The sequence below is a fragment of the Protopterus annectens genome, chromosome 14.part0 (genome assembly GCF_019279795.1).
Source record: "Protopterus annectens isolate FY-2018-M chromosome 14.part0, PAN1.0, whole genome shotgun sequence".
NCBI lineage: Eukaryota > Metazoa > Chordata > Ceratodontiformes > Protopteridae > Protopterus > Protopterus annectens.
The window spans coordinates 591,736,864-591,808,952 of NC_056748.1; positions in this window are offsets into that span (position 1 = coordinate 591,736,864).

The window sequence follows — 72,089 nt, forward strand, 5'->3', positions numbered from 1 at the left end:
TAATTATATAATGAAAAAGGTTATCTGCCTGTTCTGATCATAGTTAATTGGAACAAAATTAGACTTGATCTCTAAAAAAAAATTAGAAAACTGTACAGTTCAGAATAATTTCAGAAAAAGCCCTCATAAAACTAAAATTAAACAAAATGTTACTTAAACAACACTCAAGAACACCATGTCCAGTTTATCGTTCAACAATACCTTCTTACTGCATTCAGTGACCACTCATCAGGGTGCTAAGAAATCTGTTAGCTTTCCTGAACATCTCTGTGCAAATGTTAAATGATTTCCATAATGCTATTACTGTACTTTAAAGTGCTGACCCACTGTCAAATTTTAGTACAGAGAATAAATACAGCTTGCTTGGCTATCTATTTTTAATCCATAACTTAGAAAAATCACATCATATATTGTGGCATTTACCTCATAATGCATATTCTCCAAGCAGTGATACTATTGCTAGAATCCTAAATCCTCTGGAAGGGGCTAGTTTTACTCTTGAAAAATCATGTTTCCTGCAGAAAATTATCAAAAAAGAACAGAAAAAGCTGTGGTCATTTCTTAATTCATAATTATCACCTACTAGCCAACTCAGTGTCAGTAACAGATGGATTTGCTCATCTCTCCAGTGAGCATTTATGAATATTGTCAAACTGGAATAACCCACATTAGAAGGTCAAATTGGAAATTATTTTCACAAGGCTCTTTGCTTAGCATCCACCTTGCAGCCTGATTTGAATCAGTGGTCTAAGACATTGCATAGCTATAATAATAATAGTGCAGGTAGGTTTTATCAAAAATTCATCAAAGCCTGGGATACCATTACCATATTTTCTCTAAAGCTTCTACTTAAACACAACTTTTCTTTTCAAAATATACCCTTAAAAATCCTTTACATAAATGAGGACCACAGAGCAAAGCTGACCCATTCTAACACACGTTCCTTATTAATATCATTTGCAAGATTCTCTAGAAAGCAGGCTCTAGTCAGCTGAAACTACCCTTTAAAAGCTATGAACAGTTTCAAGTAAATCAGGATTGTTTTCAGAGGAGCATATCATGACAGCTGTTCTATTCAATTTTACACATGCTCTATAGAAGAAAATGGAATGATAGCAAACTCACAAATGTACTGTTTGCTTGGCTGAGCATTCAGAGTTCAAGTTGACTAGCCTTTGCCCTTTTAGTAAAGTAAAGGATGGTGTCCTATGGAGAGATGTTCTATGTTTACTGTCTGTCACCCAGTTCAAAAATTTCATTTCTTATTGCCTTCCCAGATAGCATTTAATTTATTCCAAGACTGCTTTGCTGTCTGATATTCCACCCACTCAGAGAGCAACATTTCTCTCAATCTAGCCTTGAATCTAGTAACATTCACAGCTTATTTTTAAGTGGTGCTGAGCATCAGCTAATGGCATGGTTTTTAATAATAACAAAAGACTTAGTACAGTTCCAGGTTCCTGAGATACATGCTTTGCATATGAAGAAATTATTACATTTGTAGAAGAGTTAAAGTTGTAAAGCACATGGATAGATCCAAATCTGATATTTTATTGAGCTATATAAAATGTATATTACAAAGTATCTACACTTTTGTAAATCGGTTACAAAACAAGCAATACCCAAAGTTTAAATGACCGAAGACAATGGAATGCTTGCATCTTCCTTACAATCGGCCTTCCCAGTCATTAATTGTGCTCTTCATCTTCTCCTTAGGTGACTACAAACTCCACTTAATAAAATTTGTATGTAATGGTACATTGACCTATGTGACTCTAGGGAAGGCAAACTCCTCTATCAGTGTAACAGCTATCCAATATATTTCTACCCTAGTCTACAATGCCATGAGTCAATTACTTGTACATGATTTATAGTTACACAAATCAAGAAAGCTGAAGTCTGAAACTAGGTTGTTGCATGCCTGCTCTTTATTTAACTATATTCATATTCCTCACCTATATTTCCTAACCAAGTCAGCCTGAGTATTTTCCATATGTGGCAGAAAACATGAAATTCCTTGATTCCATTCTCTAACAATTTCCATGGTATTTTAAGAAATGTGAGGAATGCCTTCTCAATATATCAAAATGCAACTGTTTTACTGAGATTCCATACACTGACATATCAGAATACTGTTTTAATCCACAAATTAAGGTCATTCCTTGCAATCCTGTTGTTGTACCTGTTGAAAGTTGTTTTGCAGCCACTGTGTTAAATATATTTGCAGGTAATTTATATTGCATTGATACTGCACAACAGTATGTTTACTATTCTCTATTTTTTATTAATGGATTCCAATGCCCATGGTCATACTCCCTGTTCTTTATTCAGGACAGTCAATATGAGCAGTTGTGGCCATGGGGGAAAACATAGTACACATAGCAAATATAAGATTTTAGGACAAACAAATTTCTTATGTATTCTCTAATAGTTATATAAAACGATTGTTTTGTTTTGAAAATACATTAATATTGAAACAACAGAAAATAACTCAAAATCTATTAATGTGAGCTTTTATTTTGGAAATGAATTGAAGTCAAAACTGTTTCATTTTTTGTGGGTGTGTTTTGTCCTGCAAAACATTTCCACAAAAATCGACACTTTGGAAATCTGGAAAAGTGACAGCCTTATTTGAACTCTATATAATTTTTGCATATTCTAATTTCCCTACACTGGCCAGCAGTAAATCATATTCATGCTGTTGTTCAGCAGTCCATTATTCCAAGTGCTAGAATGTGTTCAACATTGATATGCACCTAAACTAGAATTGTGCTGATGCTGTGAAGAGTAGTTTTAAGGTGTGTCTGCTTTTTCTCATATATGAAAGTACAAACTGCACTGAGTTGTGTTACATCAATGTTTCTCTTGTGTTAACTTCTATTTCTCGAGTCTATTTTAAAAATTGGTATTATTAGGATTGTGACTGAAGAAGGGCTTGTGATGCAGTTTACCTATGTACTTAAATAAAACAAAAATATTGGAGTCCACTTCATCTGCAAACATCAATATATTTTTTCAAGAGATAGTCAAAAACCTTAAAGGCAATCAGCAGATTAATGCAATCCTTATTACCTATGGTACCAATATAAAGTCTAAGTACTGTCTGTATTAATCTGAAGTCGTTGCACTCCAGTCGTCCAAGGGCAATGAGGTGGTCTCAATTTCAGGCTGAATGTACTAATCTTACAATTTGCTACACATTTGTCACTTGCTCTTTTCTTATTTGTTGCAATTTTTTATTTTTTAACTGTGTTCTCACAAGGTATCCCAGCAGAAACTATGACAGCATTTTAAAACCAACAAAAACATAAAACTGACAGACTCAATCACTGCCATCTTACCTCAGTTTAGCTACTTTGTAATCTATCAAGCAGAATTTAAAATAATTCCATCGTTCACCTATAGCACAAACTGAGTGAAAATCATTGTGGTTATCAGCCTGGCAGTTCATTCTGTGGACTGCATGCAGACTACTGACAAATCTGTTAACAGTCAAGATTATCCTTTTGCAGTACTCCTGCAATGTCTTACTTCATCCAATATGTCATGTATTTCAAGAGTTCTTCATTCTTTTAATAATTGCACTCAAATACATCAACATATCATTTGCCATTGTTAAAAATACTACACAAACAATTACAGGAAAAAAAAGTTTTTGTTACCACTTTCAGGCTCATAATAGTGCTTACCTCACAAATTGAGCATAGCTGTACATGATAGCCCTGGTGTAAATCTATGTCCATCCATCAAAACTAGCCTTAAAGGTAGACAAAATAGTAGACTTAGTTGGTAGGAACCAATCTCTCCAGCAGGTCTTATTTGCTGGTGTAGATTTAGGACCCTAGTATGTTTTTTGTACAGCCATTAGTTCTGCAAAGGCATAGGGGATCAAATAGAACAAAGTCTTTCACAGCTCAAAAGGCAACACACAGATCACCTCTGACCAGCCAATAGACTACTCAGCATAAAGAGAGTTATGTAAATCTATTGAGATAGCTGAAGGATTTAAGGCTTTTAATGTTCTTGAATAAATTAATTGGGGACTTTTCAGTTGAGCTATATGCTTAGATTTGTACATGTCTAAAGGGATCACTGTATTCAATCATTGGTCTGATAAGGGTAAACCATATTGGTAAGATAACTTCTTTGGATCTTGAGTATATTCTCTTGCAAAAGAACTTGATCTGATGGAAGGATTTCCTGATGGTAGTGGAAACATGATGAATGAGACAAAGCTGTCCACATAAGCAGTCAGTTTTTCGATAAGTACATCTGTCTGAAGGGAAAAGCTTACAAAATATAAAGCGCAAGCAAATTTTTTTGATGAATGATGCTGTGCTGCACTTTTTTGAATTTTGTTCGAGATTATTGTCATTATACAAAGTATGTATATATAGCAGCCTTTCCTGGACCACATTGGGATCAGTGGAAAGGTTGGTAATAATGTGTAGTTTACCATCATCAGCCAACATGGCCAACCACAACCCTCAACTACTGGCTTGAATATCTGAAAAATAAATGCCAGACAGGAGATGGCTAAGCGTAGATCTATGTGGTATTCAGTAATTAGAATTTTACATACAGTGCGAATACCTTCAACTTTCACAACTTGAGGTCTTCTGGACTGCCAGGTACCAATCCATCTGACAATGTAGGAGTTTTCATTAAGATCGTCTATTTTTAAAATAGCACCAGCAAGGATGACAGCATCAAAAACATTGGCTAAGTCAAAATAAACAGTGTGCATGGAGCAACTACTATCCATATCCTCTATAACCTTTTTAAAGAAGTTTAAAAGATTCAGAAAAAAGTACCTGACCCTCACAAAATCAAACTGAAAGGGGGCTATATCAGTTTGAAAAGCCTATGCCTACATAAACGAGTTCTGTTATGATATAGTCCATGGCTTTGCATTTAAGGCTTGTGAGACTGACTGGTCTCTAATTACCTGGGCCTGTCACCCTTGTGTAGGGGGAGTCACAGTGGCTATTCTTCAGGTATCAAGCACAATGGCAGGTTAAGGTTACCTTGAGCCTTGGGCCCCATGTACACATTTGTAGGAGCATGCATGTATGCATGCTTTCTTCTGGATTCACCTCCCTGATTATTTCAAATAATATTTACTGTTAATACAGCAACATGTGCTAGTGGTTCATAGGTACGTACTAGGCTATTGGCCCTGGGGCCTATACAAGCCCAGCCAAAAAGGTACCCTGGCTTTTGCCACCCAAGAAAATTATTTTCCTGTGCCACTGTCGAGCAGAGCCACAGAGTTGATCCCCTGGGTGAATTTCTTATTTCCCGTCCAATCATCAAGATTTTTTTTGAAGAGTGCTAATGAGGAGCTTTGTTTGATATAGATAGGTAGTTTATTCCAGAGTATGGGAAGTCTCTGGGACAGGAATCTATCCCTCTGGCATGTTCTGTTTATTGTGGTGACAAGGTTTAGGTCCCTAGAGTATGTAGCTTGGAGGGATTGGGATTTCTTTAAGTGGAGCATGTCCAACAGGTCTGGGTTTGACATAGCTTTGTATGTTAGGCAGAGATCACCTCCGAGTAGGCGATATGCGACGGAGTAAAGCTGGAGTTTTTTGAGACGGTCTGCGTAGGGCATCTGTTTGAGGCTGGTAATCCTCTTTGTGAGGCATTTCTGTGGCCTTTCCAGTTGTTATAGATGTCTTGTAAGGTACATACCAAAAGGAGCGTTGTACTCTATAATGGGTCTAATGAGTGATGAGTAGTGGGGACCAATGACCTCTTTTTTCTGGATGAGAAAACTTTTGTGATGACGTGTGCCATGTAGAAGGATTTCCTGACTACTGTGGTGATGTGATTATCAAAGGAGAGACTACTGTCCACCTGTGTCCCAAGGTCTCTTATAACACTTTCAGTGTTAAGTATGCTATCGCCTATGTTGTAGCTCATGGGTACAGAGTTTTTACCAAAGGGGATGACAATGCACTATTTGGCACTGAGCTTGAGGCCAAAGATTTGACACCAGGCATCTGTCTCAGTGAGGCCCTTTTGTAGGATGCCCATATCGTTAGGAGTTTTGATTATGGCTCCTAGTTTGCCGTCATCTGTGAACTTCATTAGCCAAAAACCTTCTGTGTTAGCCTGTACTTCAGAGAAGTAGATACCAAACAGGACAGGACCCAGGACTGAATCCTGTGGTACTCCACTTGTCATTGGTCTGAAGTCAGATTTGGAGTCTGCTACTTTCACAGTGTGGGTTTTATCAGTGAGCCAGTTGGCAACCCATCTTGTGACATAGAGATTTATACCTAGTTTAGTGAGCTTATCTATAATTTCAGAGTGGGGGATGGTGTCAAAAGCCTTGGCAAGATCTAGATAGGCTGTGTGAACCACCATACCCTTGTCTACAGCTTTGGTGACTGCTTCAAAGAAGTCTATCAGGTTTAGGAGACATGATCTACCTTTTACATACCCAACCTGGGTGTGGTCCAGATTACCAATGTCTTTGTTTATAAGTTCGATTACCAATGTCTTTGTTTATAAGTTCCATGATGATATGTTCCATGGCCTTGCAGACCAGGCTCATCAGGCTAATGGGGCAGTAGTTCCTGGGGTCTGTGGTGGCTCCCCCCTTGTGGAGTGGGATAACAATTGCTGTGTGCCATTCAGCAGGCACAAAGCCTGAGGTGAGGCTATGATTGAACATGGCACTTAGGTGGGTGCCAGTTCGTTTTGTAGTTCATGTAGAACACAGCCTGGGATGTTGTCTGGTCCCATGGATGCTGTGTTCTTGGCTTTGGAGAGTATGGTTTTTACCTGTGCAGCCAGAGCTTTAAATTTGAAGTATCGAACATTTTTCCAGTAAGCAGTGAAACAAGAAGTATTAACCAATAATGAAAAAGTACCTATTTCAGAGTATTTCAACCATAAAAGGCCACTCATACTGCTGTCATTGTAATCTACCAATATCTGTAATTTTCAAATACAAATATGTTATTGACTATGTACACATTACATGTCTAAGTGTGATAAAATGGACACAGGGAATTATTCCAGTTTGCCCTACACAAATACACGCTAATCATGCAAAGACAGACTAATGACTTTTTAACTTTATCAGCTCAGCAGGTTCAGTCGTCTTTATCTACAGGCATCCCCAAAATCCAGCATGTATAGCTATGTTGTTGACTACATCCTTTTCAGATGTTCATGTCAAAAAGTGACAACAACAACGAGCAAAATACATTTCAAATTTGTTTCACACAAATACACAGGAGCCATAGTAAAGTATTCCAATGTAATTCATATATATTCACACACTAGACCTGCAAAGGCAAATTAAAGACTGTTTACAAATAATGATAAGAGAATAGGGTACTTTCATGTATGGATAGCTCATCATACCCACTACCAGTTATAACCACTTTGTTGGCTCTATACACCCCTTAGTGTTATAAAGAAATAAATTACTTGTACTTTACTGGTAGCTTTGGATAAACTACATGAAACTATATAAAGGTCACTAGCATCGCATCTTAAGATCCAGCCATGTGTAGTTAATTTTAAACAGAAAATTATTTAATATGAGATCATTTTCTATGGTCTCTAACAGCATCTTCCAATTCATTACAAGCTCACCTCTCTGTGATCATCACTGCATCACCATAGAAAAAAGCCAAATGGATTTCGATAAAACAAGGATCTAATCTACTTTTATGATCCCAACTGTACAAACTGCTCCAGCTCCACACATTTGCTCCCAGTGCAGCTAGACTTCATAAAAAATCTCTTCATACAACCTGAGACACTACTCACAAGCCACAGCAACTCTTATTACCCCCTACAACCAAACTGCACAGGACTGCACATGCTTTCTCCTACCAGGCACCTTCTTTTTGGCAAGCTCTCCCTATTGACATTAAGGAAATCAACACTTATTCCAGATTCAGAATGCAACTCAAAGTAATTCTTTGTCCAAGAGAAATGCTTCTCCTTCAACACAGGACATATCTCCTAACCTATCTTTGTTTGTGTCTTTCGGCTTTTCCCGGTTAGGGATCGCCACAGCGGAAATCCGGTCCGCTAATGATTGGCAGTTGATTTTTCCATACTGGCTTGCCAGGCCTGATGCACAACCTTCAATGAAGGTACGCCCATTCACGCATATCTCCACGCAGAAGATGCTCTAGCTGAGAATCGAACCGGACAGCATCTTACTGTGAGGCGACAACGCTACCGTAGCACCACCACCACGGGTATCTCCTAACCTATCTCCTGTCAAAAAAATCTTTCCTCTCTCAAGATTCACTAATTGATCCAATTTAGAAGCTAAAGTATGTATTATACTTTATACTCTGCTTGATTGCACATCGCACTGTGCTTGTTCATTGGTATGTATATATTCAATTATTCCTATGAAATTAGTCAGAACTATTCCATTATTGCTTGCATTTCTATATTTTTGATTTGTATAGGGTTTTGTATTTTACCTGGCTGACCCTGAAATTGGTCTATATTGATGAGTACCCTAACTGGTAAAGAAACAAAAAAAAATAAAGAAGAAATATTAACCACCTGATAGCATATGTAAAACCAATATGCACAATTTCTGCAAAAGTAAAAGAAAACTATTACTAATCCAGGTGTTACTGTGGGTAAACAACTTTGTATTTCAGTGTTTCATCTATAAATGCAGCACCTGCTGCTCCTGAGGAAGATGTTATCTATTCTGCATTAAAAAATATTGTGACAATGATATACTGCCATAAAATGTCCTGAGCTAGATCAGCTATGTAATAAGGAATGGCTGAGAGAAAAAAAAAACAGGGTCATAGTTAGTAAATAGGCATGCAGTCCAGGAAGCCATTAAGGAGCCAAGTCCAAATTCTCAATTGCCCCAAGTACTGCCTGGTTATGTGACCTGCTCAAGGTCACATGGTATGTAAATGAGGTAGTCACACGGTATGTAAATGACAGTAGAAAGATTGAAACTTGATAAATGAAGCAGCTCATTAATAGGTCAGAGCTTTGTCTTCTGCACTAACTTGGAGACAGATTAACAGTTTTCAGATAAATATCTTATTGTCCAAACTTGTACTGAAGACTATACCACAGTAATATACGGAAAAGACTGTGAAATTGATGCTGAGAATCATACAGTTATGATTATCAAACCAAATAATGCAGACAATATGACCTGACAAATATCAAGCACTACTTAGCTGCTGTGTGCTGTAAAGAAGGTACTGCAAGAATGTATTACTAAAGTGTAACATGTTTACACTATATAACACAATCTGGGCCCATTAATTAATTAATTCATTCATTCATTCTTTAGTGCAATGGATGAAACAAAACAATTAAAGACAATACAGACACTATAGAAGCTTTTGTTTAACAACTCACAAGTTTTACTAAATTAAAATCAGAAGTATTATGGTATGCAGCATATTCCCTGGGATTCAATAAAGCTTTCACTAAGTGCATACCATTCTGAGTGAACAGACAACACAGGCGTATCTGACACCTTCTTCCTCCTAATTTTAGTTTTTCTACTAATATTCTTGCAGCTTTAAATAATGACAAAGATTCATAAAGGTTACCACAAAGTGCAGACTTCATGTACACTTAGTGTAATCTTTGTGAATGACTAGAAAGCCCAAAAATGTGGTAGGAATGTTCTTAAATACATATCATGTACACTTAGTGTAGGGGTTATTGAATCTGGTCAATTATTTTTTTTTTCTGTTGTTGTTGGGGGGTACATGCCTGCCAGACATCCACAACTCATTTTTGACCTCCCTATATCTTCTCTGTCACCAAGAACATCTATCCTCTCTGGCATCACAAAGTGCAGGTCTACTCTACCAGAGCAGCTCATAATGCCATATTATTGCACCATATGGCTCTGGAGTCAGAGCTGGATGCTGGTCATCTGGAGCCCTATATGCTGTCAGTGTGTATACTATCGTCTCTTTTACTTTTACAGTAATCACAGTAATTTGGAGTTACTCTCACACTTATGTTTTAGGATTTTACAGCAAAAGTACTGATAGCAATTTTGTAAACAAACAAAACACTGATATTGACTTAGCTTGAAAAACAGTAAACTTCACTTTCCTTGAAACACACATTTAGTGAAAATAAATCTAGAAACCCATTCAACTACAGGAAACATGCTGGTGTTCATAATCAAATAGCATATCATGAAGCACTAATTAGCTGCCATATGAAGTGTGGAGGAATTTAAAAGACAAATATATAACACATTTGCTAACAGCCTGAGACAGCCTAATGGAAAAAAGTGTACATTTTCAGGAAAACCCCAAAAATACTGTCTGGTGAAGTAACCTGGTCAGACACACACACACACGCAAGTCAAACAAAGACTGAGGAAATCAAATCTTGTACTACAGGAAGTAGCTCTTTAACAGCTGATAGTCTTACTTACCTGCACTAAGTGCTAGACAAAATGTTGTAGCCCAAACCCAGTGCATTGCACACGTTACTCCAACAAACAATTTAAATTAAAATGTATTCATAGTTTATTAACTTAAAACTGATAGATTTTATGCTATCAGATTTATTCATAGCATGTTGAATGTATACACACTGTCAGCATTCAACAAAAAAAAAAAACAAACAAAAAAACAAGGATCACACCCAATGAATATGGCTTATATAATAATGCTCCTGATAACTGCAATTAATTTACTTCCTTTACACCATAACAACTCTGATTCATAAGTAGTTTTCAATTCAGTTTCCAGTTTCCCCAAATCACTGTCTGGTTAAATGACTTCCTCAAGGTCACACATCTATCTATCTATCACCCTGTCCAAGGCTGACGGGTAACTGGTTCCACTTTGGGTGAATGTTTCCATGGATTTTTAGTATGTAATATCACCATTTTTGTACATTTTTATACTCTTGAGAAAATCTATATGTGAAAAAGATTGTGGTTCTTTTACTTTCTTATTAAATTATGTAGATTCAATAAAGCAGGTGTCACTTTCCTTTTGTTTGGTTAGGACATATCTCTGAACACAAGGCTTTAGATTTCCGCGTTGTTAAATTTCTTTTTATTTCCCAAAATGATACCAGCAACTTAAGCAATGTTTAAAGCCAATTATCTTCTCTTGGTATGTAGGCATCATTTTTAGTAAAGGCATGAAACTACTCAAGACCAGTTTCTCTTTCCTGCCTCTTAACACATTCATGGCAAATAGTATCATGTCTCTCTGCATATTCCTCCAGTTGGAACACCTGAAGTCATTCACTACCATTTAGCTTAATACAACTGAAAATGGTATTCACTGATGTTAAGCATTGCATAGTCCATGTTTATATCTTCTGCCATATAATCATCCAGCATTTTTGAAGATTGCTATTGAACAAGAATTTCTGACATAAACAAGCAAGCCATTCCACAACTTAGGAGTCCTTCGAGTTATAAACCTGCCTCTTGCCTTTGCTCAATTTCTGTTCATTGTATGTTTAGGATCATGGTTCCATATAGTTGTATACTCTACAGCCTTTAATAAGCCAGTTGCTTCCCTAAGATCAGAATTGTTCCATGTAATACAAGTTAAACACAAGTTTCCCCTGTTTACTCTGTATAACATATTGAAAAGATTCCAATACTTCAATCTTTCAAAATAAGTCCACTTATGTATTTTATTCTTTTTTAAACCTTCTTTGAACCCTGGACAAGCCCCGAGTTTACAACGGAGGTGGCTTACTGGAAAATTCCTTTGACTATGGTGTGCAGGGTCCTGGGTTCAAGACCTGCAACAGCTGTTTATTTGAGCTGCTCTTTGGTACAGTGGTTTCTATTACAAACTATTTCAACATTTCCTTTGCTAGTAATACTCAAATTACAAAGCAAGTTATATTTTGACATGGGTCTGATCATAGTTATAAATACATTGTTTAATATCCCATGAGTTCTCATTTCTGATTTACCCAGGCCAGGTAGGCCAGACTGTCTTAAAGTCTTAGGCTTTATTACTTATATGTGATTCTTGAAATTCATGTTCTTATCAATAAATGCACCAAGATACTTAACTCGACCAGTCATTTCCAAAATCATATCTCCCCATCCTTATATTTCCTCCTAAATTATTATCAAAGGTTAAGACCTTACCTTTTTTATGATTAAACTATAGTCCAGCTTTCTTTGTCCAAGTTTCAGTTTCTACTAAATAATTGTGTAAAAATTTCACATTCTACTGAGCATATATTTCAGCACTTACCAGACCTCTCAACCAAACAGGGACAAATTTTAACAGAATCAGGGAAAGTCAAGAAAAAATCAGGGACAATCAGGGATACTTTTAAAATATTAGTGCTATTAAGTTGAAACATTGAGAGAATCAGAGCATATGAATTGATACACCTTTTCTGAAGTAAAAGAAGTGTATAACTCTTAAGTATTATCATTATTCATTAAGTGTAATTCACCACCTTTCTGCCCAAAGTCAGTAGTTTTAGGAGTGATCCAGAGGGACAGAGCAAAAATTTTAGTCAAAATCAGGGACGTCCCTGAAAAGTAGGGGCAGTTGAGAGGTATGGCACTTACCTTATAGTCATTTGCAAATTTAGCAAGCCAAGACTTAGATGAAATAGTCATGGTTGCAAAAAAAAAAATACTGAATAAGAGAGGTCCCAACACAGAGTCCTGTGCGACTTCCTTACTTAACTTTTTTCCAAATCAAATGATGGTCTAGCAATGCCATTCATTGTCCCTATTAAACAAGCAATAAGTGGGCTACCAGTAAGTCACAGTCATACTTTTCTGATTTACAAGACCTTAGGGCATTTGTGACATTACATATCACAGCACCAGATGTTTTATTCTGGTGAGTGTAGAGTCTCTTTGCCTAACTATGGGGTCATCCATGATGAAAATTATTCCCTGTATGGAATCAATCTTAGAGAATCTTAGGAGCTTAGGTCTGCCTTCCTGGTGGCTCTTAGATGACGTGTGCGGATATGTATTATATGGGAATTGAGGAAGAGCAGGTCTTTCCTTGTGCATAGAAAGCTGGGATTTTTTATAGTGTGTGTACTCTAAACCTTTGGCAACATCTTATTTATAGCCCCAGCATACATTATGGCATTTGTGGTGTTTTGTGACGGGTGGTGGTGTGGATGTATGGTGGTTACTGACAGTAACATGCTGGAAGAGGTTTACCTATATTTTCTTAAATAATTATATTTCTCACATATTATATAACCAACTGATAGAAACAATAAAGAACTGATGAACATAAGGCTGTTTATACACTGTCACTGAGTATCTAATGCAATTACTTTGATCCTAGATGGGGAGACTGCCGGTTAAGCCATGTTGCCTTAAACTGGAGGACTAGAGCTGGTTGTAGTGTTTAGAGATGGAGGGAAACTATTACAGATGACATTGAAGATTTATTGATGTAGTATTAAGAGTGATACTCCTTATGTTAGCTGATGTCTAATGAAGCATTTTTTAATGAAAAGGCAGAATTAGATCTGACAAGAATGATGAACAGTGGTGAGTCAGATATGGGTTACTGCCTGGTTACTACTAGTGTTGGTGTCACTGCAGCTATGATTAGCTAGTAGTTAACATACTTTCACACATTTTTTCATCAGACCATACTAGCAGACAGTTGCCCTTCTGTGGTCATGTTAGCATTAGTGATTGCAAAATGTTGTACGTCACATCAGCCTATGTGCCTTTATGTCAAGATGTTGATTAACACCACAGCATTGCAATAGATGAGATTGGGCATACCTTCATCATTACAGAAGGAATCTGGTGTTATAGTACTTGTCTGAGTTGTGTGTATTGTTGCCATACATTTACACTGCTACCCAATAAAGCTTTAGAATTCATTAAGCATTAGTATTGTCTAGTGTCCAGGGCAAATTTAAATGCAAAATAATTAAATACTAGCATAAAGTGAATAACAGACTGCAGTGATGCAAATGCCTGCACTGCAAGCATGCAAAAACACCCAGGTCCTTCTTAACTGCAATTAAAAGTTTAAGACTTTTCTTCAAAGAAAATCATGATGTTCTTTTCATTTTTTGATTCTTTCCTTTAGCCATAGATTGGTGAAAAACAGAAAAATAAATATATTTCCACACAGAGAGAAATTTAAAATTGAAAAAAAAAAAACAAGGCTAACAGTAATACAAAATATAAGGATAGTGTTCAAGCCTGCCACAAAGCCTTGATCCATCTCTATACACAGCAAAAGATTAAGCCATCACTGCAAATTCCTCTTCTATTAAAATGATTAGATAGTGCATTGACTTTAAGGGTTTTTATACCAATTTATTTTGCAAATGTTGACTTTGTCTGTCTTCTCATGCTATATTTAAACTGTCATAAATTAGCATGGCATGAGTTGAAAGATGCTGTTACTCAAAACCATTTGTTTCTGAAGAACAGACTAAGCTAGGTGGTGTGCCGATATTTTTTTATTTATAGATTTTAATGTTAGCACTGTCATAGTTTTTCATTAAGCTCTATATGACTCTGAGTTAGTTCCATTTTTTCATGAAAACCATTTGCTAATTTGACTTGTACTTTCATTAATATGGCTTTATAGCACTCTGTAAGTTGTGAGCAGCACAAAATAAATTCAGCCTTTATTATAACTTCAACCTTTAGTAAACATCACACTTAAGTAAAAAGAGTAAACATCATTTATTATGGACACTAGAAGCAACCTTCTCAGCATTAGCTTAATGACTAAATGGACTAATTATCTAAAAATGAAAGTCAGTTGTAGTTAGTAATTTGTTTCATTCATGTAGACGATTAATGTAAACAGCAATTAAAAGCAACCACTGATTATAACTGAGCACATATTTGGTCTAAGTATTAATGAACTTCAGTGTAGGAAACAGTATGTCAGCTACTACAGGAATAATAACAAATCATTTACTAGAAAGTAACATGTTTGTTGAAACAGTGCTGACTTACACATTGTCGCGTCTAAAGTATTGCCTCTTGCTAGGACTCTATTCCTTTTTGCTCAGCTTTTTCAAGGAAAAGTCTTCTTCTCTGTTCTTTTTATTCTGCTTCAACTCTTCAAAAGGCCAGGATGTTAACAGGTCAAAGGAGTCTATTTTACCCAGCTGCACTATGTGTTGCCAATAATTTTAGCACCCTCAAAGGAAAAAAACAAAAAACAAAAAATACTTCTCAGTCCCCCATAACCACTACCAGCTACAACTGCTGATTTTTCATACTGACCCCATGCAAACAGAACTGAATCATGCTTCTCAAAAAAGGTAAGTAGATACCAGTCTAATATTACAAGACTCTGCTGCTGGGTTCACTCATGTCCAAGTCAGTCAGTTCAAACATATATATATTTAGGCTAGCAACCAACAGAACAGAAGGACGCGAACTGTAAAACCAATTCCAAGGAATCCACAACAATGAACCAGTACTCCAAAATAGCAATTTATATAGTGCTTTTGTTGGTTATAAACTGACAAAAACACTAAATAAATTGCTATTTTGGAGTACTGGTTCATTGTTATATACTTAACCTAGCCAGCTGGCTCAATAAATGCACCTCTGACTATAATCCAACACAATGCAACATCACTTAACCAACATTTTGTATGGTACACACCCCAAAACTAAACTATACTGTAATAATGACCTCTTCTTAATCACTCTCCAAATATACCAGTCAATGTCCACAGCAATAAAAGAAGCCAAACAACTCAGAAATTTCAGAGCCCAGCTTAAAAAAATGTTCAGAGAGACCTCCTGCACATTTTTGAACTGAGCAGAATATGTAAGTCCCTTAAGACTGGAACCCCACCCTAAGTCAGCCTTCTGTTCTTAGTATAAAAACACCGCTGATAAAAATAAATACATAAATAAATCCATGAATGTTCACAACACCCATGTCCTAGATCTCTCATTTAACGTCTTTTCCGTACCTCCTTTATCTCTCTCTTCCCCTCAGTCTCTCCAGACTCCATTCCCCACCTTTACTATTCTCTTCTTGCTGTTTCTATATTTTTATCCTATTCTTTCCTCCTCCCTACCCTACATGGTAATCTAAAAACATAACGTATTTCTTTAATAGCCAGTTTTAGACATTTTCTTAGAACTTGCATAGAATGTCTGTAACTTCAAGTTACTTCATTATAAAGCTCTTTATCGTCATTGTTCCTCAAGTATCTTTATAAGTTGTTAATATTACATTGTGGTTCTCATTGATATATTTATGGTTCCTAAAATGTAGTGTTACTTTTTTTTTTGCATCTTTACATTTTTTCTTTTTCCTTCAGTGATTCTGAAAATAGTTACTGCAGATCAATGCTCTGCTTCAGTACTTAAAAATAAGGTACACAAATAACTAAAATAAATAAGTGAATACATTTGTAAATAATGAGTACATATATAAATGAATTTTGGGAAAAAGATAAATGATTAATAGTGAAGGCAATGATGCCACACATTTGAAAATAAAATAATGAAAAAACAGCAACGGTGAAAAAGCATCACCAAAACCCCACCATATGTTCAGACATAATTTGTCTGAAAAGTGTCAGTGTTTCTGAAAAGCTTTTTCAAAGGTAACATGGAGGGTTAGGTTTAGGGGCAGGGTTAGGTTTAAGGTTAGTAGACATTAATAAGGCATAACTGAGGGGGTCCCTCTGTACCACCTTATTAATGTTTGCTAACCCTATTCCTGCACCTTAACTCTGAAAACCATTTTTGTAATAATACCACTACACATGACAGCTTGGACACAGATACATACATACATATAGACACACACACACACACACACACACACACACACACACACACACACACACACACACACACACACACACACACACACACAAACCCATAATTAGGAACTCAAAACAATTCAATTTCAATAACAGGTACATCCATAAAACAGCATAGAGTCTTCACATGACAAAACCTCAGCACCATTTTGTCTTCATTAATGACTCTTCATATATTACACACCTTACTCTAATAATGCCAGCCATATAGAAAAGCAAATGATTCATTAAGCTGTAACAGTGTGAACAGGAATATTGCCTTACAGAACACTTATTAAATAACAGATATAAAAGTACTCCCAAAAGTCAGGGATTCATGATCGTATTAGAATACTAAACCATAACATCTAATATATATAATAATATCCCTCACATACATGCTGACACACAAACACCATATAAAACCTATTAGATTTATGGGGATCCCTGTTTTTTTAAACCTAATTATGATTTTCAAACATATGAATTCAATCTAGAAATATGACCGACAAGAGAGCACACCTTCCAATGCAGCACTAATTAAGCACCATTTTGTCCCATCCAAGCACTTTTCACACAAACTTAACCATATCAATAACTACTCTCCCTGTTGTAGATATATATCTTGTTTAGCTAACAGGTGCATAGGACTATAACATTTTAAGACATTTTATAGATTTCACAGACTGTTACTAGGCTAATGACCCCGGGGCCTTTCTAAGCCCAGCTAAGAAAGAATAATGATGTCCTGCAACCAATAGGACACCGAGGGCCAGGCATTTATAAGCTACCTCTGTCCATAAGGGACCTGGGTGCCAGGACTCGTGTAAATTTCCTGTTCCTCATCCACTTGTCTAGGTTGTGTTTAAAATGGGTAATAAACAAACTCAGCATTACATGGATGGGAAGCCTGTTCTATAGGAGGGGGTAGCCCTGTAAACCAGGCATAGATCACCCCCCTGCAATCTATAGGATACTGAGTAAAGGGAAAGGGCTTTAAGGCTCTCTGCATAAGGAAGGTTTGTTAAACTTTGTATTATTTTTGTAAGGAATCTTTGAGGTCACTGTAGTGCTGAATATGCCTGGTCAGGTACATACCAAAAGGAGCATTTTACTTTATGACTGGTCTGATAAGAGCAAAGTACAGTGGGATAATGACCTCTTTGGATCTAGATTCCATGCCCTTATTTATAAGTTGCCCAACATAAAAGGATTTCCTCACCACATGGTGGTCAAAGGTAAGGCTATTGTCTACATCCATACCCAGATCGCTGACAACTGGGTCAACTCTTTGGGGTATATTATCAACATGGTGATTAGTTGGGATGGTTGATTTCCCAAAAGGTACAATTATGTAATTCTTTGCATTGAGTTTAAGAACATGGCTTTGGCACTATTTGTTAGTCAGAAATAGAACTGGAAGAATGCTAGTATGTGCAGAGGAGTTGATGATAACCCCCAGCTTGCAATCATCTGCAAATTTAGTCAGCCATAAACCTTCAGCATCTGCTTCCATTTCAAAGAAATAAATTTCAAAAAGAAGGGGGCCCAGTACTGAGCCCTGGGGACTCCACTAGTGAGTGGCCTCTTAGTGGAGGTGGCCTAACTAATCTTGACCTCCTGGGCCCTATCAGTGAGCCATTTGGCTATCTAGTGGGTGATAAAAGGGTTTATACCTAAATTATTGAGCTTGTCTATAATGCCTGACTGGGGTATTGTATTAAAAGCCTAGGTCAGGTCAAGGTTAGCTGTGTGCACAGTCTTACTTTCATCCAATGTTTTGGTGACCTTACAAAAATGTCCATGTGATTTAATAGGTATGACCATCCTTTAACAAAGCCAAACTGTGATAGGTCCAGTGTTTGCAGGTTACCTATGTCTTCATTTATCATGTCCATGATAAGTATTTTCATGGCCTTACATATGAGGCTGGCAAGACTTATGGGCCTGTAGTTACCCAATTCAGTGTTGGAACTCCTTTAAGCAGGGAAATGACTATAGCCATCTTCCATTTCTTGGGCACAAAACCTGACTGAAGGTGGGTCATGCAGGAACAGCATTAAAAGAACTTGCTGAAAAGCAACAATTCAGGATTATTTCAGCATGGAATCCTAATCATGTCCACTGTGAATAATTGGCTTTTACTGAGTTTTTAAGACAATTATAGGGCATAGCTGCAACTCAGCATTTTACCAATAACTACCCTGCAAGAGGTGCATATAAGCTGTTAAACTTTAACACTTGAATCTGAATGTAATATTTTAAAGTACTTCATGCAAGAACAATTTCAATAAAACTTCAAGAGACTCATTGATTCGGTATCATTATAAGATTGTCATGAAATGATAAATCCTCAATAATTCTGATACCATGCCTATTTTAAATAAAAACCCTATATGGACTCTTTTAACTCACTGTTGTTTAGAGAGCGCCTTCTTTGTTAAGAGTATAGTTATAACTCTGCATACATTTCTGAAGTCTCAGTTTCTAAAGCAAAGCAAAACAAAGTCTAAAATTACATTAGTTACACTCTTCACAAGAAAAGCCAAGACTTGAATTCCTATGAAGCTGTGCTCTGGATAGCAAAGGTGAGCTCCATTAGGAACTCATTCAATAACAATTTGAAAAACTGAGACTTAGACTGGCAAGTCCCGTAATATAGATAATGAAGTGCTGAAAATCCAGACTTATATATATTGAGTCTGAGACTGATGTTTTCATTAGCTTTCTCCATGGAATATCAATCTCAGGGTTGGTATATTTAAATCTGGGAGATGGAAGGAAGCCCTAACATCTGGGGGGCAGTGGGGCTTGCTAAAATGAAGCTTAAAGGAAAGGGGTAATACTCAATATTCACTCTTCTTCGTTATTCAGTCTTTTTTTTTCAGCAAATCGAGACCTGACATTTCAAATCCCAACATTTTAATAGGGAGCCACATAGCTTCCATCATGCAGGTTTCCTTTTACAGCAGTGCAGCTGGCATCACTGCAGCTAGTATTTGCTTGCAAGGCCAAGTGACACCAGAATGTATACTTCAACACTATGCATGCAATGAGGGCTTTGCTGCCTTTCTTAGACTCCTTGTCCCATTCTTCGTCAGGTTCATTAGTGTCTAAACTTTCATTTCCTTTATACCGTTCCCAGAATCGAAAAATAGTGATAGTGCTTTCCTCATACCGTAACACTAAATACTACCTTTCTCAAATTATTATTACACTATTCAGAAAATCTTGCTTTGGTTGTATACATTTGTGCCTGCTATATGCTGAAGGAATTGATTTTCATTTATTGCATTTTAAAATATTAAGATTCTTGTTGTATTTGGATCCCAGTTGTGTTTCCTTCAGTTTTCAATGATAAGTATATCACTTCTATTTATTATTTTTCGCACTGTGTATATCATTTGTGCTATTGTGTATCTGTCTTTAGTATTTTATTTAGATATGCTCGTTTATGTTTAGCTATTTCTATAATATGATTTACTTGCGTGCGACACAGACCTATTCTCACTTGCCTCCCTTTTAAACAGACATCAACTATGTGAATGTCCCAGTTAACAAATAAAAAATGAGAGAGAGAGAGAGAGAGAGAGAGACAAACAATTCGTCACAATTGTGATATATTTGCAATTTATATACCTATAAACTGTAATACAAGGTTTCCAGCCTGGGGTCTTAATCTATTAAGTATTTGTTGGTTTAATGCTATGAAAATGAAAGCTTAATATATTCTGAATTTCTTGTGTGCCTTAAAATAAGCAGTATTTTGACATTTAAGAGAGGTGCAGGATCCTAACTCATATGTTTGTTTGACTTGGATTATAGGTATGTGATTTAAGTGGAAATGAAACTGATGGTACTATCAAAACTTTTGTAAATGTAATCAACAAGTAACATTCGATTTTAAATGAGATTATAGTACAAATAATATAATGAAATGAGATTGTATTACAGATAATATAATGAAACAGGCTTTATAGAATATTGTAACTTGACATTTTTGCCTCGTGCAAATAGAAAAGCATTAAAAATATAATGCAGTTCAGTGTATTATGTAATTTGTTTGAAAAATAATCCAGAGTTACTGTGCCCTTGTTAAAACTACACACCAAAAGAAACTTACTGAATGTCTTATGTGTTTGCTCTGCATCTCCAGAAATAATTTCTTTATAACTGATAAGATTATAGAAATGACTTGCAAACAAAATAAAGTGGAATAAAATATTTAAGATTTGCTTTATGAAAACATTGTAGGTACTTTAAATATCGCTGCATTGGAGATAAATAAATGACAGAGATTTAAAACTGACATACTTGATATTTAATGATAAACACAGACATTCCAAAAGACAGTTAAGTAAAACCCAAGGTCAGATATGCCTAAGAAAACAGAAAAAGCATGCATTACATCGAAACCCTTGTGAGACTACATGCAGTATAAAAAGGAATTCTGTTACAATAACTGTGTACGGTATTGAACACCAGGTTATAATAAAAGGAGTATGGGTATTTTTAGAACTTCAACCTTGAACTGAACTGTCTTATATTTTGTTAGTAAACTGAATGTGTATGCTGGCATGCTTTAGGACCCTAAGCTCTTTCGACAAATAATATTCCCTTGACTCTTATGAATATGCACATATTAAAAAGCATATCCCTGCCCAGCATCTCTGCAGTGCAATATTCCCAAACGTGGCACACTAACTCACTTTACCACTTGTTCCTGCATGGTAGGATGCCCCATTGTCATCTTGTTGGTAAGTGAAAAGTTTTTTTTAAATATATAGTTATTAATGCTAAAGGTAATTGCTGTATATTAATTTGTATTTTCTTATTTTGTCTTCAATCCCCTTTCTCTTGCTCACTCTTTTTTTTTTTTTTTTTTTTTGTAAGCAAATGCCGGATATCCACAAGAACCATGGGTCATGACTCTGGTGGGAAATCCTTCTGAAGCTGCAGAGGAGAAATGTAATGGCGTCACTATGTAATTTTGAAATACTGAAATCCTGAATTTCAGTATTTGGAAATTACATAGCCGAACACATAAAACACCGAAAACCTAAAACCGCGAAATTCAAAATCCCAAGGGTACACTACAGATACAGCACACACAAACACATACACACAACTCCCCCCCCCCCTACTTATATATACTAACTCCGAGATCGCACAATCAGACACACACAGGTAACTCACTCCCACACATTGTACACACCCTTGCACACCCACATTACAGTCAAAACACACACTAACATACACTAAAGCCCCTAACAAACACACATTCACATCCATATACACCCAAACTCACATCTTACCATTCACACACCATAACACCAGAAGTGCTAATTCAAAATCTCCATACTTCGGGATTTTGAATTTCACGCTTCTGGTGTTCCAGGATTTCAAGACTTCGCTATTATAATTTCGAAATACTGAAATTCGTGATTTCAGTATTTTGAAATTAAATAGGGAACCCAAATATAATACATCCTTGTCCCAAACCTGTATTGTGATTGATGGGATGTTTAACCTCCTGCAGAGTTGTTTCAGGTGCTTGTAAGAACCTGAGGGTTGCCCTTCCGTATAACCCAGATACTGTGTAGAGGATATTCACTGCCTGTTGCATTCTACATAATATGGTTATGCGCTGGTCTGGTGGTGAAGTGAACCATGTTATCACTACAGCTCCCAGTTGTTGTCCCACTATAACTGATGACCAGCTGGCAGCCATAGGGAGGGAACCCATGTGGCAGGCTCGTGCATGTCAGGTGGCTGCACAGATTAAGATGCAGTGTGTAGTCCAGAACTATGGACCAGAACCATTCAAGGTTATTGTTTCTTTTTTTTTTTTTCAAATTAACAAATAGAATAATTGATGCATGTAGTGGTACCTGTGGGCTATTCTTTGTGGTGTGTGGTCTACTTCCACTGTTCATCTGATATTCTCTCTCATCTAAAAAAATATTTTTTTTTTGTACTAGCCATTTGCCTGTATGCTCACGGATTCCTGTGAAGTGATACTGAAAGGCAGCAAGGCAATAGATAAGTAAGCAGTTGTACGTGCTGTATTTAATAACTGTTTTTTAAATATTTATTCATTATTCGATAGAAACAGATACTGTCAGCAGTGAAAAAATGTAATTTTTATTTTCAATTTATCTGTAAAGAATTATGTTACACTACACTTCACGTCTTTCTTACTGTCATGTAAAATATTAATGAGTTCAGAATCTATCTTCATTTGTGCAGTGATGAGGTATGTTATGTACTTAACATATATATATAGACTTCCCTCTTCCCCAAAACACAATTGGATTTAAACACAAATGTACACGATTTAAATTTTACAATATGGTGAAAGTAATAGCTGGAAAGGAATTAACTTCATATACATGTCCACCCCAAATCACCCACCATCTAATCATTTGTTTCATAACACAAGCATAGTTATAAACAAATGTTAAGTCACAGTAGTTCCATATCAAATAAGTCATAGAAATCTTCTACTGATAGGCCTGATGATGTTGCAACAGATCTGGAAGTTAGGCTACCCTAAAGACTTTAAGGTGAGTTAGTCCAATGGTGTGATATAGAGGAGGAAGATGATTGTCCTATCAGTGACCTGGCAGTGCTTCATGATGGTGACCTTGACCTGGAATGTGATGTAATTCTGATTGTGGATTGCAGTTGGCAGGGCTGTAAGAAAAGTTTTGTGATTGATTACTGTAAGTGTTGACATTACTGTCTTGAGAGCCAATGTTACCGTAAGAGATCTTCCCCCATGTGTCCAGACTTGACCTGCTCCCTTTCCCTGGTTAAACTGACTTTGGCTTTACTCTGCTATGTCTGAACCAGTATTGGAAAGGAGGCTTAAACTGATGTCTGGTGTGCCATCATGATACACATTGGCAAAACCATGACATTATCCCTTCTCTTTGCCAATTCAAAGTACTGTCTAAAATCTTCATGCATATCTTGTATGACTGTAACACTTTCTAGCTGACTCTCTGTTGCACAGTTCGAACCCTACCTATGTCATGAGTTACCTAGAGAAACTAGGCAGAGGGCTGGTGCCATGTATGCTTTGGGATATGATAGGTTGGGATAGGGGAGATTAAGTTGTGCTGAATCTGACAGCTAGCAGGTTTGTGATATCTTCTGGTGTACTTTGAGTGATCCCATCTACAACCATTTCAGCACATAGTTGGGCATTCCTTTTTAGACTTTGGATGTAGTTAAAGAATGCATTATGATTATCCTTGGTTAAGGGTGCAATTTTAGTTTCATAATTTGCTTTAGAAGACTTTACAAGATTTCTGATTTTCCTGTTTAGGCTTAGGAGGGAACTCTTCCTCTGAAGAGTGATATCCCTCTTGCTTTTGGATAACAGTTTCTTCCTCTTGCTAAATAATCTATTTATACTCAAAGTCCACCATGGTGGCTTGTTTTTATAGGAAGACCTGCTTTTGATCTGGTTACATACAGCAGAGTATATGCAGTCACTTAAGTGTTTGTACAGTGCATTTGTGTGCACTTTTGTATCTGTTTCATTGGTGTCTGCAACTGTGGGTTGTATGAACATTTTTATACCGTCATTTAGTACACTGTAGATAGCTTTGTTGAAGTGTTCTAAAATTTTTGCTTCTGTGAGGGTATCAGTTCCAATAGTTACTTCAGACTGGACTGATTTGTGGTCTGACCTAACCAGGGTGAGCATCATGCATGGAGAAGTATGAAGTACAGTGATCCACCATGTTGGTGAGTACTATGTCTAGAATATTAGAGTCCCTAGTGGGGATGCAGACCATATATTCTAGAACATGTGTGTTAAAGTCCAGGAACCTTTGGGTGAGTTTGTTTTTGTTCATGTATGTCCCCCGATCTATGAAAATATAGTTAAAATCTGCCATGACTAACATGTTGGGCTGTATGGCAAAGGATTCCAGCAAATTGAGGTAGGCACTATGCTTATCCTGGTAAATGGTGGTGATCCATATCAAGCAATAATGTGGTATGGCACTTTCCCAATAGTTAATTGGAGATGGAATTGTTTGAGAGAGTCATGTTGTTTGACCAGCCTCAAAGTATATTTGGTTTTAAAGGAGACAGCTGCACCTCCACTTTTGGTTCTTTCCTGCTCATTTTGAGGTCTGAATGTGTGGAAGGCATTATTGCCTTGCATGGTCGGGGTGCTCTCAGTGGCCTTGAACCACGTCTCAATAACTACACAGATGGCATCCTCCAAGGTGATGAGTGTTTCCATGGAGTGCAGGTTCGTGTTTAAACTCCCAGCATTAAGCAGCATGACCATGAGTTTGTCTTGATTAAATTTTGTTACACTGGAAAATGTGTTGTTTCTACGCTGCCTAAAAAAGGCACTATGGGGGAGGCAAGGGCCTTTCTAGTATCTGAAAACCTAGAGGTGACAGGTGCATACCATCTCTAGCAAAATAGCAAGCTCTATCTAGCATATCCTCTTAGGCTAACAAATACTGGATCCTGTTAGACTGACACCAGAAGTTGAGGCAATTGCTAAAGTCAATCAAGTTTTGTTTATATTGTGGCATCATTCTGAGTGAGGGAGGATACTGCTTAGGGCTGGGGACATACCTGTCTGGGACACACAATCAGAGTTCCATCATCTTTCTCTTCATATAGTCCAGAGAGATACATCTGTTAATAGCCATTACTTATTTTAGAAACATTTCTTTACTTTCACATGTTTGAGGTCGCCTTAGTAATTTGCAACCTATCCCAGTTACTAATGAATCAATAAGGAGCAGCTCAGCCTTGTGGTGTTAATTCAGGCTACATGCAAATTAGGCTAATGTATATGCATGTCTGTGAATTGTAGTATAATGCAAATGTGTTATGAAGTACATGGGCATATTCTGGAATTTTGCCAATTGTGAATGCACATGCCAGACTATATGAATGAGTCTGAGAAGGCGTGGACATGCTGCTGACATTTATAAATTCGACAGCACTCTGCAGCAATGCCAAGCTATTTGCAGGCATACACCGGAGTGTTGTCTAATTAATTAGCTAATTAATTAGAAAATGTGGTGATTCTAATTCTAATTAATTAGAATAAATAACCATCTAATTCTGATTAATTAGGTGTTTTGAACTAATTCTAATTAAAATGTCTTAGTTAGAAGCTTAATTAGATAATTTTACAATCGAAATAAAATTGCATAACAAGTTTCTTTTATGTATTTATCACTGATTGAAATGCAGTAATCTAACAGTGTATTAACTTACCATCTTAGCATACACTTTACCTAGTTACCTCCAATGCATGTAACTTCTGTCTTCTTGTTCCTGTTTACTGTTTAGTTTGATTGTAAACATGGCATACTTTGTTCAAGAAATACCGGATAATGTTGCAACTATTTTTCACTGATTTTAAACTAAATGTTATAAACAATAATAAAATACACATTTTTGGATCGTGTAAGGCCTGCAAGAAAAGAATTACTGGCAACTGGAAGCCAGCAAGGGTGACATCTAACTTTGTATGTCACTCAAAGCTGTGTTGTTGTTGTGTCTTTCAGCTTATCCCCGTTAGGGGTCGCCACAGCGGAACTCCGGTCCGCTAATGTTTGGTAGTGGATTTTTACATGCCGAGTTACCAGCCCTGACGCACAACCTTCAATGAAGGCACGTCCATTCACACATGCCTCCACACAGAAGACACTCTAGCTGAGAATTCAATGGGACGTCTTGCTGTGAGATGACAATGCTACTGCAGCACCACTACCGTGGGTTCACTCAAAATCCTGGCAAATACAGCACTTATGAGGCAGAAAGATACATGAAAAGGAAGAACCACAACAGGATCTGGATGGCATTCGATCTCTGATTAAATATTTCCGTCATTCGTCACAAAGCATTTTGAGTGGCAGTCAATGATGCTGTGATCAAATTTGTCATGCTAGATATGCTTCCTTTGAGTCCGGTTGAAAAAGAAGGATTTTGTTTTCTAATGAGTATTGCACAACTGTCATATTATATTCCAACCAGAGCAAAGCTTGTCATGCAAGTTCATGATCAGTGCAGACAGGTGATAAAAACTAGTGAAAAGACGAATGATTCTCAGTATTGCTGTGCCCAAGGTGATACATGGTCCAATCAGTGTATGCATGGCTACTTCAGAGTAAGCCTGTCATTCATACACAACCAGAAGATGGAAATGAGACTGGTGAGCATGAAGAGGTTTATGGGCTCACATATGTCAGAAAACGTTTCCGTAATGTATCAATCTGTTATGAAACAATTCATAAGTTGGACGACAGTTGTTAGAATAGTCAGAGATAATGCCATCAACATGGTGAAGGCATTCCTGAAGCCTGTTGATGTGATAGATGCAGATGAAGAGTAGGAAGGTGATAAAGATGAAGCATGAGAAGAGGTGGAACATGTTCCAGTTGATTGTGAACAACTTGGAGAAGAGGATAGCATGGCACACACTTTGAGGTTGGTAGTTCAGTCCAGACTTGCTGAAGCCTCATCAAAGATAAACAATGTCCTGGCCAAGTTTGATAGTTTTGTGTCAGCTCTTCATAAGTCATGCTGAGCTAAGGAGTTGTTGGAGGCAGAAGCATTGATCCAAATTCCATCCTCAAACAGTACACGATGGATCAGTAAACTGTCGATGATTTTGGCCATTGTTAAGATCACATCACAACATGAAGGAACCCTTCAGCTAGTTTGCGCTATTCTGCCATGCAGAATTACTCTCATACCAATTGACTTTGCTGTACTATGAGACATGGAGTAGCTTTTGAGTCCATTTGAAGTAATTACTGTTCGCTACTGTTCGCCTACAATCTGAAGTTGTTGTGATGAGTAGTCAGATTCTACTAATAATAGTTGGCTTGAAGAAACACATAGAGAAGAGTAAACTACAGCACTGTATATCACTTAAGTCTGGTCTCTTGGCATCGTTGAGTAAAAGATGTGATTATCTGTTTCACCGCGTACATTGACTGATCACCACGGGTGTGGAGCTGTGATTCAAACTGAAGTGGACGACAGATGCAGGTGACAGCAATGCAGCAGGGCAAATATTATTAATTGAGAGGCAAGTACTAAGTCAATCATATACACATCGAATAACTGCAGAAGTCATCATTACTCATGCACAAGTACAACAAGCAACAGTCATCAGCTTCACAGCCAAACATCATGTTTCCATACATGATGGAAAACAACAGCACACCAACAAACAGCAATGAATCAGGACTGGGATCATATTTTTCATCACCATGAAGCAGCCTGGAGCCACTAGTCTACTGGAGTGACATTGAGTGCCAAGAATCATTTCCAACCGTATACAAGTTACAGCTTAAGAACCAGTTTATACCTGCTCCTTCAGCAGACGTTGAAAGGGGTTTCAGTGCGGCTGGCTACATGCCTTCATACAGGCAAAGTAGACAATGATACATCACTGGAGTTGGTTGTCTTTGCCAAGTGCAACAGAGACCAGTTGATGACCGTTACTATTTGATGATTTTACTGTTTTATGTTTTTAAATATGTTTTACTGTGCAGTTGATTATTTACCTATCCGTGAGATTAGAGATACTGTTTAACTTTTATGATGTCACATTGACTAAATTTTCAAGTTGAACACTTAGACTGACAAGTTGAAAGTTAAGACAGATGGCAGTAAGTTGCTAATTAAAAATCTAATTAGCCTAATTAGTTTCAACTTTTACTAATTCTAATTAGATATATCAGACAAATAATTCTAATTCTAATCAATTAGAAAAATGAACTGTTAATTCTAATTAATTAGCAAATAAGCTAATTAAAAACACTGCTCTAGCCAAAACAAGCTAATACAGACATAGGCAATTTAAAATTCAATATAGAATCATCTGAATGTCAGGTTGCAATTAATGTGAAGGTTAATCCCTGGTTATGTAGGTCTGTATGTCTCACCTCAACTAAGTAATACATATAGAAAAGTCCTATAAATACTTCTTCAAATTAGTATTAACATTTCTTTCTCCACTACTCATTAATAAAAGGAAGAAAAACATTTAAAAAATGAAGATAAAAAAAAGTGATAGGTTACACTTTAATGCATGAAACCAAATGCAGACATACGAAAAAATGTAAAAATGTTAAGAAGAAATATTACTGGAAACACCTAACTGATTTAGATAAAGTTAGAAATAAGCTATTAGTAACTGTATGCTCTGGTGTTTCCCTTTAAAAAAAAGCAGGTTGTGACAAAGCATTTGCAGTTAAACCAAACCTGTCAATTTTATCAATACCTGGTCTAATGATCATGTTAGGAAAAAAGGGTTTGTTCAATGTGATGTCACAACTTACAGAGAGTAGTTCTAACTCTAGTTAATACAACCCTAATTGTACTTTCCTCATTCTGGCTCTGGCTCTTTGAATGATGGCAGCACCTGTAAAGGCTCAAGGCTCTGTTCCTGGCTGGTCTGAGAAGGAAATGTTAATCATGCTCTACCTTTTGCATGACTCATACATGGAGAAGATACAGACATGCACATTTATCAGTACTTGGAAAAAAATTGATATCTGCCAGGAGTTGGGTGACAAATACTCAAACCTGATAGGTATGACCCATTCTGGTAAGCAGTGGGATCACCGGTATGATGACTTGCAAAAGTGTAGTGCAGACCAACTGACCTAGTGGATTGATCAGGTTTGGGCAAGAAGGCCAGAGTTCAACAATAAATTTTTAATCCATATATGGATTCACTATGTAATTTCGAAATACTGAAATCCCGAATTTCAGAATTTTGAAATTACATAGCCGAAGACACAAAACACCGAAACCCTAAAACAGCGATATTCAAAATCCAATACTACACTACAGATACAGCACACACAAACACATACACACCACTTCCCCCCAACTCAAATATAACATCCTACAGTACAGATAAGCAGGGGGGCAAGCTCCCCCTGCACCCCCACACCCCACCTGAGATCGCACAATCAGACACACAGAAGCAACTCATTCTCACAAATTATACACACCCTCGCACACACACATCACAGTCAAAACACACACTGACAAACACTAAAGCTCCTAACCCACAGACATGCACATACATACATACCCAAACTCACATATTACCATTCACGCACCACAAAACCAGAAGCGCTAATTCAAAATCTCCGTACTTCGGGATTTTGAATTTTGTGCTTCTGGTTTGCCGTTATTTCAAGACTTCAGTATTTTAATTTCGAAATACTGAAATTCAGGATTTTAGTATTTCCAAATTAAAAAGGGAACCCTATATATATATATATATATATATATATATATATATATATATATATATATATGTTAACTTCAGATGATCAAAGTTTCATAACTTCAATCATCATATGGCCAAGAATCATATGATCGTGATGTACTGCCATTTAATTTCACAATGCTTGAAGTTTCAAAACTTTGGCCATATGATGTTTGAAGTTTTGAAACTTCAATCATCTGAAGTAGACCCATATCTATACATATATATATATATATATATATATATATATATATATATATATAAATAACTATATGCAATATATTTATCCATACATATAAAATACAATGGCGGTTAGACAAAAGTGTACAAGTACATGCACTTCAACAGCTAGGTATCTTGACGTAAATATGTACTTGACGTGACATTCTTAAATGCATTAAGTAAAAATAAACAAACACCATTACATGTAATCAGACATTCATTTGTTGATAACAGAGAGAAAATAGTACTATTACCTATTAAGAGTTACAGTAATAAATAAAAATGTCAGTAAAGAATATGAAATTAGTAATCTGTCCAGATAACTTTGTAAATGTATTAGTCATGTTCAAATATCAGTAATGCTGACTGTATGCAATAGAGTTATAAATAAATGTTACAGTTATATATATGTAAAGAATTGTGTAGCATTGCATTGAAAATTATGTAAGATATTTTCTTTTTTTTCCCAAAATGGTTTAATTAATTTTATAACATAATACCTTAATAGTATACTAACAATTAGAAACACAAACTATATACAATGTCCATAACAACTAAAAAAGCAATATACAAATGAGAACACTTAATATTTCTCTAACAGATTAGACAATTTTTTGTCTAAGCAATTAAATGATGAGTTGTGTTGTTAGTCCTTGCTATTATAATAGCAATCTCATTCTTACAAATGTATTTCACAAGATGAATAAACTCAACTTTAAAGACAGGAGTAGACTGAGATTTCCAATTTTTAGTAATAATTTTCCTTGCTATAGAGAGAATAGACCATAGTACAAAATGTGTGTTTTTTAGGAATGACTTCAGTAACAGGAACACTGAAAAGGATAAGGGGGTTAGAAATAATACAGTTGTAATTCCATAGAGCTTTACAAAGATATTTAAAGTCTATCCAAAATGGGGAAATTATTTTGCAATTAACTACCATATGTATCCAGTCAGCATCAGGGTGTCCACTTCTCCAGCATTTCATTTCATCTTTCTTGTACATTATTTCTAGTCTGTGTGGGGTGAAAAAACATCTAAGTAAAAATTTCCATGTGTGTACATGCCAGAACAGGGAAGATGTGGATTCCTTCACTGACTGTAAAAAAAGTTTTTTTTTTATCTTTTTCTGAGAATACTTGTCTATTAACTGCACTTGAATAATTCCAAAAAGAAGCATCTGTTTGGGAAAATCATTTCTGACAATTTTATAAATAACAGATATGTATGATGTGTTCATGGGTGAGCTATTAATAATTGTTAAGATAAAATCCAGTATTTTTAAGTTACTCTTATTGTATGCCTCTAATGAGGGTACAAGATTAGTATGTATAAAATCCTTACAAGTTTGGATTCCAGCCAATTGCAATTTTGCAAACTATATATGCTGATCAAATACTCTGCAGAACTTATTTTATTAGCTGAGAGAAACTGATTCCAATGTCATCCTTCTTAAATTCTACCATTTTCTGAGTATCAGAAGATATCAAACATTCATTTGTATAAGCAATAGAAAACATAATTATTAATACAGTCTTAATTAATTGATTAGAAAGCATAAGTTTTTTAAACAACAGCAATATTTGGTTTATAAGAGGTGTGAGAACAAGTTTTGACCTTTTACTTTGAATGTATATTTTTAAAATCCATATAAAGATGTTTGTATGTATTTCAGTATATGGTTCAAGCAATGTCCTATTACTATTAAGAAGTAAGGTTTCATGGATTAATTTTCAATATGATGTATAAGAAGTATTATTCCAAATCAACACCATGTTAATAAATTCAGAGTTTAAATTAAAATCAGTATTTGAAAACCCTATACCTCCTTCATCCCAGCTTGTAATTTGCCAGATAAGAAAAATGATTTTTCTTTGGGGGGGGGGGATTTCAAAGGAAGTTGAGTAATAAGGTATTAAGTTTCTGTTTCATTTTGATAGGTAGGCGAATTATTAGAGCTTGGTCAATGAATAAGATTTTAGGTAACAGTATCATTTTGATTATAGGTAGACTGTCTTCAATTGTGAAAAAGAGTCTTAACATCTGTTTATTAGACTAGTAACTGAGTTTCTAAGTTGTTGGTAATTAGATGTGTGATTTTTTTATAATTAGATTCAATAATGATGCCTAGATATTTAATATGCATGCCCTCCCAGTTTAAGTCTCTTTTTGATCTAAGTTGCATAGTAACATTTTTATTCACTAGAAGTATCTGAGTTTTGTTGTGACTGAATTTTAGACCACAGATATTTGCAAAGACACCTGGATTATGTAACAGGTGATCTACTGAATTTTTAATATCATTAGAAGTTGCTAGTAGGTCATCAACAAACAGTTGTATCTTGGGGGATAATTTGTCTGACACTTTATATCCTTTAACACTGTCATTATTTCTAACATAATTTGCAAGAGGCTCAATAGCCAGGGCAAAGAGTAATGGAGAGAGGGGGCACCCCTGTTTAGTACCTTTAATTTTGAATGGGCTACAAAGATGAGATGCAATCTTTAGTCTGTAGCATTTTCATATAGTTTTTTAATTAATCCTATAAACTTTGGGGAGAAATTGTATTTTTGCATAGCTTTCAACAGATATGACCAACTTAGGGAGCTGAAAGCTTTATCTATATCAAGGCTTAAAATAGAAACTCTTTTTTCTTGTTTGCTAAGTCTACTAAGGACAGTAATCTAATTACATTGTCTTGTACCTTTCCGTTTTTGATAAACCCAGTTTGGTCTTCATGAATTAATATTGAAAGAATATTATTTAATTTGTCTGCTGAGATAGACATGAATATCTTGTCATCAATATTAAGCAAAGAAATTGTCCTGCATGATGTGCAAAGGCTTGACTCTTTATTTGGTTTTAAGGTGGGAGAGATGATAGAATATTTCCATGAGGTAAGGATGTTTGCTGTAATTTTAAGATTTTATCAGGTAAGAGTTTGTAAAATTCCAGAATTAGACCATCCAGCCCTGGTAACTTTTTGTCTTAAGAATTTTTATTTGTTCCTTTAATTCTTTAAAGGAAAAGGGTTTATTTATGTCATTAATATTGTGTTTGGATAGCTTCTTTTGAATATTATTAGCAAGAAAGTTATCTATACTTCTATCACTTGTAGATGAGTTATTATTAATATTCTTGCAGTGGTTGTTAAAACATAAGATTTTTTTTAGATCTGTAACTTTGATAGTCTGATTATTTCTAGTGCATATTCCATCTTTTATATGGCTTTTTTTATTTAAATATTTAGATCTAATCGCAATACTGTGCATACTCTTGGGATTGAGTAGGATTGTAATCTGATTTTTTCCAGATTTACTGACATTTTTTTGCTGCACAATATCTTGATATTTCTTGTTCAGTTTACATATGTCAGCTAATGGAGATTTGTCATTTGATATAAGTTTTAGTTTTAGTTCATCAATTTATTTTTATATGTCTACCAGTTTTTTATCCCACTCTTTCTTTTTATTTATATATCAGCTTTTGATGTTACCATGTAAGACTACCATTAAAGTGTCCCATAGGATAATATCTGAAACATCTCCCATATTATTGATGTCTAGGTAAAGCTTTATTTCATCCAGAAACCATTCTTTAAATCCTTTTACTGTTACTAGATAAGCAGGTAGTCTTTGGTAGATGTTTAATGGGTCAGTATTTTAAGTGTTACATCGAAGGTGATAGCATTGTGGTCAGACATAGGACATGATGTCAGCAGTACAGTATAGTTTTGGCCAGTAAAGAACTGGTTACAAAGATTTTGTCTATGTTGGTCTGTGTGCCAAATCTATAAGAGTAGTGGGAATACTTCAGGGAGGATAATATTTTATACTGTCAATGTCAATTAGGTTTCTGTCTTTTATGTAGTCATTCAAGTACTTGTCAACAGACAACATCTTAAAGGGCTTAGAACTTGTGGTATCAGAGGAGGACAAGATACAATTAAAATCACCTGCTAATAGTAACACACCTTTAGAGTTTGTTATGGTGTCTAAATGTTTTTTTCACAGTTTTAGTCCCAGTACGCAGTATCTAGTAGGTGTTTGCAAAAGTGTACATCTTTTTATCTAGTTTTAATATGACTAAAGCAATTATACCATCATTGCTGGAGTATGAGTCAACTACTTCTGGAATTCTCATTGATTTTCTAAGTAAAATTAGGACATCTCTTCTTTTGCAGTTGTAGTTTGAACAAACCAAAATCTTATAATCCGTAAAGGTTAATTTCTTTAGATTTATTTATTATTTATTTATTTATTTTACATTTGCTGACCGGGAAAGTCCGACTGGAGCGAGGTCCATTTACAGCGGAGTCCCGGGGAGAAAAGCTCCACTATTAAACTATATGTACAGTGGGAATTTTTACAATATAAGATATTTCATGCAAGAAGAACATGATTAAAGTGGTTTGTTCCAACTAAACAAAAAGGACTCTATTGTAACAATACAATCATCATAGACATCACATATGACAGTATAAAAGACAATATTTGTGCTAAGCAAATTTGTGTGACCAGAGGAAGGCCCTGTATGGCAGTTTTGAGGGGTAGTTAGTACTGTAATATAGAGACAGTAAGCAGAATATATACAGGAAGGTAGGAAGTATTTGTACTGTAATATAGAGACAGTAAGCAGAATATACAGGAAGGTAGGAAGTATTTGTACTGTAATATAGAGACAGTAAGCAGAATATACAGGAAGGTAGGAAGTATTTGTACTGTAATATAGAGACAGTAAGCAGAATATAGAGGAAGGTAGGAAGTATTTGTACTGTAATATAGAGACAGTAAGCAGAATATAGAGGAAGGTAGGAAGTATTTGAGGAGGGCAGGAAAGCATTTATGTGATGCACGGACAGAGCCAGGAATGCAAGAGGTGTGATTTGAGTGATTTTTTGAAGAGTGAGATAGAAGGTGCTGAGGAAATATTCTGGGGGAGGTTATTCCACATTTTTGCTATGGTACGAGAGAAAAGAGCTTTACCTGCAGTGTTGTTGGCTTGAGTTATAAGCAAAAGGGTTTTGTTGGATGAGCGGAGTGGACGGTTTGCTGAGTATTGGTTAAGTAGTTGGTTCAGGGCTGGAGTCTTGTGGGGATTCTTTAGGATGTTATAGGTGAGGACTAGTTGGTGGTAACTAATTAAATGAGGAAGTTCTAACCACTGTAGTACTTTTAGAACAAGGCAATGATGGCTACGAAAAGCAGAGTTATTGGCAAATTTAGCAATTTTATTGTAACATGACTCTAGTTTGTTCATAGGTTCATAGGTTCATAGATTAGTACTAAGCTAACTGCCCTTGCGAGCCATTTTAAGCCTAGCCAATTATCCCTTGTGAGACTCAAACCCTGTACCTTGTGTTTGTAAGGCAAACACATTAACCATTAGGCCACCCTCCCAAACCTGTCTGTTTTCCTAATGTGGGTTAGGATTGGAGGTGCATACATTAGGGTAGACAGAAGGTGGGTTTGGGCTAGGGTGACCCGTGCTTGGTCTGTTAGGAAGTGTTTGTGTTTATACAGGGTTCCTAATTTTTTATATATTTTCTTAATGGTTTGAGAGATATGGACATCGAAGTGAATATCTTTATCTATTTCAATGCCAAGGAGTTTTGTATGGAGGGAGGGGGAAATTGTGGTGCCATTTTTGGAAGTGACTGTGAAAGAATGGGGTGTGGGTCTGTATTTGTTTGGGGTGAATAGGAGTAATTTGGTCTTGTTGGGGTTAAGAATCAGTTGGATATCAGTAATCCATTTTTCAGTGGAGTTAAAGGATTCCTGGGTAAGGTTTTGAAGAGTGGTTAGGGATGGGGCTGAGCAGATTAAGGTGGAGTCATCTGCGTACTGTATAAGTGATGCATGCAGTGTGGAGGTGTGTAGTCTGTTGGTGAAAATAGTGAATAGTAATGGGCCTAGTATTGAGCCTTGTGGAACACCTATGGTGGATGATAGTAGAGGTGATAGTACTCCTTGCCATTTGACTGATTGTTTCCTATCAGAGAGGTAGTTTTTGAACCAAGCAGTTGTAGAGGAGGCAAAAGACATTGATGATAGTGTGTCTAGAAATAGGTTATGTGAGACCATGTCAAATGCCTTAGAGAGATCTAAGAATATGGCAGATACAAAGTTGTTGTTATTTCTAAGATGGCTAACCTGGTTAGTGAAAGACAGAAGAGCAGTGGTTGTACTATGGTTTGGGCGGAAGCCGTGCTGAGTTAAGGAGAGGAGATTATGTGAGGTTAGAAAATGCATCACTTGGGTATGAATACATTTTTCAAGGAGTTTGGACAGGGGGGATAGGATAGCAATGGGGCGGTAGTTTGATAGCTCGTAGGAGTTGCCACCTTTGTGTAGGGGGATAATATGTTATACTTTCCATAGTTGAGGGATGTAAGCTTCTTTTATAGAGCGGTTAATCAGAACTGAGACAGAGTAGGCTAGAGATTCAGCTGCTAGTTTTAGGAAATTAGTGGGTAGGCCATCAGCTGCAAGAGTGGTAGGTTTTAGTTTTGAGAGTAGTTTTTTGACTATGGAGGTTGGTACAGGTGAGAGAGTAAATGATTGTATGTTATTGTGGTCCTTAGCGGGGGTGGATAGAGGGTTATTGCTAGATAGCTGGGTAGATAGTGATAGAATAGAGTCTATGAAGTGATGGTTGAATTGAGAAGCTAAGCTGTCATTAGTGGTATTTGTGTTGGGAGCTGGGGTGGTAGTTTTACCGGGTTTTAGAAGGGAGTTGATAGCATGCCAGAACTTTTGGGGGTTTTAGAATGTTTGTTTTGGAGATTTAGGAATTGCTTTGTTTATCTAGCTTTGTTTGTCTTTTGGCTTGATTACGAAGTTGTTGATAGTTCTGTCTATTTAAGCTAGTGTTGTTCTTTTTCCAGATCTTCCAGGCATTATCTCTGGCTTGTAGTAAGCCTTTTGTGGTCCTAGTCAGCCAAGGGGCATAGTTTACTTTGGTTCTAAGTTTTCTAATGGGAGCTACTGTATTCAGAACATTCATAAAAGTACTATTGAAAAGTTTAACTGCCTGGTCTAGTTCCAGAGTATGTAATGGTTGCCAATTACATTGTTGTAATATACTGTTGAGAATTTGTGGATTTACCTTGTGCTTATCTCTAGTTTCCTTATACAGTTTGGGTTTGGCTATGTTTAACTTTTTATGAAGAAGGAAAGTGGGGCAGTGATCGCTGAGTGCATCAGGTAGGCAGCCCACATGATAATTTTGACTAGGGAAGTTTACTAAAGTCCAATCAATAGTCAAAAGTCTGATGAAGCGTTGAGAGAACGCGAAAGCGCTTACTTGCACTGCAGGAATAAAAGAGTTTTTATTAGCTGTGGTGAGCCCTATCTGTTTTTCGACTTTTGATATTGGATCTGAGAGGGCTCCTTATCCAGGACTGTTTGTTGTGTTTTCTCTTTTTCAAAGTCCAATCAATAGTTGACTGTTTCTGGGATTTTTTGTCCACTCTGCTGGGTTCTTGGATTAGTTGAGAGAATCCGAATAAGTTAATATGGTTTGTGGGATTGCTAGAACTGCAGGATAGCCAGTCTAGATTTAGGTCTCCTAACAGGATAGTTTCTTGTGGCAGTTGGTTGTAGCCCATTGTAAGATTTCCTCTATTGTTGCTGAGTTATTTCCTGGAGGGATATAACTGCAAAGGATGTTAATTATCTTTTTGTTGTTTAGAGAGAGAACTGAGCCTAATGTTTCAGCATTTTGGAATTTGGGAAGTGGGGTTTGCAGAGGCTGGAGGTTGAGTGTGTTTTTAAATAGAATAGCAACTCCGCCTCCCTTTTTAGCATCTCTGTCTAGTCTTAGGATGTTATAGCCTGGTGGGAGAATTTCTTCATTTTGGGTGGAGGGTTTTAGCCAGGTTTCAGTAATAGTTAGTAAATCTGGGGAGTATTGGGCTATGAATGTGTGTAGGTCATGCAGTTTGTTAGATATACTTCTTGAGTTTAGGTTAATAATATGTAGGCCTGATGTTAGTCTATGTGAGAGAATGTTGTTGCATGGACCTGGGTTGGGGTATATGTCTCCTGAGATTAGTAAACATTTTTTGTAGAATAGTTTGAGTTTTATAGCATGTACTAGGTCTATATTTGTTCTAGGTAGTGTTTGTTTTCTGAGAGGCTGAGTGGCGGGTGTTTTGTATATATAGAATAATGAGCTATCACTAAATAGTGTAGAGCAGATTGTAAAATGTATGTGTTTGTGTATGTGTGTGTGAATGTATGTGTTTTGTGGTTTGTGTTGTTTAATGGTATGTTAGTGGGTGTGGATGTGGTGTAGGTTAGTGTGGAGAGAGTTAGTATTAGTACTAGTGGTAAGAATTGCATGGTTAGTGTAGCTACTAGAGATATTCAGATAGGAAGTAAGATGTGTGTGGTAGTGGTTGGATCCTAGTTCTTTAGTTTGGCTATTGGGTGGGGTGTTTGGTTTGGGTGTGCGTGGGTGTAAATGAAGGAAGGTGCTGATTGGTGTGGAGATTGGATTGGTTGTCAGGGTCAGGTATAAATGTAGATGCACTGGGGGTGTGTGGGATTTGGGGGTAGGGTAGGGGAGCAGAGTGAGCCTGGAGGGCGAACGGAGTGGGCAGAGCCGAGAGGTGAAGTGGCTCACGAAAAACAATCAGTGAACAGGATTACAACTACAGGTAAAGCCAGGGAGTGGGATTGTATCTTTTGTGGTGTCTGTACTAATAGTATGTTCAAGAACTATTTTAATTCCTTCAAATGAAAAAGAAAAACTAGGGAGAAAAGAGAATTATTAAGTAGAAAACTCTGTTAGGGGCAAAGATAAATCCTATTTGGTAAGCCTTCAGGTCTAATAAAAGTGGGGTTAGCAGGACCTTTTTAAGGTAAAATGCTGCCACCTGCTGACAAATAAGGGGAGTGATTCTCAGCACTTAGGAGTCTGCACAACACTTGTGATGCTTTTATGGGGTTATTAGGAGCAGTCGGGGATAACTATGGTCTCAGGGGGCTTGCGGCAGGCTGCTATCACATTCACTGGTAGGACACTGGATAATAGTAAAATGCTGTTACAATATTGCCCTTAGAGCTACATACACTGAGTTGTCCCTGTAGGAGTGGAGTTGTGCCTTTTTCTCTTTGGGAGTCGATTGTTATGCCTGGGAGCAGGGTATCCTCAGACGTCCTCACTATGACCGGAGGGATTCCTGACCGAAATACTATCCTTATATGTAGGAATAGTACAGGGGGCACCCGTGGTTACAGCTGTAAGGAGAGGAGAGACAAAAAACCTTAGTACGTCAGGAAAGTAGGAGGAGGATTGTGCATAGGATAGGGAATAGAGAAAGGAGCGTTCAGTGTGAGAGGGAATATTACCAGCGTGAGTCAAGGCTAGAGAAATACCAAGAGTAAAAGTGGGAAGAGAGTCAGGAGGAAGGAGCAACCTCTAATGTAGCAGAAGAAAGAGTAGAATAGGAGGCAGAGGGAGAGACAACTGTAAAAATAAGGATAGATGAAGAGAAATGGGAGGCAGATTAGTAATACAAAGTATGGAGTACCACTATTAAATTCAGTGCCCCTGTTAACCCGGGGATTACACTTGTAACAAACAAACACTCTATACAAAATAAAATACAATGCCCTTGTTAGCTCAAGGAGAACATTTGTATCAATCACTCTATACAAAATAAGTTAAACTACAATGCATTCATATGGATATGATTATTCTCTGCACACACAATGTCATTGTTAACTCAAGGAGATCTAACTGTATAATATAACTTGATTTGTTATTCTATACACAAATACAATGTTCCTGTTAACTGTGAGGAGAACACTTACATCAATCACACTACACAAAATACCATATACTATAATGCATTCATATGAATAAGGTTACTGTGCACAATGAGGTCAGGAGGACCTGAAAAATAGCAACTCTTGGGAGAAATCTAAAGCGTCTAGGAGACACTAGATGTTTCACATCGCTTCAGCACTAGCGAGTGAGTAAGTACTAGCGACTGTATAAGTACGCTCATGCGCACTATTCAGTAAGGCCAGGATGACCTGAAAACATATATTCAGATGAATTCTAATAGAAATCTAGGAGCCACTAGGTTTTTTTAAGGTCTTTACAGCATAAGCGACATAGTAAGTGCTAACAGCTGTAGAAATGCGTTAATAATGCACTACACAATAAGGTTGGGAGGACCTGAAAACAGTAAACAGTGGCCGAATACTAAAGAATCGGAGCCACTAGTTATTTTGTGTGTCTACATTAACTAGCGACAGAAATATGTACGCTTGCACAAAACACAACTACAGTATTAACGTTGCACATGGACAGCATACTAGTAACAGTTCCTATAGCCTGTGGTCGTTAGTCTAATATATATATACATATATCAGCACTTATCAGCAGTTATGCAAGTCGTTCTACTGGTATAAGAGGTAGATAGTAAGGATATAGTCAAGCAAAACAAACAAACGAAGCTTCAGGCTTCTATATTAAATTTCTGTAACCTTATATGTTACAGTCGCTAAAGACCCAACAGTAACAAAGCTGCTGAGGATATCTTAAGGGTCATTCTATGCACGTGTCACCAGTACAGCGTTTGTAGCATAGTAGGTTTAACAGCACAAGCTACGGTTACATTGCATTGCAGTGTATTTTGTTATAACAGTCTTCTAATACATTTGAAACAGAATATTAAGGCAGTTGATTTGCATTAAACAAGGTACATTTGCATTACAGTTCAAACCTACTGGGTAGCGAGACTCGCAGCCTGCCGTTTGCTTCCTGATTTGAAAATGGCACCACAGAGAGCACCACTGCTATGAAAACTTGGGGCGGATATGGGTCTTTGTGGGAGGGGATGAGGTAGGGACTGCAGAGGAGGGGTAGGGGTATTGAGCCGATAGGTGAGGTGGCACAGGAAAAACAATCAGTGAACATTATTTAAACTACAGGTAAAGCCAGGGAGTGGGACTGTATCTTTTGTGGTGTCTGTACTAATAGTATGTTCAAGAACTATTTTAATTCCTTCAAAAGAAAAAGAAAAACTAGGGAGAAAAGAGAATTATTAAGTAGAAAACTCTGTTAGGGGCAGATATAAATCCTATTTGGTAAGCCTTCAGGTCTAATAAAAGTGGGTTTAGCAGGGCCTTTTTATGGTAAAATGCTGCCACCTGGTGGGGAATAAGGGGAGTGATTCTCAGCACTTAGGAGTCTGCACAGCACTTGTGATGCTTTTATGGGGTAATTAGGAGCAGTCGGGGAATAACTATGGACTTAGGGGGCTTGCGGCAGGCTGCTATCACATACACTGGTAGGACGCGGGATAATAGTAAAATGCTGTTACAATATTGCCCTTAGAGCTACATACACTGAGTTGTCCCTGTAGGAGTGGAGTTGTGCCTTTTTCTCTTTGGGAGACGATTGTTATGCCTGGGAGCAGGGTATCCTCAGACGTCCTCACTATGACCGGAGGGATTCCTGACCGAAATACTATCCTTATATGTAGGAATAGTACAGGGGACACCCGTGGTTACAGTGCAAACAGATTCCTGAACCACATGGTGGGGACACTTCAAGGTAAGCAGGCCTTGTACAGCCCATTGGGGCAGAGCTTCTGCAGTACTGGGGTCAAGTGTAGTGACCACAAGCTCCTATCAACGTTTATTGCAAGTTCGATATTCTGCACTACGATCTTCTGAATGTTCGCAGATATGGGTTTTTGTTGTTGTAATCTCGATGTTTAGCATTTCATGTTTTGGTAATGCAATTATATGAAGCAGATCTGTTTCTGGATATTTTTTATGCATCATCTGTTAATAATATAGTCATTCCATTTCACATAGAGCTCTCCCTCAGCTAAGACAGCAACATAACTTTTTCCTAATTCTTGGCCCATAATCAAGATCTTCTGTTACTAAGTGGGATTCCTGAATGAATGCAAAATCTGCTTTATGTAGCATTAAATATTTGTTGACACTATTCCTTTTCATGGGGTTGTTCAACCCATTGACATTAATAGATATAGTGTTAAATTTTATCATTTAATGGAGACTATTACTATTAGTAGGGGCGGCTCGTGGCATCGGGCTGCCAGACTGCAGCCCCCTCAAATTAAAAAAGAAAACAAAATAAAAAAGAAAACAAAAAAAAAATTATTTTTTTAAATTTCGCGGACTTCGCGCATGCGCAGTAGTCCCGACTACCGTCGGTCTATGCGCATGCTCAAGGCAGTCCAGCAGTACCCATAGAGGGATGCAAGGAGACGTCTGTGCACTTTTAAAGTGCACAGACACGCTGGGAGGATATATCGCATCCGGACTGCAACAGCAACAGCCAGAACAGTCTCGGGAGGGAGCTTGGGATCTCGTCGGGAAGGAGCTTTACTGGGATCTCGCGGGTCTTTGTGAGTATTGCACGGGCAGGATATGGTATGGAGAACAGACAGGTAAGTGTATGGTGCATTTTACTTTATGTGTTGGTGCTTTTAACTGGAGTTGTGTATGTGTTAGCTGGTGCTTGTAACTGGAGTTGTGTATGTGTTAGCTGGTGCTTGTAACTGGAGTTGTGTATGTGTTAGCTGGTGCTTGTAACTGGAGTTGTGTATGTGTTAGCTGGTGCTTGTAACTGGAGTTGTGTATGTGTTAGCTGGTGCTTGTAACTGGAGTTGTGTATGTGTTAGCTGGTGCTTGTAACTGGAGGGGGGGGTGTGTGTGTGTGTGTGTGTGTGTGTGTGTGTGTGAAAATGCCCCAGGTGCTTATGGTGGTGTGGAATACCTCAGGCTTGAACCCTGTACCCTGTATGCAGGTGTTAAAGACTTGAGTTCCCTACCCACCACCATTTGTAAAAAAATTGCAGATTTTTGCCTCATATTTGATCTGATCTGTTCCTCATAATATCTGTGGTTTGTAAATGTTGCAATGCTTGATATTTGATGGTGTAGTAGTAGCATTGTTGCCTCACAGCTGCAGGTTCTCAGGTTTGATTCTTGGCTGGGGTTCCTTCTTTGTGGGGTCCGTATCTTCTCCCTGTGTTTGTGTGGGTTTGCTTTTGTGTCCTCCCATGTTACAAAGACATGTCTGCATTATTTCTTCCTGGGCCTCTGCTGAAAATTGATTTTTGTTCCAAGTCAGACTGTCCTGATTAACAAATGTTAGATAAAATTGACAGGCATTTGAATTTCAGACTTCAGGTTTCTGAATGTTTAATTCCTTGCAGATTTGATGGTGCAGTGGTAGTATTGTTGCCTCACAGCTATAGGTTTTCTGGTTTGATTCTTGGTTGGGGTGGCTTCTGTGTGGAGTCTGCATCTCCTTCCTGTGTTTGTGTGGATTTGCTCTGGTGCCCTGCCATTTTACAAAGACGTGTCTGCAGTATTAATTCCTGCGTCTCTGCTGAAAATTGTTTTTGTTCTGTCCGCAGTAAAATTGACCGGCATTTGAATTTCAGACTTCAGGTTTCTGAATGTTTAATTCCTTGCAGATTTGATGGTGCAGTGGTAGTATTGTTGCCTCACAGCTATAGGTTTTCTGGTTTGATTCTTGGTTGGGGTGGCTTCTGTGTGGAGTCTGCATCTCCTCCCTGTGTTTGTGTGGATTTGCTCTGGTGCCCTGCCATTTTACAAAGATGTGTCTGCAGTATTAATCCCTCGTCTCTGCTGAAAATTGTTTTGTTCTGTCCGCAGTAAAATTGACCGGCATTTGAATTTCAGACTTCAGGTTTCTGAATGTTTAATTCCTTGCAGATTTGATGGAGCAGTGGTAGTATTGTTGCCTCACAGCTATAGGTTTTCTGGTTTGATTCTTGGTTGGGGTGGCTTCTGTGTGGAGTCTGCATCTCCTCCCTGTGTTTGTGTGGATTTGCTCTGGTGCCCTGCCATTTTACAAAGATGTGTCTGCAGTATTAATCCCTCGTCTCTGCTGAAAATTGTTTTGTTCTGTCCGCAGTAAAATTGACCGGCATTTGAATTTCAGACTTCAGGTTTCTGAATGTTTAATTCCTTGCAGATTTGATGGTGCAGTGGTAGTATTGTTGCCTCACAGCTATAGGTTTTCTGGTTTGATTCTTGGTTGGGGTGGCTTCTGTGTGGAGTCTGCATCTCCTCCCTGTGTTTGTGTGGATTTGCTCTGGTGCCCTGCCATTTTACAAAGATGTGTCTGCAGTATTAATCCCTCGTCTCTGCTGAAAATTGTTTTGTTCTGTCCGCAGTAAAATTGACCGGCATTTGAATTTCAGACTTCAGGTTTCTGAATGTTTAATTCCTTGCAGATTTGATGGTGCAGTGGTAGTATTGTTGCCTCACAGCTATAGGTTTTCTGGTTTGATTCTTGGTTGGGGTGGCTTCTGTGTGGAGTCTGCATCTCCTCCCTGTGTTTGTGTGGATTTGCTCTGGTGCCCTGCCATTTTACAAAGACGTGTCTGCAGTATTAATCCCTGCGTCTCTGCTGAAAATTGTTTTGTTCTGTCCACAGTAAAATTGACCGGCATTTGAATTTCAAACTTCATGTTCTTCAGAATACATAGTAGCACAACCTTTTTTCTAGCAATTTTCTAAGTTTATAAGATGAATATTTTAAATTTGTCCCTATTTTTGGGACTGTATTCCCCCATTATTGGCTTCATGCAGGTTTTTGTGCTAAGGTTGACAGCTATGGCAAGAACTGAATTCACTGAATATGGACTGTAGAATTGTGCATATTTACTGATAAAGGTGCACTGTAGAATTGTGCATATTTACTGACAATGGTGGACTGTAGAATTGTGCATATTTACTAAGAATGGTGGACTGTGGAATTGTGCATATTTACTAATAATGGTGGACTGTGGAAGTCTGAGTAGACTTTTTTATGATAAATGTTCTCAACTGGGCAGTTTTGCCATTATGGGTGCATATGTTTTGTTTCATTGCTTACTGGAAAAAAATGTTCAAAACAATTTTAAAACACCCTCTAACAAGTGTACTGTATTGTACAAGGAATATAATTTTTAGTACAATGAGGAAGGTGTATCAGAGCACATGTATGTTTCATATGCAAGGGGCCTATGATTCGAAAACAGCCCAAAATTAATCTTTATCTGCTACTGGCAACATGTATTTTCTTTGAATGTGGGTTTCAATGCTGTTTCAATGAATGTGAGTTTCAAGGGCAGAGAAGTTTTAATGCTAAGTTTTCATTGTGAGACTGCATTGCTTTGTTTAACAGATGACTTAATGTTTGTGCTGTAAAATACAAAATAAAACTTTCAAATGAAGTCCAATCATTGAAGTAAAGCAGTATGCACATTAGTGTTTATGGTAAATGGAGTGAAATAGCCAAGTAATGGTTAATTGGAATGGCTGCAGAGGCTCCAGTTCAACCATTATTTTGTCAGGGGAGGCCAGCAAACTCAGACAGGCCCAGCTGAACTATACCTCCCAACTGTCCAGATTTTCAAAGAATGAATAGATTTTTGCTTCTTATTTTTGGTTTGTTGTTCATAACATTTGTAGTTTTAATTCCTAAATGATTTGCCAGAAGTCACTAAATAATAAGTTTCAGACTTCATAACCTTCATAAAAAGCATGTTAAAGTAAGAGCCGTTCTATCAACTGTCTCAATTTATACAAGAGCAATTTTAGTACTGTTTATATGTGCCCCCAATATATTTGGCCTTGTTCAGATTTACTGCATTAACAGGTTGAGAGGTACATGCAAATAAATTGCTTTATAGAATTAGGCATAGCCAACCTCTCAACTGTCCCCAACTTTTGGCTCAAAATGTTGCTCTTCCCCCTAATAATCCCTCTGCAAAATAGCAATTTTGGAAGAAAACATGGAGGGTTTACAATTAAGAAATAACTGTAATAATCAAAGTTATAGATTACTTGAAATGCATGTAGATTCTTTTATTTTGTCAGCTGCTCAAGGTAGCAGTACTAATATTAAAGTGTCCCTTCTTTGACAGGTAGCAGCTGTATTCTGTGTCTATTTTATATTTTTGCATCACATTTTTGGTCCATTTTTCATAAAATTGTGTTTTTTGGCAAATTAGTGACAAATCACTAAAGACTGAAGTTAGAAAATGACAGACATTTGAGTTTCAGATTTTATACCCTTCAGAAAATTCATACTAATGCAAGACCTATTCTATTATCTTTCTAAGTTTATTAGAGCAATAGTTAAACATTGTCCTTATTGTTGTGCCTTTGTCCCACTTCTGTGTATGGCTTTGTCCAGATTTCTTGCTCTTGAGGTTGAGAGGTATGACAAATGTGTCAGGGCCATCACAGTCAGCCAGAGAGATTTCAAATTGTGACATGCTTGTTGCACCCCACTCCCCATGTAGTGACTCTGGATGTGTCCAAGCAAGGCAAGGAGTAGTTGTATCTACCTTGGATGGGGAGGACACACTGCATAAGTACTACAGTGGCTTTTCATCTGTCCTTGATTTTGCAGAATGGTCTGGTTTCTGTCATATTTTTGTACTGTTGATTTATGCTTATTACTCAGATTTATGCTTATTACTCAAAGTGCCTGTTGCTCTGTGTTTAAGTAGCAATGCTTTAATGACCATGAGGTAAGCTTGTCTGACATCGTAAGATGCAAGTAAGCTTTAATAAGCATACTGTTAAAGAATTGCCAACATTGAAAGCCTTTCTGTTGTTGCCATGCAGAGAATACTTGACTAGATAATGTATAAGCCTTGGGTATTAAAGGACAGGATTCCATTATTTTAAAAGCTCATTACACTTGTTGGAGACTTCCAGTCATCTCTACAGACTTTACCCGTAAACTAAACAGAATGCCAATCATGTGTGGTCCATAACCTGTACAGTAATCCTTTAAGCAATGTATCTTGAGCTTGTTTCTTGTTTGCTTTTCATTTTTACTTTTATCATGTTTTCCCCATGAAACAAGTTGTCAGGCAGCAGGTCTTTTTGGATAAGAAACATTTTTACAAGTGGGGGCATCACATAGATTTCTACTTTCAGCATGTTGCTTGATACTTTAATAAAGCTGAATATATTATAATTAGAACTGCAGTGCAAGGAGAAGTGGTTTGAGTTGAGTGCTTCTGGTTTTCTTATACTTGATTTTGACTGGCATTCCAGTAATGTATTTAAAAAGTAATTTATTTTTTCATGCCTCACAACCTTTTGTTTCCATCTAGATATTAAGTAAGCTGTCATGCAGCCAATGCATTGAAATATTTTTATTCTTCTACACTTATTTTTGTCTTGATTGGACTTTCATAATGATGGTTTGCCACCCAGGGCAGCGTATTTAATTAAAGTTATTTTTTTGTGGTTTTGTGCATAGCTCCTCCCCTTTATGGTTGACCACACCCTTTCCCTTTGACCCCACCCATTCAGCGTCTCCTGCAGCCCCCCTGTGATTTGAAGTCACCAGCTGCCACTGGCTATTAGTAAAACTGAAATGTGCTTTCCTAGATTCATTATGACAAATACATTTTTTAAAACTGTTATTAGCAATTAAAAAACTCTAAATTTGAAAATAAACTGTATACTTTGATAACCTTCTGCATGGATAAACTATATCCAGGCTTACTATATCTGTCATAGAAGCCACATACTAACCTTCACGTGACATCTGGTGGGAATTCCTAGCTACTGCAGATTAATAGCAAGAAGAAGAGAAACTGCATGTACATTAAAATATACAAAAGGAAAATTCAGTTTAATATATTATGTATGCATGAACCAAGAACATGAAGCTGTATACAATATCATCAATTCTTTTATCTAAATAGACTAAGATGAATTGATTAACCCTAATAATTATTTGCTGTGAGTAAATACAGGACTTTAATGTCATTAAAGCAGACAGGAAGAAGATGCATTTAAAACTGTCACTGTCAGAAACATATCTGTAATTCTTATTTAAATATAATTCAGATTAAATAAATCACTACAATAAAACATATGCTTATTAGACTTTTTAGAGAAAAAATAATTGCTAAATGAATGAAAACATAGTTCAAATGATCATTCTTGAATGTGACTGGCTGTTAGAGTTCAGTGAAGAGAAACAGGGGTTCAGAGATCATGTCTACTTTCTGGAAGACAGCACAGATCATTTCTCATGAGTCTGTGACTTAAAAGAAGCCTTTAGAAGCTATATAAGGGATACTGAAATCACATTCACAAAAGAAGATAAGCATCTCCAAATTTTCTCAGCAAGAAACTCCAGTGAAAAAAGAAATACAGACAATCCTTACTGCAGTTCAAGACTTGGTGGTTAAAATAGAAAAGTTAAACTTAAAAGTGGACAATATAAAAGAAGATACCACCAAACAAATAACATTTTTAAATGAAGTCATTAAAGAACAAACTGCCCAGATTGCTGTTTTAGAAGATTCTGTAACAGATATAGACTACAGGTTAACAGAAAGAGAGAAAAAACATAGACTTTCTTCTTCAAGAAAACACCAGACTCATTGAAAAGATAGATTGACACTGAGAACAGAATCAGGAGAAACAACATAAGAATCTATGCGATCCTGGAGCAGATGGAGGGGGGATTTCAGTGGTAGTCCTGCAAACTACTGATGGTATACCTTTGTAACTGAAAAACTCCAAGGAAGATAGCAACAGATGAAAGAAATTGCATTATACTGCCACTTTTAAGCATGATTAACTGCAGTCATTAATGATTTATTTCATGTTTAATTGCTCTGTACTTTAAAATGTGTTTGAAAAGTATGCAATTGACTCACAAAACTATTTCAGATCATCTCAGTTATGCATAAGCACTACTCTTACAGATTTGCTCAAGTTACATAAGCATTTCCAAATACCTATCCCTGAGTGTATACATACCCACTTCCCATACAAAACTGTACTTCAGTAAAGATATTTTTCTCAATGATTTATTGATGATCACCAAACCAAGTGGAAAAAAAGCCCACGCAAAAAACTAATAATCCAAAAAAGGCACTCCGGAGGAAAAATCCATGATTATGTAAAACATATGTCTTTAATAGGTTTCCAACAGTAAAATCCAAAATAACACTACAAATAACAGCACAAACGCTTAACAGAACATCGTGTTTTCATCTTCAACAAAACTTCCTCAGATGCTAGTGTACCATTCCCCACAATCCTCCTTATATAACAAACTAATAAACAGGAACCACCAAATGATAAATTAACATTTCCTACATATTAAAAGTCACTTCATAGGTTCATAGGTGTGTAGTAGGCTAATTGCCCTGGCACCATGCCACGCGATGTTAGTTCACAATGCCCCTATCCAGTAGGGCAACTGGAGTGATCCCTGGGGTGAACCATTTGTTACCTATCCAGTCGTCAAGATTTCTCATGAAGAGGGCCAGTGAGGTTCTCTGCTTGACATGAATGGGAAGGTTATCCCAGAGTATGGGCAGTCTTTGGGAGATGAACCTGTCCCTCCATCATGTTCTGTTGATTGTGGTAATGATGTTGTGATCTCTGGAGCATGTGGCATGAGGGGATTGGAATTTTTTTAGGTGTAGCATTTCAAGTAGGTCTGGGGCAGACATGGCCTTGTAAGTCAAGCAGAGGTCACCTATAAGGAGATGATAAGAGACTGAAAATAGCTGACGTTTCTTGACTCTGTCCATGTAGGACTTGAGTTTAAGGCCCAGAATCCTTTTTGTGAGGTACTTCTGTGGCGTCTCCAGCTGCTGCAGGTACTTGGCCAGGTACATGCCAAATGGGGCATTGTATTCAATGATTGGTCTAATGAGGGATGAGTACAGAGGGATGAGGACCTCTTTCATCCTGGAATTGAAATCTTTGATTATAAGATGTGCCACGTAGAAGAACTTTCTGATCACAGTGGCAATGTGGTGGTCAAAGGTGAGGTGGTTCTCGACCTCAGTGCCCAGATCTCTTATGGCCTCTTGAGTGTTCAGTGGGCTCCCATCGATGTGGTAATTCATGGGAAATGAGTTTTTTCCAAAGGGAATGATAACACATTTTCTGGCATTAAGCTTAAGGCCATGTTCCGACACCAGTCATTGGCTGCAGAGAGGCCCTTTTGTAGGATGTCTACATCACTTGCAGAGTTGATGATGACTCCTAGCTTGCAGTCATCAGCAAACTTGATCAGCCAAATTTCCTCTGTGTTGGCCTGGACTTCTGAGAAGTAGATGCCAAACAGGAGAGGACCCAGGACCAAGCCCTGTGGGATTCCACTCATGACTGATCGACAGTCTGACTTGGAATCCACAAAATCTACTGTGTGGTTCCTGTCTGTGAGCCAATTTGCAACCCACCTAGTGATATAAGGATTGATGCCTTGTTTGGTGAGTTTATCAATGATACCAAAGTCAGGAATGGTATTAAAGGTCTTGGCCAGGTCAAGGTAGGCTGTATGCAGTGCATTACCCTCATCCACAGCTTTGGTGACTGCCTCAAAGAAGTCAACCAGGTTCAGCAGGCAGGATCGCCCCTTGACAAAGCCAAACTGTGTGAGGTCAAGAGTTTGGAGATTGCCTATATCTTTGTTAAACAGGTCCATGATGAGGCGCTCCATAGATTTGCATACCAGACTTGTCAGGCTAATGGGGCGATAGTACCCAGGGTCTGTAGTTGCTCCTCCTTTATGGAGAGGAATGACTGTAGCAGTGCACCGTTCATTGGGGACAAAACATGAAGTAATTATGTGATTGAACAGGGCACACAGGTCTGGTTCCAGTTCATTTTGTAGCTGATGTAGGACACAGCCAGGAATATTATCAGGTCCCATGCTGCATACTTGCCTTTGGACAATGCAGCTTTTACCTGTGCCACAGAAATGGTGGGTACCAGGCTTTCTTCTGGTATTGTGATAGGGCCTTTTAGGGGAGGGATAAAGTTGGCACTGAATCTGTTGGCTATATCTGTTGGCTCAGTATAGGAGGCACCATTGTCCAATAACCCAGAGCAAATCTGGGTATTGCCTTGGAGGTTCTTGATATAGCTATAGAAGGCTTTGTGGTTGCCTTTGGTGTCAGCTGCAATTTTGCCTTCGTAACTGGCTTTGGAGGATTTGATAAGGGATCTCAACTTTTTGTTTGTTGTTAAATATGATGGTGATGCAGAAGTAATTAGAAAGATAATGGAGAAAGAATAGGAAAGGTTTGCTAATATTTCAGACCTTGACATTATTTAAAAAAAATAAATAAAATTCACATACAGAAGGAGTTATAATATCAAGAATATTTTAGAAAACAAAAGATTGGAAAAAACATGCCCTAAACAAGGAAAGGCAGGTACATTTAAATGTGTATCTTATCCACATTGTCCTTACTTGATGGACACTGATACTTTATTCATAAGGGGAAGAGAGAAAAGCATTAGAAGTAAAAGCTATGGTAATTGCAATACTAGTGGTCTGATTTATATAGCAGTGTTTAAGAAGTGCCAGGCATACTATATAGGTAAAACGGAAAGGAAACTTATGGTGAAAATATATGAGTACAGATATGATTTAAAGGATAAGAACCCTAATAATGCCTTATGTAAACATACTGAGTTATGTGAAGGAGAGGTTTTTAAATTTTTTTTTTGTTTTAGAAGTGATACCCATGGACTTAAGAGATGGTCCATGGGAGACCAGAATAGAATACCAGGAATTGTATTGGCAGATACTTTTAGAGGCCAATAAATTCTATAGTCTAAATGATATGGTGTCCTTGGCCCCAGTGCTTAAACTTAGGGCAGCTAAACTATAATGTGCCTATAGAAATTAGTGTTATTTATAGAATGACTACTAGATGGGGATTTTTCATGAGGTTAGAAAGTTAGTGGTGAGGTTTTTATTCATTGTATTAGTAAATGAAGGAATTGATTTTAAAAGTGTTTTAATTTCATAGTTTTTAACACATTGGATTGACCAGCTAAAATATTTTAATTATATTGTGGTTCATAGATATATGTTTTGTGTATAGGTTTACATATTATTTTAGTACATCATTAAGGAATTTTAAGAGCTAATATGTTTAAGGAAGTGACTTTTAATATGTAGGGAATGTTAATTTAACATTTGGTGGTTACAGTTAATTAGTTTGTTATACAAGGAGGAGTGTAGGGAATGGTAAGCTATCATCTGATGAAGTTTTGTTGAAGACGAAAACCTAGTGTTTCTTTAAGAATCTGTGCTGTTATTTGTATTATTTTGGATTTTACTGTTGGAAACCTATTATAGGGACACATTTTGCATAATCATGGATTTTTCCTCCAGAGTGCCTTTTTTGGATTATTAGTTTATTGACTTGATACCTTACATAACAGAATTTTGTGGATTTATTGTGCTTTTTTTCTGTTTTTCTCTCTCCCATCATATTTTTTTTTCTCTTATTATTTTGCTTATGTGCTTTTTTTTTTTACTTTATTGTTTTGCTTCTCTCCCATTTCATTTGTTTTTAATACAGGTTCAAATCTCTCAGGAACCGACCCAGGTACGTACCTCCCAGGCTAGTGAGAGATCACCCTCTGCCCATTTGGGGGCTATCCTCCCAGGGTCAAAGTAGAGGCACTGGTCATGCAGGCAGTTGGCAGCCTGTCAAGCCACATTGAATGAGGGCTTCAGAGTTTGGTATAGGACATACTGGGAAAGGGAGTTGACATGAGAATTACGCCAGTTGAAGCCTGAGTTTAGCATGTAAAACACATGCCCCCAGATTTAATAAACTCCATGTAGTAATAGCATTATTCATACATGAAGTAAACAGTGTCGATGTCTTTATCTCCCTCTCAGCAGCGCTCCTTGCATATTAATGAAGGCATGCTACTGAGGGGGAGCCATTTATACGGTTACTGAATAAGTGCTAGGGTGTGTATTACAGTGCTCACAGATCTGTAACACACCCACTGCATTCTCAAAGTGCCATACAGCACTAAAACAATAAAGAAAGTGTCATCAGACACTGAACTTACTGAATTTATCTGGTCATGTCACATAAGGGTTGTCTTACAGTATCTGTAACACATCCCCTGTATTGTAAAATTGCCATACAGCACTAAAAGAGTAAAAAAGTGTCCTCGGTCACTTATTTAATAATTTAACTTGTAATGCCATGTAGGGGGTGTATTACAGTATCTGTAACACACCCTCTTTATTGTCAAAGTGCCGTACAGCACTAGAAGATTAAAATAGTGTCCTTGGACACTTATGAATTTTGTATTCATTTATGTCACACAGGGAGGTGTTACAGGGTCTGTAAAACACACTCTGTACTGTCAGAGTGCTGTATGGCATAGAAAGTAAATGTCTCAATGTATTTTTTCTGTCGTATTTTTTTTTCAAGTTTAATCATAGCTGAACGTGTTTGCGTGGTGTGTTGCTCAGCAGTGCTTAAATGTGATAAAAAGCTATATAGAAATGTATAGCTGAAATATTCACAGCTGAGTTAGCTGAATGGTTAGAGTCATTGTTTTGTGTACAGTAGGTGCACAGATCGAATCCCAAGACAGGTTATTCAGCTTTCACATCGGAAAGCATTTCTATTTATGTTTATTTTTTTTTTGCCCTAGTTACTGATATTTGTCAACCAGGTTAATGCAGCTGGTACAGAATCCCAGTGTCAGAGGATATATGAGATGAAAAAGCCCCAGTTAAACAGCAGTGTTCATTACAGTTCAGTCACACACCAAGGTACAGTAATTAAAGTAAAATACACATAACAATAAAGTATCAATAATGAATAATGTCAATATATATTTATGTTATCATGTAGAACTCTTGTTTGTCCTTAGCTAAACTGTGCTAAACACTGCTGAGCCAAGCTAAGCAATGCTTAAACAGGACCTGTCTGAGCAACATTTAGCAAAGCTTAGCTCTGCTTAGCTGATTTGAGCAGTGTTCACCACTCCCATTCCAAGCAGTCCTCAGCTCAACTAAGCTGATTTGCACACTGCTAAGCTTTGCGCAGCATTTTTAGAAATGCTCCAATGGTGGCAAAAGGTGGGAAAATAACCCTATTTAAGCTGCACAGGCAGGAATATAACCAGAACCTGTTGGAGTTTGATCAGTGCAGGAGCTATGGCAGGAGTTGGTGAGAGACTGTGCTTTTGGGAGCAGTGATGTGGCATGTTCGAGCCCAGGTTCATGGTTGGACTCCTAGTTAAAGAACATGATGCCAGACTACTGCAGGGCCAGTACCAGGGCTCTGAATACAGCTCTGAGGCCTGGGACCATCTGGCACATGAGCTCACCAACACTACTTGCATCCCCCACACTGGTGAGCAGGTGCATCATCATTATGATGACCTGAAGTGTAGGAAGGGGGTGCTCTTGGCCCACTGGATTCAAGATGATCATGCCCAGAATGCTCCAAAAGTTTATAAGTATAGCAACTGGTGATTTATTAAACTGTAGTATGAATATGTGATAGACAGGTATGCATAATGATGTTTTCCCCCTTACAGCTGCAAAGGAGAGGGCTTGCAATGTACAGATCTATCTTGCAATATATAGTACAATAAATAAAAAATATATACATTGTTTACTGCCATTAGGTAAAGTGTGTTCTGAGGGTACTGCAATAAAATGTGTTCCAGATCCACAATGATATAAGTGAGTAATGTCAGGTACTGTGCAATACAGATGAAGGCATCAAACAAGCTACTATTGATGAAAGAAAGCTAATACTATAGTAATGCTGTAGAGGAATGACATAAGTATATACTGTAATAAAACCCAAGAATATTGTAAAAAAAGTATATTGTGATTGAAACCGTGAAGGTAATAGCCAACTTTCATTCACCATCTACAGGATATTTATTACAACTGCATCCAGACCTTTGAATTTAATAAACCACTGTGTCATGTCAACCCAGTAAAATTATTCCCACCAACTGTTGTGTTTATTCTTGTCTGTTGTTAAAGAAATACAATTGTACAGGTGCTCCATAGCAAATATGGCTATGGCACCATGAATTGAGTGAAGTTTTGCTGATAAAGAAGTGTTATACTAAAGTGTAGATGTGGAGCTGTATACAAGATAGTTCTGAAAAACTTATGTTGGGCCTTGTGTTGTACTATGGCTCATATATTTCAATGGTTGCATACTAACATACTTTGTTGAATTTACACTGTTGTTAGCCTGTTGCCATAACTGTTTCTGGCATGCTGTTTCAATGATGACTGTTATCCTATTTATGCCTGTGTTCTGTATGCTATGTAAGTCTATTGATCTGGGTTAATTGGAACACCCATGAATGCTGTTATAACTAACATTGAAATGTTTTGTTCATGACTAACCAATACACTTTGACAAACCTGAAGACCATAGCATGTTTGGGGAGGCAGATCCCAGCAGATCCACCTGTCCCACCTCATCTGTCCATGGCACCTGGTCCCAGCATGTCTGTGACCCAACCTGGAGCTGCCTCCTCCACTGGTCCTACTCCACCCTCGGGTGGAACCACCTCAGGGGATGGGGCCCATCCCTCCCCTGGGTGCAGGCATGAAGAGGACCCTGTTATCCTACAAGAGTTCTGAGGTATGGTGTGTAGGGTCATCCAGCAGGACTTGGATGACCACCTGTAACAGATAGAGGGCAAACTGGTGTACCTTGAGGGGCAGGCTGGACCTGGCAGACAGCCCCCAGCACAGCTACCTTCTGGGCCATGAACTGGCAGTGATTACTGTCCATGGGTGGGGACCCCAGTCCTGTTTTGATGTGGAGGCACTTGGTCCTCTGATTCCCAACCATCCTCTCTGTCCAAGGTCTTTACCCCCTCATGTGTCATGCACTACCCTTATCTGCTGCCTTGTCTGTCTGCATATGCAACCGCTCCTACCCAGCTTACATCCCCAAACATACCTAAAACCCTTCCCCAACATCCCTCTCTCATCTGTCCCCCCAAAATATTTCATCCCATACATAACTCTCCATTTTCTCTCTCAATTTTCACATGTACTAATAAACTAATTTTTGTCGCCCAGAACCCTCCCTGTGGGATGTGAGGCTGTAAATTCTAAATTGTCCATATCATGCACAGCTATTGCTACACAAGAAATGTAGAGCTATTGTCTTTTCCTACACCCATCCTGCACATCCCTAGCTACCTTCCATAATGCTTGTCCCCCTGCTTGCCCCCATTTCACCACTTTCCTATCACCCTTTTTTTCTTTTCTTTTTTTGGAAATAGTGTGGGTTTAAGTGGGGATAAGTGGCACTAAGTGAAGCTAAGCAGACCTACAGTAAGTGCAGCTTAGCATCATGGCACATCACGCAAACCCACTTAAAACTGCTTTAATCACTCTATCTCATTCAGGCATTTTTCTGCCCAGCAAGAAAATAGCCAGGGCTGGTAAGTCTTGAACACAGAACCCTGTGCATTAGAGTCAGAGCAACACACCACTAGCCCAAATCAGCTGTGGGGAATTAGGACTGCTTTTGAAAATATAACATGCAGTACAGTCATGTAACATTAGGGAAAAAAGACACCGCTGCCAAGTATTGAACTCAGGATACTTTGCACTAGAGTCAAAGCAATGCACCACTAGGCCAAACCAGCTTTGGGGAATTCAGACTGCCTTTGTAAATTTATCATGTAGTAGTCATGTAACAGTAGGGAAAAAAGACACCACTTCCAGGTATTGACTTTCTGAACTACAGTCAGAGAAATGCACCACTACACCAACTCAGCTGTGGGGAATTAATGCATGTTTTCAAAATATATCATGCAGTACAGTGACATAACATTAGGGAAAAAAGATACTGCTGACAAATATTGCACCCAGGACCTTGTCAACTACAACATAGTGCATTACACCAGTAGGCCAACTGAGCTGTGGAGATCAAATCATTTTAGAAATATATCCTGATTTCTGGTGACACACTACACCTATATATACTGGGGCAAATCACAGTGTATGTTTTCTAGGGTCACCACCTGCCCCACTTTGCAAGGGACAGTCCCTCTTTGGGCAGTTGTGTCCTGTCAAAAAACTAACAAAATTGCTAATGCCCTCAGAGAGTAAGGCAAAAGTTATCCCTATATGTTATATAATACTTGCATGAAAAAGTTATTATATATCTGAAGCACCTAAATGTTATCAAAAATGGAATAAGCATCTAAAATGCTAAAAGAAGAAGCTTTATTTAGGCAAAAAAGTGAAGTTCTGTCCTTTGTACTGGCCGTGGGTATGTTTTGGCCTGCAAAATTTGACGTTTGCACTAAAAATGTCCCAGTTTGGGCACTTGAAAGGGTAGCAAACCTAACTTGGGCCTCTGTCGCAGACAACAAACCAGTACACAGATAAATAAATTCTGCTGCTCAATGTATGAGAGGCCTACAATATCAGGTGCAGTTGAAAACTGCACAGACTGTTGCTGAAGGAACACAGTTCTGTCCCCTTCTTATGGCGGGGTTGTCATAAAACCTATTCTGTGTGCTGACATACTGGCTATGCAGTGCACAGTGGGGTTACAAACCAACTCAGTGTCACATGTCATACCCATCTGAACACATGTCTATGCCAATCATGTGTAACACACTGTACGCATGCACATATGTCTTTCAAATACACCTGGCATTATATATTAGAAATGTCATATCTTATATATTATAATACACTATGATAATATAGGATTATGATATATATAAATATATATATATATATATATATATATATATATATATATATATATATATATATATATATAATTTTTAATATACAAGCATATAATCTATCTGTCACATTCCTAGCATGTGTTGCATCTGGAATCTGGACACCCACAGCCTTCGCCCACAGCACAGTCTGTGGCACAACTACATACATGTCAATCCTTCATAGGAATAACTAAGCCATGCAATGTCCAGCAAAACTGATTTCAACCACAGCAGTCACTGCCACCCACAGTAGCACATTAAAGGCCTGCAGAGTGGGACATGTTTCACAATTATGAATATGTGTTCTAAATGTCACCTACCACTCTCTGGATGGCACTATTATGTAAAATATGTACCAGAGGCACATGCTTCACTTGGACTGTTATAGGTACCCTCAACCAGGCCATGCTGTGACAGAACAGCTGACACCGCTCCCTCACTGACAGTAATAGCTTGCTGTCCCCTATGTCTTCACAATCCTTAGTCTGACTCCTGGCCAGAATGTAGTGGCTACAGCCTGCTACACATGCAGCAGTATGTTCAGCTACCTGCTACAGACCTAGCATACCTCCCAAACACCTAGAACAGAGCATCCTCACGACACCCATACATCAAGGGTTGGGGGGTGCTCATATGAAAGGGACATGTGTCACAGTCTCCCCCTACAAACATACACAGCTGATAGAACAGCAACAACTGTTGCAGCATGCACTTTCAGATAAAAAGGATCTATGGCACTCACATCTGCCTGTCTCCTTACTGTCCCCAACACACATTCTTCAACAGTACAGTGCTACAGAATCTGAAAGTCTTTTAACAATGGCCAGACACAGCATGCATATCTGTGGACATAACACATTAATCCAAACAGTGGACACTATTTCTACCTATCCTTTATAAAGCTGTAGCTCCAACACCTCAATAATGTCCTCCTCACAGGCCAGGAAAAGAGGCAAGGCCTACATGAAGACCTTAATTATACCACTGTGTAGCCATGCCATTGGCTAACTGAAAGACAACCCAGCTGTTCTGGATGCAATTAGCAAGTGGAAGTCACAGATTGGTGCAAATGCAGTCACCAGTTCATGAGCATTACCTACAAAAGGCAAGCTGCTGCCTATGGTAAACAGGTCTGAACCTTTATTCATGAAGATAGACTGCAATTCTCTAGGATACTACAACTGGATTTCTTCACTCAAAGGAGTGCAGCACTATACCAGGTATGACATTGAATGAAGCATGTAATGGAATGCAGATGGGTGGATGAAGTCATGGTAAATAATTTAAACTGTAGGTCTCAACAACATTGCCTGGACTAACATGTTGCTATTAGTTGGCTGTCCAGCACCTATGGCCATCCCTTACACCTCTGTCTGCAGTGACATAGATTACAGCTCTGGCCCCTGAATCACCCCAGCAATGGTCAGCTCCGATATGACTGCTACATTTATTGTCTATTGTACAATACTGACAGTAAAAACTGGTGGATACAGCCAGGATATGACATTGTGTACTGTCAGTGAGCCCATCTTAGTCTGTGAATGTCATACAAGCTTAGTTCAAAGACTGTACAGGTGTCCCTCACTATTAATGAGGTAGTCTAGCTAGGTCATTGTGTACTCCACATCTGCATCTGATTGCCTGACACCTATGGCAAGCATACCTGATGACCCCCTGCAGCAGGACAGCAGGTTATAGGTACTAGCAGTCAGGGGACACTGGCTCTGGTTCAGCAGCAGTGTGTACATATTGAGCATACAATGTAAGGGAATGCATACAATACCAGATATGCATGTACCATTACTGTGTTCTCAGGGGTCTGCCATGTTACAGACACATTCCCCAAACTCTGGGGACAACCATCACATATTGTCCAACTGGTGTCCAGAAATACACATTTGTCTGTCAAGGGGGGGTCTACATCTATGAAGCACATGTACATATTCTGCAAACATCTGTGTAGTGCAGATGTCAAACAGCTATGAGGAGGACACCCTACACTACATATGCACTGCTCTCAGTTACTGTGTAGCAGAAATGTTGCTGGAATGTCCACATGCACTTGTAGTACCACTCACCTATTCTTTTGCTATAGGCTGCATGACATGGTACAGTATGCTGCCCATAGGTGACACCCATCAGTCGATGACAGTGATGGGTGTGGACACATAACACAGTTTGTCACAACACTCAGGCCATATCCGCTAGTACTGGTGCCATATCAAGTTACTAGGTTATGAGCCCTGAATGTCTAGGCCAGATATTAGTCCATGTGCATGCAAGGCAGCACTGGATGCCCTGTTCAACAGGGGCACAGGCTGGATCCCAAGAGTGCATATGCAATTAACCATCCAGTTATACAGGCTATGCCTGCAAATGTGTAAATAGCTAGACTGCCTGAAGTGGACAGGGTGCCCATTCCACCACAGGCTGATTGTGTGGGACACACATCTGAGCTGCCAACAAGACCACTTCATGTCAAACACCAGGTTGAGGATGTGTGTTTGTGTTAGAGTGGAGCATGACTTGCACTTGTACCGCAGTCCCAGCAATGTGAAGTCCGTGAGTGCCTTGCATACCACACTGAGGTCACCTATGAGGATTATGTACAAAACTGGGAAGGGGGTTGGCTTTATGATCTATCTCTGTGTAGTACATGTTTGAAGGCCTGGTATTTCCTTGTTGGGAAACCTCTCTGATGTCACCAGCTGCTGCATGTGCTGTGTGATGTGAATGATGAACAGGGAATTACAGACATTAATGGTCCTCATTGGGGGGATGCAGGGATGTTTATACTCTATGCCCCGTGATGACATACCCTTATGTATGACATTGGCCATGTAGAAGGTTTATCTTACAATGGAAGCAACATTGTGCTGACATGTTATGTTGCCAAAGACATGTGTCCACAGCACACTCACGACTGACTGCATGCCTAGGATGTTGTTTGTACTTTCATAATATGTGGATACATCACTCTCCCCATAGCGGTTCACACTGCATATCCTGGTATGTGGCATGAGGCCATGTGTCTGGCAACAGTCATGTATCTGTGAGAGACCCTCCTAGGTAGATGTCCACATCAATAGCAAATCTGGTGATGGCACACAGCATGCAGTCATCCACAGACATGGTCGGACATAGGCAAATGGCAGTTACATGCACCTCATATGTGTACATCACACATAACAGAGGCCCAAACATGGAATGTGTTACACACCTACTTATGGATAAACAGCATGAAGTGCATTTCCCTATGTGGAATAGGTGGGTTGTGTCAGAGCACTGGTGTGCTTTCCCTATGGTAACATATGGTGTGATGCATTCTTGGCAATGTTATATCTATGATGGCTGTGTGGGCTATACTGTCACATAGTTTGACCAGCTCAAGGTAGGCACTTTGCAGTGTCACCCCTGTCCATGGCTTTTGTGACTGTGTCATTGAGGTCACATGAGTGTAGCAGACATGAACCCTTCCTTGACAAAGCCTAAGTATGTGTAATGGAGTGTGTCCAGGTCACACGTCCTTATTAATGGGGTTCACTTGAAACTGTGCTATGGTCTTGCAGAATAGCCTAGTTATCTTGCTGTGTCTATCATGTGTCTGAGTGGGGGATGGCCCAATTTAATTTAAAGGGGTGACAGTGGTCATCCATGAAACAGATGGGACAAAGGCAGTAGTCAATCCTCCTTTGAATATGGTTCCTTATGGTGTTGCAAGGTTATGCTTGGGGTCATGTAGGATGCATCCTGTGATGTGACAGGCTCCCATGGCAGATGTATACCATGACTATCACATGGAAGTGGTGACCTGTTCCCCACATATAGCAGATGGTGGACATACTGTGGATATCTTGATATACTCATGAAAAACACAGGGGGTGCAGCCTACACCAACTCTGTCAGGCAATCCGCAGTGGTATAGCTGGTGTCCCTGAACACCATAAGTGAGCAGCTGCAGCTGTTTCCTGTGCTGTTGCAGACATATGTGCAGTAGGGGAAATGACTGTGTGTAGTGGATGTAGACAATGTAGGCACTGTGTTTGTTGTGCAGATTTGCAGGACAGATCCCATTCTCATGTACATGCTTAGGAGACATTGCTCCAAAATTGGCACTTGCCCCTACTTTGTCTTGAACAGTGGTCTGTCATCCCTGTTATGAACAGTATGTATTGCACATGTTCACCAGACAAGTGTGCATATCCTAATAGAGGATAATGTAGGCCTGTTGGGTATACCTGATTACATGCATCTGTACAACTGCACATATAGCAGTTGAGTGTATGTTTGGAAGTTGGTGCCATTCCTTGATGATGGTTTGGGGCCTGTGTGGGTGTGTATACCCCCAGGAGGATGTATTCCATGTTGGAGGTTTATGTATGGTTACCCTAGGTGGATGTGTACTGTGGGAGATGGGGACTGCAAACGCGATTGCATGACAGTTGTTTTGCCATGGAGGATGACACTGTAGGGATGTGTTAGTGGTAATGCATGTTGTGTAATGGCAACTGCAATACACCTTCACCTCATGTGGGGGTAGCCTCTGGCCACACCAAGGTGTTCCTACATCCACTGATGATGGCTTACTGGCCATTTGTGTGCTGGCATGGGTACATTTTACAATGCATATTTGGTTCATTCAACTGACCCAGGATCAGGGTACACACCCAACTCTGAATACAGCTGATGAGGTCCATATAGGCAGAATGGACTTCCTGGTCACATATGGTAGCCAGTAGCCAATTGTCATTTGAATACATTTGTGCATGGCAATGGTGACCTGCCCCTGCAGTGTCCCCTATGCATCTTACTGCCTGCACAGAGTGGAGGTGTGTAAGTGTCTCATATATATGGAAACCTCATGTCCCATGGCATTACCAGCTACACTTTGGCTTCTGCGTGTATGATAGGATGGTTGATCATCTAAGGCTGTGGTGATCTCTGCACCTTTGAGCCATGGTCTTTGTGGCTGCACAGACGTCTGTAGTTCCCAGGGTTATGAATGCTTGCAATGAGGGCAAAGTCATGTCTACACCTCTAGCATTTAGTGGCATGGCCTTCAATATGTGCTGCACTGACACTTGTATGTTGATATTCACAACTTCACCAATGTTATGGCCTGTAAGGTGCTGTTTGCCATGCCAATTGTCATGCATACACAGCAAAGTATATGTACCTTTGTGCCATGATGCTTTATTGCTGTTAGCACTGCTGAATGACTGTTGTCTCACAGACCTCATTCTGTTTCTGTCCCAGGTGTCTGTGCCTGTAAGCCATGGTAAGCTGCTGCCAATACAGAAGCTCAAGATGGTGGGGTGGCAACACAGACACCTTTTCATCACCAGAGTATGTGTGGAACCGTGTGTGAGGGACAATGGGGGCAGGCAGCATAACCTTGCATGAATACCCCTTGAAACAGCAAACTATTCCTGATGCATGTCACCCGGGTGTTCCTTAGGTTCTTACTTACAGAGGAGGTTACTAGATTACTGGACCTGGGTCCCTTAATTCACCACCAAGACAATCATCAATCAGCACCTGTTGGCAATGGCATTGATGGACACAGGTTGGACCCCTGGGATGGATTTTTTTCCCCATCCACTCAACCTTGAAGCAGTTGATGAGGGTCTGCATGGTACTATGTTTGGCATGTTTGTGGAGTGCATTTGTGACACAGGGCATCCTCTGGTTGACAAACCTGTCTCTCCTTCAGATTTTTGGGCTGTGTCATATGTGATTCAGGCCTGTCATGCCGGTAATGCACACAGAGTTATACTCTTGTATATGGGGCAGCTGTTGAAGGGCTTTTCACAACGTTGCCATCTAGACATGCCACAGACACCCATGGACAACCTGACCAATAATCACTGGGGCAGTACCGATTAGAGGTAGTCTGCATGGAAAAGGTGTTGAGGGCCATGGATGACATTTGTTGGTGTTAACATAGCCTTTACATTTTCTGCAGATGTCTGCATAGGTGCATAGCAGACCAGCCATGCTGCTAATGTATTGTTGTATGGACTAAGGACAATGCAGAGGTAATGTCCCCCTTTTGTCCAGATGCAGTCCCTTCACCTATGTGGTGAACCACATACAAGCCTATTCTGACCACTGCCACTACTTGTTGCCTGAATGCAACATTGTTAGCATGCTGAGTACCCAGGTCTGTCATTGCAGTGTGTGTGTTTATGGGGTTGTTGCTGATGTGGGAAATAGTTTGGGCATGTCCTTGCCATATGGTATGCTGACACTTTTTTCTGCATTCAGTTTGAGGCCAGTACCTTGGCACCATTCCATACCCACTGTATGGCCCATTGCAGTGTGTTAACAGCAGTTTGTGGTTCAATGACAGACTGCACACTACTTACAGTTGACACAGCCTCAGGCAGTAAGTACATGTGTGTGTGGTGGCAGCATTCATGCCTAGACACATGGGTCATTTGGGGCAGCAGGTAGTCACAGGGCCTTCACATGTCTAAATATTGCATGCACATAGGAGACACAGATGGTGGTTGCCACCTTATCAAATGTAGACTGTGAGACATGTCTTATAGTAATGTGACAGTTGGCAGGACATACCATACCCATGGAAAGTGCAACACACAGGATGTCCATTGGTTTGCTAATATGACAATTTCTTTGTGTGACATCACTGTAGCTTACACTATTTGTCATGACATTAAGGTGCTTCTGATGTGCCATAACTGGTCTATGCAATTAGTAGACAACTTTAGGAAATGATTGTTGTCCTACACTCTGTGGACCTCTGTATTGTTTGAGTTGTTGTCACAGGCCACACCATGCTAAACGTGGACTGCAACCTGCATGGTGGTACAGATGGTGGCCATACATCTCAGATCTACATATTTCTGCAGAATGTCCTAATGTTTGCCACATATTTTATTTCCGTTTGTCATAACATTGTGGTTTTCTGGCAAATTGGTGGAAACTCATGAAAAACTAACATTAGAGATTAATTAAGATATTGTCATGCAACAACTCATACCCTTTGGAAAATGCATTCAAATGCACAATCTGTTCTATCAAATTTCCATGCATGTCACAGCAATATGTGAAGGTTGTGCTCAATGATTGGCCTTAACCCCACTTTGCTATATGGCTTTAACCAGATGTCTTTCTGTGAGGGATTGAGAGGTATGCTGGTGTCTGTAACACAGTCTGTTACAAGGGGATATGCATACACACAGATACACACACACACACACACACACACACACACACACACACACACACACACACACACACACACACACACACACATGCAGACACTCATGATCTGCCCTTGTTGATAGTAGAACCTCTAATGGCCTAGAAAGAAGAAGAAGTGCTATATAAATAACACAAGTACCACAGAGCTACTATAGTTTTGCAGTGTCTGTCACTACTATTCAGATGGGTGGCATTTGCAGGTGCTGTTAGGATTGCGAATGGGGGATTAACAGGCCCTTATCATGGTAGAGACATCTCAAACACACACACATTGATGCATGAAGACATGTATTGAAAAACACATGCACACAGAGTTGCCACTTTTCAGATAAGAACACCTAACTATCTTATGTACAATACAGACCAACATGACTATTGCACATGCCACAGTGCCTTTATGTTTGGCAAGGGGGGAGTTAACAGGCACACACAATAGTATAACCATATCATACAAACAGGCAAGACATCCACAGGGGATATGCATATACAAACACATACACTCACACAGTTGGCAATAGTCAGATTATAGCATCTACCTATCTGTTTCGATGTAGTATAGCGCTACATACATATCACAAGCGCCACAGAGATTATATCCCGGGGACATAACTCACAACCTCTTGCAGCAATTAATATTAAGAATGCTTTTAGGAATGGTGGGATAAACCCCCCAAAATAGGAACACTTCTCACATATTGTTCTTACAAATCTAGACAAGTGATGGGGTAACATGGTTTGCATCAGCATGAAGTTTCAGAAGGGTGTAACGTCTGAAGCTGACATGTCTGTCACTATTTATGACATCATCTCTCATGGATTTGCCAAAGATTTGACAGAAAACCTTGTTATGAGACACAGACCACATGTATGTTGCAAACATCTGGATATTCTGCATACATCTGTACAGATGAGTGGTATGGCCTGCAGCATTTCAAATGGTGCACCTAAGGTGGATGACATCAACAGGCCCTTTAAAGTAATGTCATGGGCAAGGGGTCAACAGGCCTTAAAATGGTATAACCAACATACACAACAGCCACAGGTGACATGCTTCATCCACAAACACACACACAATTTTATATATATATATATATATATATATATATATATATATATATATATATATATATATATATATATATATATATATATATATATATATATATATATATATATATACATATATATATATATATATATATATATATATATATATATATATATATATATATATATATATATATATATACAGTATTACAGTTGACTGTATTGAGATTCAAACCCCTACCTATTTATCACGTGCACCACAAAGCTTATATGCTTAGAGAGAGTCCAACAGTGGATCTAAGGTAGATGACATGAACAGGCCCTGTGAAGTAATGCAATGGGGGGGTCACCAGAGTGGAACAGACCTCAAAATGGTGTAACTAACACATACATACACATACAGTATCACAGTCGCCAGAATTGAAATTAGAACCTCTACCTATCTAGTTGTCTGTACTATAGTGCTATGTCCTTATCACATGTGCCATGGAGATTGTATACCTATAGACTGTCCAATGGTGCATCTAAGGTGAATGACATCAGCAGACCTTGTAAAGTAGGGCAATGGGGGGGATACTGGGTAGAAAAGTCATCAAAATGCTTTAACCTAAAGACGGAGTTGCCAGGGCTGAGATTAGAACCCCTACCTATTTGTAAGTACTGTAGTACTAAGTATTTATCACATGCTCCCCGGAGCTTATATGGCTAAAGGGTGTCCAAAGTTGCTTCTATGGTGGATGACATCAGCAGGCCTTGTAAAGTAGGACAATAGCAGTTTTACTGGGCTTAATAGGCCTCAAAATGCTTTAACCTAAAAACACACACAAACACAAAGTTGTCAGTGCTGAGATTAGAACCCCTACCTATTTACTACAGTGTTACGTACTTATTGCATGCACCATGGATCTTATATGGCTGAAACTGCCCAAAGACGCTTCTAAGGTGAATGACCTCAGCAGGCCTTGTAAAGTAGGGCAATGAGGGGTTTACTGACTGGAAAAGTCCTCAAAATGCTTTACCCTACAAAGACACACACACACACACACACACACTCCCACATAAATACACATACACACACACAGAAGGTCGGTGATGTGAGATTACAACCCCTACCTCACTAGTATTACACAATGGAGCTCACCTTCATACTGGTATGTGTCACTAGTTACACTTGGTGTGCAAATGTCTGCAGCAGGACATCATGCCTTTCAAGGTGTCTCTCTCTGTTTCTCTCTCTCTCTCTCTGTCTGTCTCTCCCCCTGTCTCTGCCTGTCTATAATTGATATATTTATATATGTTACCTATATATATATATATATGTACGTCTATCACACTCAATAGATGCAGATATATCACATATGTGCCACCTACAGATAGAGGAGGGTAATCCTGTCTGATGGGGGTGGGGAGAGACAGTTAAGGTGTACATAGCTGTCTGTATGCAAAGACATATATGGACAATCAAAGTTGTGTAGTTAGATGTGGGTTTAGACATGGGCTATAATTCTCTAAGTGTAGCAGCATGCTCAGCATGACCTTCAATAGTAAGAGTGGGACTCCATTCCAGAGCTAGCTGTACTTCGGTCCAGGATTTTGTGTGCTGCAGCCAATTGACTGATGACCCTGTGTAAACAGTCCAGCATCTCAGTGATATACTGGCTGGGGATCTCCTGGCTGTGTGCTATCCTTATTAACCGAGTCATATCCTCATGTGGGTACAGAGTGGATTAGACTGAGCAGAGGTTTCCATAATATGTGTGTTATATTCTACATAGCACTGTGATTTTCTGGTATGACAGTGGCAGGATGACCAGTACAGAGTAATGTTATATTACTGACACCATACACGGCAGGGACCCTATGCTACTGCACAAATTGTTCTGGTGTGCACATTCTTCATTTGTCTGGCCAATGGTTCCCCTTCCCCTTATGTGTGTCTCATTGTCCTTCTGTAATCCAGTAACAGGCTTTGTCCACAATTGCTGCTGTTATGTCTTTGTATTTATGGTGTGAGTGGGTAGAAGTCATAACATCACACACAGAGTTACAGACTTCACACCTCTGACTGTACCTGTTTAACATATTGTCCATCATTGCAACCCTACATTTGCTGTGGTCCTCAGATGGTTTGTGTTGCAATGTTATTATAAGGCTGCATATTGGCCATAGCTGTCAAACTCTTACAGACTGACATCTGGACAAGCCCATATATGACAGTGAGACACAGGCCCAGACATGGAGACAGGGTGTTAATATTGATCTTTCAAATGTAGACAGTTGCTAGAATGGTTTTGTATTAGCTTGCATTTTCTTATGGGAGTAACATCTGCTTCTCAACTGTCTGTCATTGATGTTTTCACATCAACTTTTATTGTTTTGACAATAGTTTGGCAGGCAAATGCAATGTTATAACAAGCAGTACAGATATTTGAGGCATACGTGTGGACATTCTGTGACACCCTGTCATTCTAGGGATATGGATGGTGCCAATAACTTGTCAGTACTGACATTAATGTGGCAGCCATTTATAACCTGGCAATACATTAACTTGTCACAACCTGCTGTTGTACTCAGCACTGTGTAGGTTACTCTGTGCTGTGTGCTGTCCATATGTGTGGCCTCCTGTCCCTTCATTGTCCAGCTACCCTGCAGTAACAAATATTGACTTCTAGACAGTGTGTACAAGTCCTACCATAGGTGTAGCTGACATGCAAAATAGTTGGCACTGCCAGTCTCGACACATGGACCCTGTCAACCACAGTATTGTACTTAGACCACTAAGCACAACAGCCAACAGTAAGTGCTGTCTACTTCCTGACAATATTAACCACTCACATACATAGCACATTGACCCCTGCATATTGTGGACATGAAACAAGTTAGCAAGTTGACTGGGACAGCTGTGGGAATTTTTGGTCTGCTGCTATTACCCTACAAATATAAATGTCACTGCATTTCTATGGGAACACGGGTGTGCTGGGGGAGGGCATACCACTCAACTGTACATATTTCCACAGACTGTCCAGATGTTTGCTTCATATTTTGGGTTCATTTATCATCGCATTGTGGTTGTCTTGAAAAATACTGGCATATCATTAAAGACCGAAGTTAGAAAGCAATGACAGGCATTTGAGTTTCAGACTTCTTACCCTTCAGAGACTTAATGCAACTTCAAGACCTGTTCTAATATCACTGTCTATGTTTGTAAGAGCAATATTTCATACCTGTCCCTATTTATGGACCTTTTCCACACATTTCTTTATGGCTTTGTACAGATGACTGAGAGAGGCTGAGAGGTGTGTATGAGACTCCAACATTGACATCCATGCATGTGACCTATGAGTTTGTTAGTCCACCACATATACTGTAGTGAGTTTCAGCACTTTGGGGACTACTGCATATTCTGGGGTAGGCAGTGCTTGGTGGACATTTCCTGTTGTCCCACACAGCTGTCAGTTGTCTGCTGCTATCTCGATAGACCACCCCATTCCCCTTGCATACATGCAGTAATACCATAGATATGCAACCACAGCGTACTACTCCATTCATTTTATGTTAAGAAGAGTGACTTACCTTGTGCGTGCAGCAGTTCTGAGGGCAGTGCTTTAGGGCTGATTCTGCCAGATGCACGCAGGGGCAGCTTAACCATGACTTGAGCAACCCAAACACATGGTCTACAATGTTCCTACTTTGTGTGTGTGCCTCATTATGGCATTCTTCTGTGGGTGTGTGCATTGCTGATGGGTGTCATCAACCACAGTTCCAGTGTGTAACCATTAGCTAGTATTTTTAAGGCTGCTCATACCTTTGTTTCCACTAGGATGGGTACCCTTCTTTTGGTTCTGGGTTTGAGGTGAGGGCAGCAGAGCTCAATGAGTTCTTGTAGTATGTCCCTGTCCACCCTGTAGTGTTCTACTATCTCAAGCTCATGTAGCCCTTGAAAGAGTACCTGAGTCTGAACACTCTTCTTCTCAGTCTGGGCCAGTTGTCAGCATCATCATTATCACTGACTTCTGCCTGTAGCACATAGAAATGTAGCAAAGCAGCAGCAGCCCCTATCATTTTGTAAGTTAAAATTTCCAAGTTTGTATTCCAATGGTGCAGAGCATGTGGGAAAAATCAGATTGAAGGGTGTCTGCATACTTTATACTGGTGTGCTGCAGATGCAGCCTGTGTGATTTACTGAGTATGATACATTCCACCTGACAGATATATTATTGAGGGGTTTGAATGGGCCATTGTGTGTGACAGTGGCTTATTAGTCATTTATAGTTGATTGGCTTTTCTAAGCTATTTCCTTGTATTCTTGTTTTATTTTTTCAATTTCCTCCACTTCTAAGCCCAGTGTCATGAATGCAAACCCATGGCTCTAGTGTAAACATTGCTCAGCAGATTTGACCCTCCCATGTACACAAGCATGCTTAGCTTTTCTTTAACCTAAAACACATTCAGCAGGGCTTAGCATAGCTGAGCTGTCCAGGCACACCTCCTTTGCTTAGCTGGGCTTAGCTGAGCGCAAACAGGCACCGCTAAGCTCCAATATGCTTATTCATACCGTGACACATCTCCTTTTTATGTCAGCTCTCCCTTCTGCCTATACTACCATGGTTCTAGCCCTTACACAGTGCCTGTGGACACAGTGGCCCATTTTGCTCTTTGATAAACTAAGCTCGTTTACATACACCTAATTGCATATACCATAGTTACTGCACTACACCAGAGCCCATGTCCTTAGCAACCACTATAACCTGCCATTGTATGACTCTGCATGCTGGCCAGTATAATAAGAAAATTCAATATAGCTTTAAATATCATATTTTACAATTTTCATTTTTTTTTTTTTTTTGCAGACTAGCATGTTTGCGTGTCACTGTGAGCCGCTTAAACATGGCATATGTGATAAAAAAAAAAGTTACATTTTTCATTAAGTGCATCACTTTTAAATGTCAATGGCCATAGTTTTGGCCATTTGCATGCCTACCACACCTAATACATGCTTTTATTTGGCCTGTCACAGTCCCTGTTGTATTATTCCATTCCGGTACATGGTTACTAACCACATACATTTTTCCTGCAGACACAGCACCTACACAGATGCCTTTCTGCTTCCTGGATCACAAAATCACCTAATCTGCATGTTTTTTATGAGCAGATGAGGGTGATTTGCATTCTGCAGACACCTCCATGTCCAAACAGTGTTGGGATGCTCGTGTACTCCCCGAGCCATGTTTCCTGGATCACTTGATGGCCATGTTCCAGTAATTTGGCTCCGTGTAAGCTTTATTGAAGTACCCCCATGCTCAACCAGTTGGTGCCAGTCACCATGTCAACACAAGCCCCTACTCCCTCAAAACCAGTGACTTCCACTACACCACCACCTGGCAGTGGATGTGCTTGAGGCTCTACAGACTGGGTATACAGTTGAGACTTTCTCAGTCCTTCTTCCCCTACCATTTTTCCCACAAATTCTTCCTTATTTTCTACCCACATTAGTCTCTTGAAAAATAGGGGATCAACCAAAACATAGTTCCCATTTTCTGCCACCTCTTTCAGCTCAAACCCTCTTTAAATTTCACTTTTATCTTCCTCTTTTTGTTTTTCTATCCTTTTTCAAACTATCACCCCCTTTCTATTCTTTAATGAAAGCATCATGGTATCCAAAAACTCTGCACCTATATGAAACTGTTCTAACCACTTTAGTTTAAAAAAAATAGTTTAGTTTTAATTGCTACACAGTCCACAGCTTTGTTATAATGCTTTAAGCCTGACTGTACTCAGCTGAGCTTGCCCAGGATATGCAAAGGCACCAAATTTACGATACTTTAAAATACATTGCATGTACAAAAAGACAACCTTTACACAATTTGCACATTTAGAAAAAGGGCATGATTATAATAATTGCTTGGTGTTTCTCTATTCAATGCAACTATGTTATGCTGACCTT